This window comes from Heteronotia binoei, chromosome 16 (assembly GCF_032191835.1).
Source record: "Heteronotia binoei isolate CCM8104 ecotype False Entrance Well chromosome 16, APGP_CSIRO_Hbin_v1, whole genome shotgun sequence".
Classification (NCBI taxonomy): domain Eukaryota; kingdom Metazoa; phylum Chordata; class Lepidosauria; order Squamata; family Gekkonidae; genus Heteronotia; species Heteronotia binoei.
In genome coordinates, this window is record NC_083238.1 from 33,012,505 (window position 1) to 33,084,593 (window position 72,089).

At 43.5% G+C, this 72,089-nt stretch overlaps 1 protein-coding gene across 3 annotated transcripts; it reads right to left on the reverse strand.

Annotated features, from left to right (window-relative positions):
* Positions 1–22,011: 22,011 nt before the first annotated feature.
* SP3 (Sp3 transcription factor) lies at positions 22,012–52,922 on the reverse strand. 3 transcript variants are annotated; one of them, XM_060257423.1, is made up of 7 exons: positions 52,456–52,922; positions 51,967–52,106; positions 51,556–51,675; positions 38,314–39,664; positions 24,863–25,055; positions 24,344–24,540; positions 22,012–23,722 (listed from the first exon to the last, which is right to left on the reverse strand). In XM_060257423.1, exons 1-7 carry the CDS (start codon positions 52,460–52,462, stop codon positions 23,406–23,408), a joined length of 2,325 nt encoding a protein of 774 aa, XP_060113406.1. In that variant the 5' UTR covers positions 52,463–52,922; the 3' UTR covers positions 22,012–23,405. The 3 variants fall into 3 exon arrangements, with proteins under 3 accessions (XP_060113406.1, XP_060113404.1, XP_060113405.1); XM_060257421.1 differs by lacking the exon at positions 52,456–52,922 and having other exon boundaries at positions 51,967–52,141; XM_060257422.1 differs by lacking the exon at positions 52,456–52,922 and having other exon boundaries at positions 38,314–39,660; positions 51,552–51,675; positions 51,967–52,141.
* Between the last annotated feature and the right edge of the window lie 19,167 nt (positions 52,923–72,089).

Here is a 72,089-nt window from a genome sequence, read left to right on the forward strand (position 1 = left end):
CTTCCTTCCTTCCTTCCTTCCTTCCTTCCTTCCTTCCTTCCTGCTTTCAAACATCTGATGTTCATGTCTTGCGGCTCTCAAATATCTGACATGTATTCTATGTGGCTCTTATGTTAAGCAAGTTTGGTCACCCCCAGCCTATGTGGTGCTGCAGTTAGAGTGTTGGGCTAGGATTTGGCAGACCCAGGCTTGAGTCCCCACTCTGCCATGGAAGCTTGCTGGGTGACCATGGGCCAGTCACTCTCACCTACTCTCACTCACCTCACAAAGCTGCTGTTGTGTGGATGAAATGGAGGAGGGGACAATAATTCTGTGCTGAGCTGTTGGTCCTGATTGTGGAGGAGTGTGACGTAAGTCCATCACTAGGACAAATACCAATAAACATAGTTTTGGTTTGGCAAGGAAATGGAAAGCCAAGCAGAAAGTAAAACATGTTCAGTAGCACAAAGCCATTTCTGATGCTGATGCTGCGTGCAACCAACAGAAAGATAACCAGCAAAACATCTTCCCCCATCTCTTTTTTTTTTTCACAAGCTCTACATTTTCTGAACCGCTTAATCAAACAAATCTTATTTTAATGATTCAGCAAAATATTTGCTGGCTGATGGCATATATTTGCACATACAGCTAATTTTTGTGAGATAGCTGGAAAGATAAGGCCCTCTCAGCATTCTTTCTAATGAGCTCTTTTTTGTTCACCAAAGTTACCTCAAAAGTATTTGAGAAGTATCCGTGAGATAATAAAAACTTAGATAGGCCCAACTGCCTTCTTCCCATTTATAAAACATATGCTACACATATGGCTTGTGCATATATAACATGGAAAATGAGAAGCAGAAGATCAAATCAGCAACAAGCACATGAGTATTTGACATTTCCTGGCTGAGAATGAGAACTTGCTCAAGAACAAGGGTAGCCACACTTGCTTAATGTAAGAGCCACATAGAATAAACATCAGATGTTTGAGAGCCACAAGACAGACAGGCAGGGAGAGAGAGAGAGAGGTAGAAAGCAAGCAACTTTAATTTTAAATGCATTCTCCAAGCTGCCAGCTGGCATGGCTTGGAGAACTGATCGAAAGAGAAAAATGCCTTCTCCAAGCCAGCCGATATGTGTGAAAGGGCTACATGTGGCTTCCAAGCCACAGTTTGGCCACCCCTGCTCCATAAGATGACGTGTGATCTCTCCTGATTCAATCTCCAGCTTTTGTAAACCTCCGTATGATCCCTCCAATTTTTTTGCCCAGTCTCAATCCCTCCTTATTAAAGCCCCTCCTCCCATGGCTTTTGCTCACACAAATCCAATGATACTCAGCCTTTTTAGTGGTCAAAAAGACCCACTTTTCCACCAGCAGAAAAGCTGATTAGGTCCAACTTTCCATATGAACATAAGAAAAGCCCTGCTGGATGAGACCAGTGGTCCATCTAGTCCAGCATCTCACACAGTGGCCGACCAGTTCCTCTGAACTGCCAACCAACAGGACTTAGAGGCTGAGGCCTTCCCCTGACATTGCCTTCTAGCACTGGTATTCAGAAATGTATTGCCTCTGAATGTGAAGGTTCCATTTTCTGAGAGACTTAACAAAAGTTTTGTTTCCCAGGAAACAGGCAAACAATAAGTACATCATCAGTGCCAAAGGCTATAAGAACTTTTAAAAAAACAAACAATGAAAGATGCTAAATTTACCTTGTGAGACTGCAGATGACAGCCTGTGTGATCTAGTGCTGGGCTAGGACTGAAGAAGCCTGGGGTCAAATCCATGAAGCCCACCAGGTAACTTTGGGCAACTTCATTGAGTTGGATCCAGTGGAAGGGATTTCCATCAGCAGGATGGGATTTCTTCTTCCCCGTCTTGCTGCAGCCCAAAGGCCTCCCCTAAATGCTGTTCCCCAGGAATAGCTTGAGACATGAATCTGCAGTAGAAAGTTTCAGCAACACCCCCTGCTTCTATTAGTGGGAATCTACCACTTGATTCGCCCTACGCTCTGCTTTGCCTACTTCACAGGATTGTTGTAAAGAAGGAGGGGAGAACAATGTACTCTGTCCTGAGCTCCTTAACAAAGATGGGTGGGATAAAAATGTAAGATTGGATTGAGAGTTCTGATTATCAATTATTGCAGAACTTCTAGAGATGTGCACAGAAGAATGTGGATAATAATGACCTGACAAAGCTATTATATTGTATAACGTACATCCACTGTAGCAGGAAAGACTAGATTTCTGTTAAAGATCTCTTTATTCTAAGCAAGAAATAGCATGCATGTTTGCTTTCTGTATAGACCTTTCATCAGCTTTTGTTCTTTAGTAAAATACTTTGCTTGCCAGATTTCACACACATGCAGAATCTTTCAAATAAATCCAACAGGTGCTTGTATGGTCTTTGCTGATTCACATATACAAGCTTTTAAAAGTCAACACATTCCCCTGTGAGCGTATCAGATACTTGTGAGAGCATCAAATAATTCTATTAAGGCAGCAATCCACTGGTTATCATGATTCATCTCCTGAATCCATCTATTACAAGAACACATCAGGATTTTTTAAAAGACAGCTTTTGAAATGAAGCTTCATTAAGGATGGAGAGAAATTCCATTCGAGGACCACTGCCAATTCAGAATGTCTTGGCCACACAAATGCCCCCATCTCAGTTTTGCATAGCACAACAACGGAACCCACCTTTAATAAAAGACCAAGTGTGCTGAATGATTATCCAGTGCTTCACAGAGCGATCTTAGGGAGCATTACGCCCTGCTAAGTCCACCGAAATCTGTGGCCTTAGAAGGGTCTCACTTTCTGCTTAGGTCAGTCTCCAAAGTTGAATATGAGAAAGGCTTACCTTCCAAAACATGCAGTTATTGCATTCCGCTCCTACTTATTCATCAGCTTCATACCAGGCCAGAATAAAGGACTTCTTGTGGACATTGTCCATTACCTAAGTGATCCAGTAAAAGCCTTTGGTTTTCCTCTGTGGAGACAAAGCAGTCCAAGTCTTCAGTCTAAAGGGAGTGACTGCAGTCTCCTGGAAAGTGCTCATCTTTTGGAAAGGTGCCCTGTGCAAGCACCAGTCGTTTCTGACTCTGGGGTGATGTTACTTTCATAACGTTTTCACGGCAGACTTTTTACGGGGTGGTTTGCCATTGCCTTCCCCAGTCATCTACATTTCCCCCCCAGCAAGCTGGGTACTCATTTTACTGACCTCGGAAGGATGGAAGGCTGAGTCAACCTCAAGCCGGCTACCTGAAAACCCAGCTTTCGCTGGGGATCGAACTCAGGTCATGAGCAGAGCTTAGGACTGCAGTACTGTAGCTTTACCACTCTGCACCACGGGACTTTTATGCAGGTAGAATTTGTGGTGATGGGAGCTGCAGCAGATGCACTCAAAAGAATTGTTGGGAGGAAATCTGAGCCGCTGTGCCCTGCTGATCCCAACCTACTGCTCGGTTGCAGCTGATGGCCGTGGCTGAGAGAAGGAATCGTCTGTTCCATGGAGGTGCAGTAAGAAATCATACCATCTCTGCACAGCCAAGGTGTATAGAGAGTGCTGCTCTGAAAGGCTGTCAAACAGGAAGGCTGCTGAACAGGAGACACGGCATCCAATCTGTTCCCTTGTGGGCCCTTGAAAAGAGAGAACTGTCTCCCCTCCCTCATCTATTTAGCATCTCCCATGCCAAGCAAGGCACAGGAAGAAGTCCATCTTCCTTACGCTGAGCAGCATACGACTTCTCAGTAACTGCAACCAGAGAACAGCTGCTTAGAGATGCACCATCTTTTTAATTATGTCATTGTAGGGTTGCCAAGTCCAATTCAAGAAATATCTGGGGACTTTGGGGGTGGGGCCAGGAGACATTGGGGGCGGAGCCAGGAGCACGGGTGTGACAAGCAGAATTGAACTCCAAGGGAGTTCTGGCCATCACATTTAAAGGGACCTTTTCAATGCCTTCCTTCCATAGAAAATAATGGATAGGGGCACCTTCTTTTGGGGCTCGTAGAATTGGATCCCCTGGTCCAATCCTTTTGAAACTTGGGGGGTATTTTGGGAAGAGGTACTAGATGCTATACTGAAAATTTGGCACCTCTACCTCAAAAAACAGCCCCCCCAGAGCCCCCGATACCCGTGGATCAATTCCCCATCATTCCTTATGGGAATTGTTCATGGAGGTGCATAATGGCTGTGGGGGTGGGGCTTCCCCCGCCGGCCAGCTGGCTGGGGGAAGGGGGAAGCCTGTAAAACCGGGGGATCCCCCGCTGGGACCCGGGGATTGGGAAGCCTATGTCATTGTTTATGGCAACAATTGAAAGACCTTCATGTGAGCATCACTAATTGTTGCAAGGAGCCTCTGACAAGACAGCGTGGCTTGGATTTGGCATCTGAACCCATCAGTCAAAGAGTTCAAGATTTTTTTTTTTTAAACCCTTCTCACCTATGATTAGGGGAAAGCAGCAGGTTTAAAAGAAGGGGAGGAGAGTTGGGGTAATTTTTTCCTCTTCAAGTCACAGCTGATTTTTTGACATCATGGGGTTTTCAAAGTAAGAGTCCTTCAGAGCTGGTTTGCCACTGCCTGCCTCCACAGCATGCCTGGTATTCCTTGGAGGTCTCCTTTGCAAATCCTGATCAGGGCTGACTCTGCTTAGCTTCCAAGACCTGATAAGATTGGGCTGGTCTGGGCTATCCAGATGAAGGGAAATAGGACTTCTCTAATGAGGAATGCATATTGCTCAGGTCAAAATATGAGCTCTAAATGGCAGAAAATCATCACACACACACATACAAGAAGAAATTGCTACCAGCCCCACCCCATATCTAAACCATTGCACATCTCACAGATAACTACAGTTTTGCCTTCTTTTTAGCAAACTCACCAATAATAGCTTTCAACCATCAGCCAAAAATTAAAAAGTTTAGTACTGAAGATTTACCTTAATGTAAAGAGCTGATTGAGAGATTAAAGAACAAAACTAAAGCTGTAGACTGGGGGACTCCTGTACTAGTGGGAGGATGATGACGACGAGGTCATTGTGTCAGGCCATTTCTATCAACTAAGGAGGAACAAGGTTTATTTTGGGGGGAACAAAGTTTATTTTAAACTATAAACTTTACATTTTAAACTGAGCCCGCCTTGGTGGGGAGGGTGGGGTATAAATCGAATTAAACATAAACATATAAACCTTCCCCTCAGTTTCCAGACAGACAAAGGTTCACACTCACTGAGGCAAAGATTCATATTTGCTGAGCAACTGGTGTATGATGATAACGGCCAACTAATATGGAAGTTGTCATTGTTTCAAATCTGAGGGCTGTGAAGGCTTCTGTAAGTTTGTGGAAGGTGATGCTAGACAAATAGGAAGCTCTGGTGTGATCTTGTTTGAGCATGGTGGAAATCCAGAACTGATAATAGTTCCCACGGCTTTTGGGGGGGTAGGAAAAACCCAGCAGGAACTCATTTGCATATTAGGCCACACCCACTGACACCAAGTCAGCCAGTATTATGTTCCTGTGCATTCCTGCTCAAAAAAAACCCCTGACAGTTTCTCTATCTAAGGCAGTATGTCATGGGTGCTGGGGACCCTTCAGAGGAAGTTGAGTCTGATGAGGAAACTGTGCCCCTGCCACCTGCACCAGTGCCCCTGCCTCCTGCTGGAGAAGATCCCAGCCCCCCTGCCTCGCCCTCTCGGGTGGCTCGTGTGCGTGACCGCCTCCGGCAGGACCTCAGGGATCGGAGGAGGGCGGCACGCTCACAAGCAAGACGCTCCCTGAGCCCTGAGTTCTGAGAGGATTCTGGCCCTTCTAAGAGCAAGGATGCTTGAGTGGTAACAGGATCCTGGCTGCCTCCCTGAGCCAGCAATTAGCCCAAACGGGCAACAGCCAGCAGAGGGCTATATAGCTGTGGGCTTTGGGAGGAAGCTTTGTGGAAGCAACTAGTCATCTCCCTGACATTCTAGCATCCACTCCGGCTTGACTTTGGTTCCTGACTCCCTGACTTTGGCTTTGGACTTCTGGACTCCCTGACCTCGGCTTCTGGACCTCAGACCTGCGATACTTCTACAGTGATTCGGATTTGGCGCCTCGGACCCTCCTGCTTACTGGCTACAGACCTCGGACTGCCTCTGGACTCTGCCTGACCCGGCCCCAGCCGTGACAGATTGCTTCCACCGACAAACACCCACTCCACAGGATGGATGCTGAAGCAAGTGAAACCACAGAACTACTGGCTGCGCCCCAAGCCCAGGTACAGCAGCTAACACAGGCAGTAGTGCACTTGCAGCAACAACCTGCGGCCAGTGCTCCAGCCAAGTGCCCAGTTCCCCCACCTGACAGATTTGGGGGTGCCGTGGAAGAATTTCCTGCCTTCCTAGCACAGTGTCGGCTGTACTTTGAACTGAGAGCACGGGACTTCCTCAATGACAAAACCAAGGTGTGTTTCGTCATCAGTCTGTTAAAGGGGCAGGCGGCCAAATGGGCCACACCCTTACTGGTTGCGTCCTCTCCCCTACTGACTGATTACCAGGGGTTTGAGGCCCACCTGTCTGCTGCTTTCTCAAACCCAGTCCAAGCAGCCACAGCCAACCGGAAGATCAGGGCACTGAAACAAGGCAACTCCTCGGTGGCTCAATATGCCACTGAATTCAAGCTCCTGACCCAGGACTTGGCGTGGAATGAGGCTGCCCAGATGGACCAGTTTACTGAGGGGTTGGCAGAGGAGGTCCTGGATGAACTGGCCAGGGTGGAGCAGCCACCCACGCTCCAAGAACTTATCACCCTCTGCCTCCGCATCGATGGCCGCCTGGAAAGTCGCCGCCAAGCCAAGACCAGAGGGCGCCGGCTCCCTGCGCCGTGCTACCTGGCTCCTCGCCCGTCCCCAGCTAGTACCAGCACCAAGGATGAGCCTATGCAGCTTGGAGCTGCTCGACCCCGCCTGACCCCAGAGGAAAAGACCAGACGCCGCACGCAGAATCTGTGCCTCTACTGCGGCACGGCAGGCCACTATGCCTCTGGCTGCCCTGCTAAGCATCGGATACCTGGACCTTCGCTGCCACCGCCGCCAAAAGGGCAGCCCCAGGCGTAAGTGGACCCCCCAGCCTGGGGCGACTAGCTGGGTCCTCCGAACAGCGGGCTGATACCCCAGGACCATTCCTGCTACCAGTCAAATTCCGTCTGCCTGACGAACGCTGGCTGTTCGTGTATGCCATGCTGGACTCGGGAGCGGCCCACTGTTTTATAGATGCCGCCTTTGTGAAGCAGCACCAGATCCCTGTGCAGACAAAAGGGATTCCGTCGCTGGTGGAGGCTATTGACGGGCGCCTCCTCCGTTCTGGCCCCGTCACCCAGGAGACCTGTCCCATCACCTTCCACGTCCAGCAGCACCAAGAACAGCTGCGGTTTGATGTCGCCCGCATGCCTCGCTTCCCGCTGATTCTAGGCCTTTCCTGGCTGAAGCTGCACAACCCCATCGTGGACTGGGCCCAGCAGGAACTATGCTTCCGAGACCCATGCCCCCATCTGACTCCTCCCACCACTCTAGCAGCTGGCATCCCGAGTGGTGGTCCTCAGCTCCCTCAGAAGTATGTGGACTTTGCTGATGTCTTCGAAGAGACAGGAGCTGATCAGCTTCCCCCTCACCGGCCCTACGACTGTGCCATTGATTTGGTACCTGGGGCACCACTCCCGGTGGGGCGTCTGTACCCAATGTCGGAGCCGGAGTTGGCAGCTCTGCGAGACTTCCTGGACAAGAACCTGAAACGCGGATTCATCTGACCCTCAACCTCTCCCCTATCTGCTCCAGTGCTCTTCGTGAAGAAGAAAAGTGGGGAGCTCCGGCTGTGCAATGACTACCGGGCCCTGAACAAGATCACCATCCGCGACCGGTACCCTCTACCACTGATCCCTGAACTCTTGGATTGCCTAAAGGGGGCCCAAATCTACACCAAGCTGGACCTCCGTGGAGCGTACAATTTGGTGCGCATACGGCCCGGAGACGAATGGAAGACCGCGTTTGGGACCCGATACGGGCAGTACGAGCACCTGGTAATGCCCTTCGGACTGACCAATGCCCCCGCTGTCTTCCAGAGGTTCATGAATGACATATTCCGGGACCTGCTCGACCGCTTCGCGATCATATACCTGGATGACATCCTAATTTACTCCCGCAATCCTGCCCAGCACGCCGAGCACGTCCGCCAGGTCCTGCAGCGCCTACGAGCCCATGGTCTCTACGCCAAGCTGGAGAAGTGCGACTTCGACCTGCGCTCCGTCGAGTTCCTTGGGCACATCGTGTCACCGCAGGGGATCCTCATGGACCCGAAAAAAGTAGAAGCGGTCCTGACCTGGCAGGCTCCTCAGAATCGCAAAGACCTGCAGCGGTTCCTCGGTTTTGCCAACTACTATCGGCAATTCATCCCGGCCTACGCATCCCTGACCACACCCCTGACTCAACTACTCCGCCCCAAAGAACCCTTCCACTGGTCCCCAGAGGCCGATAACGCCTTCTCCACCCTGAAGACTCGCTTTGCCACCGGGCCACTCCTGAGATACCCCGACCCCCAGCTTCCCTTTACGGTGGAAGCTGATGCTTCCAACGTGGCCCTGGGAGCAGTGCTGTCCCAGCGCGAGGAGCCGTCCCAGCCACTACAGCCCTGCGCCTATTACTCGCGGCAGCTCACTGCTGCAGAGAGGAACTATACCATCTGGGAGAGGGAGTTGCTCGCGATCAAGGCGGCGTTTGAGGTTTGGCGACATTACCTCGAAGGGGCTCGCCACCCTGTTCAAGTGCTCACCGATCACCGGAACTTGGAACACCTCCAGACCACCCGCCGTCTCAACCAGCGCCAGATCCGGTGGTCCCTATTCTTCTCTCGCTTCGACTTCCGGATCTCCTACATCCCCCATACCCAGAACCGGAAAGCAGACGCGCTCTCCCGGAAACCGGAATACGCCCCTGCCTCAACTGAGACCGCGCCCGCTGCTCCAATCCTGCCGCCCTCAGTATTTGCAGCCACCTCCACTTCACCAGCACTCGTGGAGGACATTCGGGCTAGCCAGGCCAATGATCCCTGGGTCCAGCAACACCTCCAGGCTCTCCAAGATGACCCAACAGGGGAGTTCACGACTCGAGGCGGCCTCTTGCTACACCGCGAACGCCTCTATGTGCCGCCCGGGCCCTTGCGGGCAGAAGTGCTACGCCTGACCCACGACTCGTTACCCGCCGGGCACTTTGGACAGCATAAGACCACCCACTTGCTGACAAGGGAATTCTGGTGGCCACGAGTTCGCGCTGATGTTGCCCGCTATGTCAGCTCCTGTGACGTCTGCCGACGGGCCAAAGACATCCCAGCCAAACCCTCAGGGTTGCTGCAGCCCTTGCCCACATCTTCAGGACCCTGGGATACCATCTCGATGGACTTCATCACGGAACTTCCACGCTCCAAGGGTCAGACTTGTATCTGGGTGGTCGTCGACCTATTTACCAAGATGGCCCACTTTGTTCCGTGCCCGAAACTCCCCACAGCTCAGGAGACGGCCCAGCTTTACCTGCAACACATCTTTCGTCTGCATGGACTCCCAGCCCATCTGATCTCCGATCGGGGCCCTCAGTTCTCCTCTCGGTTCTGGCAAGCCCTCCATTCCAGCCTGGGTACTCGAGTGCACCTGTCCTCGGCCTACCACCCACAGACAGATGGCCAGACAGAGCGCACCAATGCCACGCTAGAGCAATATCTCCGCTGTTACACCTGTTACCAGCAGGATGACTGGACCACTCTATTGCCCCTAGCGGAGTTTGCATACAACAACGCGGTCCATTCATCCACCCAAATGACCCCGTTTGCTGCAACCTACGGGTACCACCCTCGGTTCTTCCCAGCGATCCTACCACCCACGAATGTCCCCGCCGTCGATGCCTACCTGCAAGAACTCCGTGCCAGCCAAGACTTGCTCCGAGAGCAGCTACAGCAAGCCAAGGAGGCATATAAACGGGCTGCGGACCGAAAGAGGCAAGAAGGCCCTCCAGTGCAGCCGGGGGATCAGGTGTGGCTCTCAACTCGCTACCTGCGCCGGCCTGGTCGGTCTCACAAGCTGGATGCACGGTTCATTGGACCCTACCCCGTCGTTGAACAAATAAACCCCGTCGCCTTCAGGCTCCAGTTGCCACCCCACCTCCGCATTCACCCCGTGTTTCATCGCTCCCTCCTTGTTCCGGCTGCACCCCCTGACCCAGCTCGGACTCCTTCCCCACCGCCGCCACCACCAGTGTTGGTGGATGACGAGGAAGAATATGAGGTGCGCCAGATCCTGGACTCCCGGTACCATCGTGGAGGCCTCCAGTACCTGGTGGACTGGGAGGGATACGGCCCAGAAGACCGGTCTTGGGAGCCCGAGGACAATCTTCATGCCCCGGACTTGGTGCACCAGTTCCACAACGACCACCCCGACCTTCCAGGTCCCTCGACGGAGGGGGGCCCTGGGGGGGGGGATAGTGTCATGGGTGCTGGGGACCCTTCAGAGGAAGTTGAGTCTGATGAGGAAACTGTGCCCCTGCACCAGTGCCCCTGCCTCCTGCTGGAGAAGATCCCAGCCCCCCTGCCTCGCCCTCTCGGGTGGCTCGTGTGCGTGACCGCCTCCGGCAGGACCTCAGGGATCGGAGGAGGGCGGCACGCTCACAAGCAAGACGCTCCCTGAGCCCTGAGTTCTGAGAGGATTCTGGCCCTTCTAAGAGCAAGGATGCTTGAGTGGTAACAGGATCCTGGCTGCCTCCCTGAGCCAGCAATTAGCCCAAACGGGCAACAGCCAGCAGAGGGCTATATAGCTGTGGGCTTTGGGAGGAAGCTTTGTGGAAGCAACTAGTCATCTCCCTGACATTCTAGCATCCACTCCGGCTTGACTTTGGTTCCTGACTCCCTGACTTTGGCTTTGGACTTCTGGACTCCCTGACCTCGGCTTCTGGACCTCAGACCTGCGATACTTCTACAGTGATTCGGATTTGGCGCCTCGGACCCTCCTGCTTACTGGCTACAGACCTCGGACTGCCTCTGGACTCTGCCTGACCCGGCCCCAGCCGTGACACAGTATCTATATTGAATAGCAGATCCTGAGTTTTGAGCTCATCCAGAGAGAAATCTTGGAGGTTAACAGGTATTGGATAATGGCTCAAGAGCCCATGACAACTGGCAGTCCAAGAGGTATCTTTCTAGGACAGAACAAAACACTGCTTAGAAAGGTGACTAGGAGAATTCTTTAACTTTCTCCAGTAATTAATTAATTAACAAGCCCTAATGGAAGGTAAGCCAAATTCAGCTTGCAGCAGGGCAGCTGGAGTGCCCTGAGGCAGGATCCAAATCCTCTTTAGGAAAAAGTTTACTGTTATCTCCAGGCTGGATATCATATTGTCATCCCAGCCCTAGATCTCGACCCCATACAAGAGTTGGGTAATGACTTTACTCTGGAACAATTTCAAAGCAGGGTTCTATCATGAAGCCATCTTTTGAGTGTTAGAACTCAAGAATAGGCCCAGTCAATCTAGTTTTGGAAAGAAAGTTGTGGGCACCAGGAAAATTCTGGTGGGTACCATGTTAGGGATCACTGGGAAAGGGGCCATAGGATATCCAAACGCACATTGTTCTGCAGGTGTTTTAGTCACCTGGCTGATAGCACCTGCAGAAACAACTGATTTAGAGTCAGATCAGTGAACCATGAATACTGGAACATCTAAGGCAGGGGTGTCAAACATGCAACCTGAGGGCCAAATTCTATAAGGCCCTCAAGCAACTGGCTACCATCTGCTTCCTTCTCACTCTCTCTTTCTTCTTTCTGCATCACAGCTTGCTTTGCAAGGCTTGCTCAACTGCCCAGGAGCTACAGAGCAAAGCCTCTATTTTCTCCATTGGCTGAGACTCCTCCCTTGGGGAGGAAGGGGGGGAGAGAGTTTACTTTGCCAGGGTCTCTCAATCGCACAACAGAGCTACAGAGCCAAGCCTCTCTTCCCTCTATTGGCTGAGGCTCCTCCCCTTCCTGGTCCCCTGGAGAAAGAAGGAAAGAGCCAGAGCTTCCTTTGCCCAGTTCCCTGGATCCCATGGGAGAGATGCAAAGAAAGCACCTTTAAGACCGAGTGCTAATATTTTAAGCATGTTTTATTTAAAGTTGTTTTTTAAAAAAATCTTTGTGTTTGTCTGGCTACCATCTGCTTCCTTCTCTCTCTCTCTCTCTCTCTCTCTTCTTTCTGCATCACAGCTTGCTTTGCAAGGCTTGCTCAACTGCCCAAGAGCTACAGAGCAAAGCCTCTATTTTCTCCATTGGCTGAGACTCCTCCCTTGGGGAGGAAGGGGGGGAGGGTTTACTTTGCCAGGGTCTCTCAATCGCACAACAGAGCTACTGAGCCAAGCCTCTCTTCCCTCTGTTGGCTGAGGCTCCTCCCCTTCCTGGTCCCCTGGAGAAAGAAGGAAAGAGCCAGAGCTTCCTTTGCCCACTTCCCTGGATCCCATGGGAGAGATGCAAAGAAAGCACCTTTAAGACCGAGTGCTAATATTTTAAGCATGTTTTATTTAAAGTTGTTTTTTAAAAAAATCTTTGTGTTTGTCTGTTTCCTCTATACAGTTTATATCTCTGCTACCAGGCATTACATTTTATGACACACATGGCCCAGCCCAACAAGGTCTCATTTATGTCAGATCCAGCCCTCATAATAAACGAGATCAACACCCCTGATCTAAGAGGCAGAGATTCTCCATGGTCTCAGGCAATGGCCTCTCCTCACTAAACATTAGAATTAATTTAAGAACAGGGGGTTAAACCTGCAGTTTCAAAACAACCATACAAATATTTTCCTACTGAGCTACAAAAACCGCTGCTCTGTGGAGTGGCTCTCAAATAACACGTTGACCAAAGGCCCAAGGTTGTTGGTATGCATAGCTTACCTTTACATTCAAATTCAGTTAGGTATGGCTAAAATCCTTGCCTCGCTGTTTCTAGGCGTGTCTCTGTTGTTTAAAATGTAATAGAAAATTAAAAACGGGAAAAGTCAAACTCCCATCGTGCGAGTTATTTATTGAATAGTTTTGAGATCTTAACACTTTGAATAAACCTATATCATATTGTCATGGGCTCAGTCTAAGTACATAATAATATGGCTAATTAAAACATTAGAATTAATTAACCTTTCTTTGGAAAAGGGTCCATTTTAGTCCCCCCAGGTAAATATTCAACTAATTAAAGACAAAAACGCAGAAAGAAACAAAGCTATTCTTTGCAAATGTATATTTTGTGCAATGGGGTCTCCATTGGTGGTGTTCCAAGCTGTTAAATAATTATATATTTAGGACACATTACCTACATAAAAATTCGTATGAAAACATATGGAAAATTTTACAATGCACCACAGTAGGGTTAATTATTAATCACAGCACCTCAGCAATTTCAGACTTATTTTTTAAAAATTAAAAACAATTGTATTATGGACTAATCATCTGCCCTATTCTTTCCTTATGTAGCACCTGGGATCACATTAACACATTTTAAAATAGTTAGAACTATTCAGCAGAGTAAATTCCATAGCTCCCCGGGGCTGTTACAAGCCTCCAATTTTCTCTCACTTCTTTCCCAAATTCTCTATCACTCTTTTGCTCAAAGAAATCCATAGGTGTTATGGAAAACTGGCAAAATATTCATCATGACAGATGGAGCAAGACTCAAATGAGCTGTGTATCATGTCGAAACAGAGACAAAGCACACTCTCCTCCCCACCGAGTTCCTGTTCCCACCACAATATACTTCTCATGCTCATACACTGTACCAGCTGGCAACCAGTCACTTCTAAAGCAGTTGCAGGTGATCCATTTTCGTGCAGGAGGTGGGATATTCTTTTGTCTTGATCCTTATGGGACAAAGTGAACAGCCTTGGTAGGAATCACAGACAACTGAACATGTCTTTATATATCCATTTTTTTGTTTGGGATTTTTGGTAACAAGAACCTGTCAAAGTCAGGAACCATCTGAAATGATCAGCAAAATGCCCATCATTACAGATGATCTATACCAGGGGGTGGCCAAACTGTGGCTCGGGAGCCAAATGTGGCTCTTTCACACATATTGTGTGGTTCTTGAAGCTCCCAGTGCCCTACTGGCTGGCTTGGAGAAGGCATTTGTCTCTTTAAATCACTTCTCCAAGCCAAGTCAGCCGGCAGATTGGAGAATGCATTTAGAGTTAAAGTTGCTTTCTTTCCACCTCTCTCTCCCTCCTCCCATCTCATCTATTTGCCTTCCTTCCTTGTCTCAAAGCTCTCAAACATCTGATGTTCATGTTTTGCGGCTCTCAGACATCTGACATTTATTCTATGAGGCTCTTATGTTAAGCAAGTTTGGCCACCCCTGATCTATACAATATCACACACTTGAGATTTACCAATCTTTTCAACGAGAGCCAGGGCTTTTTTTGTAGCAGGAACTCCTTTGCATATTAGGCCACACACCCTGATGTGGCCAATCTTCCTGGAGTTTACAGTAGGCTCTGTACTAGGATTGGCTAAATAAGGGGGTGTGGCCAAAGGAGTTCCTGCTACAAAAAAAGCCCTCACAAGAGCTTCTTCTTAGCAATGAAAACTATGAGATACTCCCCCCACCCTCCAATATTACTAAGTTTTGCTGTTCTAGAAAGACATCATGGACTAGGGTAGCAGAAATTAAACTATCCATTTAGCAGGGGAATAAACCCTATATGAAGTGAAACCTTTTTTCAAAAGAAAAAGCCTAGGACAGATGTTATCAGGATCTATTCCTGGGTCTTCTCTAGCAGATGCATTAAGCTACTTTGTTAAAGCTGGTGAGCTACCAGTAGCTCCTGAGTTACTACTACTAGATCCACACATCATTGGCTCTAACTGCAGTCCACACAGGGAAATCAAGTGAATGATTGTTAGCTTAACAACCAAACACAAAACCAGTCAAACACACACGACTGAAAATGGCCCTGTACATTTAAAGAAACCTTGGGAATCCAACATATGTCTCTTCACACACACTGCCTCCCACTCAATGGAAATTAGACCACTCAGTATCAGGAGTGGGTGATGTTAGTCCCTTCCTACATGCACACAAATTGTATCTAAACACAGCAGTATATTTTTCCCATACAGAGAAATTCTGGGAACTTTACCAGTATCTGCTTTGAGCAATTTGACTATTTTAAGGGTAAAAAACCCTAAATGTTGCTTATAAATATTTAGCTTCATATGCAATTTCAAATTCCTAGACAACTGGCACAAGATTAAAACAGGTGGAGATTTACCACCAAGTCACTATTTTAGATGGGAAGGTTGTAGGCTCTCCTTCAGTTCCATGGATGGCATGACATCCCCCATCCACTTTCCTCCTTCAGAGGCAAGATTTCCCCTCTGGTTTTTTTTCCATTTTGTGACTGAGCCACCCTAGTTGTCTGTTTGCTTCTTTCCTGAAGAATTCTGGATGTCCCACCCTGTCACAATATAATATTTTGCTGTTTGCTCAGCCCAGGAGCCTGAGGGAAGGAATGGGAGCCTCCTTTAATTTTTATGGCTTAAATGGCACTCAAGGCATTTTGAAATTCAAAAATAACATATTTTATTTAACATAAGAGGGGAAAGGCCAGGTGAAATAAGGAGTAAAATTTCTGAGGTAAACCCAGTACATGCACAGACTTATGTCTCAAGTTAACAAGAGTTTCTTAAGCTATTCAGAGTTACTTAAAATATGTTGAGAGGCTCTTGTTTGTGCTTTCCCCAAACACTTCAGTACAATTTCTTTGAGTAATCTTTAACTCTTTTGGTATCTAGAAGGCTGGTACACTCTTTCCATTACCCAAACTATAAACACCAGTACTCATCTTGAGTTTTTAACTGACTCTTAAGGTTTGTATAGGCAGTTTCTCTGCACTTTTCAGAGCTAACTCCCTGTTTAACTGGGTCAGGAATTTTCTTCTCTCTCTAGATGGATCACCTTGGTCCAAATGGGAGTCTCCACCTACTTTCCAAACTTCCTTGCCAACTTTCCCCCAGTTCTCGTGTTCTGGGTTAAACTCTCAGCTAAAGCTGAAATCTGACTATATCAACTCAGTCAAGGCAAAAATCTGACTGAATCTCTCCTCAGATCTCTCCTAAAATCCTCCTCTCTTAAGACTTTTTCTGCTCCGCTGATGGCAACCATTCAGGTTGCTTCGAGCCGCCCATCACTCAAGACTCTCTGTTTCTGTAAAGAAATAACTCTTCACAGTCCTCTACCTGTTTATACAGCATGTCTATAGTTTTTAAAAGTGCAGACCGTCAGATGGTTTCAGCAATGCCTCATAGATGGACAGCTCCAAGTGGAATGAAATCATATACTTAAAACATCAGGTAAAGCCAAACCAACCAATCCCACACTTTCTAGAATGCGTATTCTCAGCCCAAGAGTCCCCAGGAAAGCTTCACATCCTGAAACATTTTCTTTACAGCCAAACAAGATTTGTGACTGAATCTTAACTTTTTAAAATAAAATGCTAGAATACAATCACCAGGAACTGCCATTATTTGAGCTGCTGAGAAATATTTTACCCTTTCTTTCCAGCATTTTCCCAACCCAAATCACCACAGCTGTTCTATAGGACAGGTACACAAGGGACATGAAAGCAGACAAGTAACAACCAATGTTCCATCTAAACTGTAGTGTGTTGTGAGCAAAAATTCTACTTCATGAGCCAAAAGTGCTACTAGCATTAAAAATATGAGCAGGCCTACATTTGACTATTACATATTTTTTTTTAGATTATTACCATACCTGGTAAAAATCTCAGAATGAATTCTTTAAAACTATATTTTAAGGATTGTTCATCTTTCTGGAACAAAATGCTGTAACACTTCGCTAATCTTGAACACTCTCGTGGCCTCTCGGTGAATAGTTCGATCTCCTAGACTACTTGGCATATGGCCAGCATCTTGTGCAAAATAGGACACCAGGTATGCCAAATATAACACCTACCCAGGCAAGCTAAGTCCACGGGTTCAGCAAGCTAATGCTCTACTTTAGAGAAATTTATTGCAAGCAATCTCTTCCCACTCACAAGCACCTTGTTTCCTGATCTAGACATGTAGCAAAATAACAGAAACGATAAAACAGACTGTAGTAGTTCACTTACAAAAAAGTAACATCTTTTAATGGCTTGTTTTAATATTGGCACTTTTAATGTTGTTGTTTTAAATGACACATATCCACACAATTTCTCCAACAGACCAGAATCTCCATTTGCAGATAAGTGGGTAGTGATTTTCCCCAAGTCAATTATTTGTCTTCCCCCAAGTCAATTAACGTACTATGATTTTGATGTAAGCCACCCTGAGCCCGCCTCAGTGGGGAGGGCAGGGTATAAATCGAATTAAACATAAACATCTGGGGGTTGTTGTTTAAAATAAAGAGGTTCAGGGCCTGTTGTGTACCCGAGCTTAAAACGTAGACAGGATTGGTTTTAAGGTCCTTCAATTTAAGATCGTTTAAATTCATTTTTCACTTCTTTTCTGTGCCTATATACACAATATATTTTCTCTACACAGAGAGCCACAGCATCAAAATGCATATAACAAAACAGACTCCTGCATGCTTTCCGCATGTGACCATTGTTTCCACACGCAACAATAATTTCAATACAGGGCCCATGTGAAACAACTCACAGAATAATGAGTATCACATTTATTAGACTGCTAGCTTAGTTTCAACTCATTGGAAACTTCTGAAAAATGCAAAATATATCTTAGAAAGTCAGTGTGGTATAGCAGTCAGTGTATCTCACTAGTCTAGCAATGGAGGAGGGTAGATCTGGGTTCAGATTGCCACTCAGTCCTGGGGCATGGTCCTTCAATGTCTCTCAGCCTCAGAAATGTTGTAAGGATAAAAATGGAGGAAAGAAGAATCATATTTACTGTTCTGACTTCCATAATAGGACTAAATAAAATACAGTAATGAGGGCACTCTGCATGGCAGGAATTAGAATCATAGAGTTGGAAGGGACTTCCAGGGTCTAGTCCAACCCCCTGCACAATGCAGGAAACCCACAAATACCTACCCCAAATTCACAGGATCTTTATCACTGTCAGATGACCATCTAGCCTGTTTAAAAACCTCCAAGGAAGGAGAGCTCACCACCTCCTGAGGAAGCCTGTTCCACTGAGGAATCGCTCTAACAGTCAGGAAGTTCTTCCTAATGTTGAGCCAGAAACTCTTTTGATTTAATTTCAACCCATTGGTTCTGGTCCTACCTTCCGGGACCACAGAAAACAATTCAACACCATCCTCGATAGCAGGGGTGGCCAATGGTAGCTCTCCAGATGTTTTTTGCCTACAATTCCCATCAGCCCCAGCCATTGGCCATGCTGGCTGGGGCCGATGGGAGTTATAGGCAAAAAACATCTGAAGAGCTACTGTTGGCCACCCCTGCTCTGTAGGACAGTCCTTCAAGTACTTGAAGATGGTGATCATATCACCTCCCAGCCGTCTCCTCTCCAGGCTAGACATCCCCAGCTCCTTCAACGTTTCCTCATAAAACTTGGTCTCCAGACCCCTCACCATCTTTGTCACCCTCCTCTGGACCCGTTTCAGCTTGTCTGTATCCTTCTTAAAATGTGGTACCCAAAACTGAACACAATACTCCAGATGAGGTCTTACCAGAGCAAAGTGATACCATCACATCATGTGATCTGGACACTATACTTCTGTTGATACAGCCCAAAATTGCATTTGCCTTTTTAGTCACCGCATCACACTGTTGACTCATGTTCAGCGTATGATCCACCAAGACCCCTAGATCCTTTTCCCACATACTACTGCTAAGACAAGTCTCTCCCATCCTATAACTATGCATGGGATTTTTCCTACCGAATTGCAGAACTTACATTTATCCCTGTTAAAATTCATTTTATTGGTTTTAGCCCAGTTTTCCAACCTGTCAAGGTCATCCTGTATCCCGTTTCTGTCTTCTACTGTATTTGCAACCCTTCCTAATTTAGTATCATTGGCAAATTTAATAAGCATTCCCTCTATTCCTTCATGCAAATTGTTTATAAAGATGTTGAACAGAACAGGTCCCAGGACAGATCCTTGAGGCACTCCACTTGTCACTCCTCTCCAAGAGGATGAGGAACCATTCACAAGCACTCTTTGGGTGCAATCTGTCAACCAGTTATAGATCCACCTAACGGTAACAGGATCCAAATGCACTTTGAACTTTGCCCTAAAGAGATATTTTTTCAGTGCCTGCTTATACATATACCCCACTTTCCTTCTGAAGAGCTGAAATGCACTCCAATATTTGCCAGGCAAGTTTCCCATCTGAGTAGAATTCAGAGTCAGATTTAGCAATACAACTGTACCCTGAGCCTTGAGACTGTTACCAGAAACTCTTGTGATTGACCACGGTTAACAGAACTGACTCAAAAATGTGGCACTAACCATGTGACATACCTCCACCATCCTCCTCCTCTCTCCCCCCTTTGCTACCTGCGAGCCACAGCCTGCCAATTTACTGTGCCTATCATCCCCCCTTCCTTCCCTTGCCCCTTTCGCACTGACGCTTTCCTCTCCTCCCCCGGGAGGCAGGAGCCAACTCATCTTGGTGTAGTGATGCACGGTTCAGACACCCAGCTCAAGGTGGCACTGCGAACCACGCACAATCACTCAGCATCAATCAAGCATGGTGCAGCTGCCCTGCAACTCCACGTCATACAATCTGGTGCAGCCAGGCAGCCAAGCTCAGACACACACACACACACACGGTGGAGTTTTTGAGGCAAGCGCCTCTCTCATTGATGCTCTCTTCCCTGGTTCACCTTGACCTCTGCCTCACAGGAGCTGAGCAAGAGAGGAGGAGCACCCAACTTCCCGGTGTGAGCATTCAATAAAACTTTGGTAAACGCACGCTGCTGGATGGAAGTAAACAGAAGTTTCACTACAACTTTTTGGGCGCTGTGAATCATAAGAAGCCTGATTAGAAGATATTCATTTTTAAATTCATAGTTTCTTCTCTCCTCTTTCTCTGTCTACATACGCACACATACTCCACCATTTTTTCTTCTTTGGTGTTCAAAATAAAAAGGAAGGAGGGGCAGCTACAGGATGAGGGGGGAGCTCACCCTGTACACCAGATTTCCACATTTGCAACACAAGATACCGAATAGTCACACAGGCCTCCCCAAAGCAGATCTTCCTACAAGACTGCCATCTCCTTTTGCCCCTTCACTCCTCCATCGCCTTCTTGCAGAAAGTGGCCAGTTTATGGATCTGAGGGGGCCTTTTCTGCCCACATTTTTTCTTATTCCTTCCAAAGCAAACACAGAATCAAAACAGCCATCAGTAGAAGGAACTCAAGTCTTCGCACTCTCGCTAACAGTTTGCCCCACCCTCCGGCCCCTGTCCAATCATCACTTACCTCCTCCTTAAAGGCACTACCTTCTCTTTGTTCCTCTTGGCTGTCTAAACAGACAGAAATTTGATTTTGTTCTCTGGGCCAATTTAGAAACCGTGTTCCCTGCCTTCATTCAGGAAGCCTCTCCCTTTGTGCGCTGGGCCAAAAAGCTCTGTGCTAAGTATTAAAAATTGATGCACCAGTGCACCCTAGCAGGAACACTGGTACCAACATCTAAATGTCAAAGCCCACCTTATGACAATGACTTTCAGGAAACACACAACAATTACAGAGACGTCCCATAGCACACCTCCTAAAGCTCAACCAATGAAAATCCTATCAAAGCACCTTCATTTCTAAGACTCCAGAAGAAGCTGACTGTACACATTTTTCAACCTTTGATCTGTGATCACAAAACTAGCACTCTATCAAACATATCCTGCATTAATTTCTGTGCCCTGCAGGATGTCAGAAATATGAGCAATCAGAGATGCACAATAAGAATTAAGCAGAAATAAGCCAGTACTTTTAACCAATGGGTAGCTGAATGGGATAATTATTGCCTGTAGATCATGTGAAGAGTTGGAAAAGCTGATTTGGCTTTGTTAATCCATGTTACTGTACCTCAAGGCTAGACTACTGTAACATGCTTTATATAGGGCTGCCAAAGACATTACAGAAATTTCAATTATTACAGAATGCAGCTGCTCCTATAGGACTAGGATTTCCAGAGAACAGCAGGGGGACAAAAAGATCCTGTCTCAATTGTTAAACGTGGGGAAAGAGGCAGCACTAGCAAGCAAGGATGATAACAGTAGTGAGGAGAAATGAGAGTGAAGAAACCTGGAGTAAAAAATAACCCTCTGCATTTTTCTCTCCATCCAGCAACAGAAGCTGATACTGACACATGCTCAAACTTCAAGTCTAAAGGTGGATGGAAATGGGATGGTTTTCCTATATTTGGCCATATATTTAGCCATTAACCATCCTTGGAAAGGAAACGGAATGAAGCCTCTTTCCCACCATAATGCTGTGAAATAGGCAAATCGCGAGACAGTAAAGACATCCATCCATCCCTGCATCACTACTTATGGAAGTGTATATGGCTGCTAATGGGCTTGCAACCTGATAAGGGTTGTGTGCAAGCTCCACCTGTATTAGCAGGTGCCTCCACATAGTATCTCCTCCCTTGTCTCCAGATTGCAAGTCTGCTGATGATCTCATATTCTCCTGTGTGACTATTCGGTATCAGAAAGAACATTTGAAGAAAAGTCCATTGTACCCTAAAATTCAGGCAAAGCATACTACCCATGGCAACTGTGACCATGGAAAGTACCCATCTCAGAGACTATTCTAAATAAGTCACTAAACTGTAGCTAGCAGAACATACACACAGAGGTACAACAGACTCTCAGAATACACTGGATTGTATTTAGTATCTAGCTGACAATGCTGGTTAGTTATTTGAATGAAGGATGAGGGAAGACCTATCCTGACCTATTGGTTTAAAATGAAGGGTAGCAGTTTTGCAGAATAGTTCACCCCTACTACTTCAGGTGCCAAAAAAGCATGTTAAGTCAACTGTCACTCTTAAAGCAAAAGCCAAGGAGACCAGAAACCGCAAGTCAAAAGGGGAAAAAAATAGTGTTTTATTAACTACCACACTGTTATAATACACTTTAAACGTACAATAAGGTAGCCTTTAAATTTGAGGTGGTTTTAAGAACAAATGAACAGATTTCCAAATGTTTGTAAATAGGTGAACTGTTGTAATTATTGTACTTTTTTGTAAAATGGTAGAGCACTTACAGACCGGCTATGCAAATTAAATTTGTACATTTTTCTATAATTGAAAATATAAACAGTAATTAAAAAATAAAAAAGAATTCAGCTTAATAAAAAACATATATGTTTATCAGTTAAATGTACTGGATACATACAATTTAAGGAAACAAGCATAAAGGAAAGATGTGGACATTTAAATGCAGATCAACTAAACCAAAAGATTAACAGAAGGAAGCCTTGCAAAATTATTATTTCTCTATGACTAATATTAATGTGGTTTGAAGTAATGTCCCTATGGAACTGGTTTTCCATCATTTGCATATGTTTTTACTGGTAATTTACATGATGGCTTTTAAGGCCCTGACAAGACAGATATTTTTGGAGACAAGATCAGATAAAACCACTGCTGAAATGAACACCTCTTGGTTTTTGGTCCTCCAATATTCAAGAAAAGGGATCTTAATAATAATTGTTTTACCACCCAGAATGCTGCAACCTATTTCTCTAAGCTTTTGAGTATTTTTAAACATTGGTTATATTGCCCAAATTGGTTACTGAAAGTATATTAACAAGACATTATTTTGGCAAAATTAAACCTTAAACATGGCTTTTCAACAGGATTTAAAAGGTGACTATCCCTAGAGTTCCATGTTAAAATGTAATTTTCAAAATCTTACAAGAGTAATGCTTAAAATATTGTACATAGTTAACCCAATTAAAATAATTAGCTTCAAAATGACAACTTGATGAGCTAAGTAAAGCCTACACTATGTAACATTTGCTTGGAAACTTGATTTGTCAGTTATGCATAATAAAAATTCCAGTCATCAAGAAAATTACAAAATTTCTTTATCATAACATGATTTCTTTTTCACCAATCAACTTTTTATCTTACAATAGATAAATACCAACATGTTCTCATTTTTACACTAAACCACAAAGGATTGATGCATTTGATTAGACTACCATTTCCATCGTTAAATTTTTTTATACAAGTTGGTAAAATTTAATCTCTTCTAGATTCCAAAAGTACCTACAAAACCCATGCAATTTTACCATTTTAATATACTATGGAATATCATACAAAGTAAGGCATTTCAGTGTCGTGTATAACCAAGTTACTGTCAATCCAAAAATTTTTGCACATCAATAAAAAGATATCTAAGAACTTAGGAACAATATTCTTCTCACTACTGTATAAAAATAACCACAATTAATAGGTATCTTGTGTAATATTTATTCCATTGTCTCATTTCCAGAAACAGTAACAAGCTGTAAAGGTATGTCAGCATTAGTAAGAATATCTTGATTGCTGGTGCCAGATGTATTGACAGTTCCTATCCCTGAAACAGAACCTTGTTGAATATTAGCAAGGATAAGTGTTGTTCCACCTGCAGTAATCAAAGTATCCTCTGGTGCGGCTTCTACCGATGCCAGCACTGTACTGCTAGCATGGATAGCCTTTTTATTTTGATGTGTTTTAATGTGTTTGGCAAGGTGGTCACTTCTCATGAAGCGTTTTGAACATTCTGGGCAGACAAACTTCTTCTCCCCTGTTGAAAACATAAAGCAAAGGAGTCTTTCACATCAGTGCATGTAAAAGCTGTTGAACATGACAACAAACAAAACAAACTTATCTTGGGATAAACAGCCTTTTGAGTGTAGAACTGCATGCCATTTCAGCATATTGCCACAAAAGAAGAAACTGAAGGCTAAATTTTCCTCCAAAACATTCCTAAATTAACATCAATCAGAAAACAGTGTGTATTTAAAATATTCACACTCCCCCTACCAAGCCACTGGTGGTTTACAACAATTTCTGAATATACAAGTTTAACGAGCAAAATAATGAAAACTCATTCTGGAGAGGAAAAAAATAACTCCCACAGAACCACCACTAGGAAAAGCCCAAATAAATAATTAGAGTTTTCATCCAGAGCTTGAAATTCAGCAATGTAACTGCACTACATGAATTAGCACCCAGAGGGAGTTCCACGTATAAAGCATAACAAAGAATGCTACATCTCTGGTAGATACATCTCAGTTCTGAAGGGCACATGGCCCTCTAGAGATGATTTTAACTATCAGGAAGGTTTTTAGCTGAACATTTTGTTCTCTTATCATCAAGTTCCATTGCGCGCGCGCGCACACACACACAAAAAAAAATGGATAACCTGTATGTGTTCTCCTGTGCCGCTGTAGTTCATCACTGCGGGTAAACCTTTTGCCACAGAACATCCAAGTGCAAACAAATGGACGCTCCCCAGAATGCCAGCGGAGGTGAGCTCTCAGGTGAGACGTCTTTCCATATACTTTCCCGCAACCCGGTATGTGACAGATGTGCTGTTTCTTTTTCCCCAAATTAGTGCCCCTGTTAAAATGCATATTAAAACAAAGTTGCTGACCATAGTATTGCCAGACAGTTTAAGTAAGTAGTGTACTTCGCTGAGATGGAAAGAAGTGCATTGCAGCATATTTTATAGGGATCAACTGGATCAGGAGCGGCCTCTGCTAAACAAAAGAACCCCAACACAGCACCTAATCCCCCAACTAACTACCTGCCTTTTTCCACTCTAAGTACCAGAAGCAGAGAACTGTCATGGCTACAGGTGTGGAAATAAATGAGCCCCCTCCCCTGCCTTTGTCTCATTGATTCCAAGCACATTTACTACACAGGAAGCCAAAATGCACACCTTCCACCACCTTCTTTACAATTAGGACAGGTACATGCGACTCTTCGCAATCTTTTCCCTTCTTGATGCGGTTGGTCCCCTTCTTCATCTACCACCTGCACTCGCAAATGTGTCAGGTCATTGGTATTCAGTGTCGAATCACCACCAAGCTGCCACTCTTCTGGATCAGGCTCCTCTTCTTTAATCCTAATATCTGGGGGAAATAAAAACCTATCAGGAACTGGCCTACTCAACAGAGGGAAGCAAGCCTTAAGGATCTTTCACCTTTGACATAAATAGCACTGTGCTCCAGCTGAAACGTCAGGTGCTCTTGCTAGCATCAATTCTGAATTTAAAAGGTGCACCTAGCTACTGAGATTACAAATACCTATGCGAGAAAGTTTAACATAAAAACTGTTACCAGTAAGATAAGCAATTGTTTTTGCTGTCTAGAAAATATAAATGGTCCACAGAAGAATTGGAACAAACAGCATATTTGATCAATTACCAAGGATTACTGGGATCTTTTAAATATAAAATTTTCATAAGAACTCTGATTTAAATAAGCAGATGCCTTTGTTTAAAAAGAAACTCAAGAAAGTTGACAATGATTATACATGTTTATTAAATTCCTTGTAAATTAATCCAACACAAAATTTCCACTCATACTTGAGCTCCTGCACAAGCAGAAATTCAAGATGACCACAGTAGCCACTTGCACAAAGTCACACTTACTGTATCTGCACTTGCAATTGCGCAATATCTTATGTAAACTATTTCTAGGCGCTATTATATGAAGGAAAGGGCCTGGTGTTGCAGAGAACATGTGAAAGTCAAATTGTGCTAAGTCAATTTATGGTTCCACTTAAGCATCACTGAATCCAACCCTATGAGTCTGCAAGAACTAAGGGACATGAACATAACTGAAAGTAAGATCATAGCTGCCTAAACAGGTCAAGAGGATAGCTTTTAACAAAAGCTCAAATAAAATTACTTAAAAATGGATACAGAAACGTTTTTGTGTGTTTCAGTTACTATATGCAAAAAAAAAAATACTAACTACAGAGCTCATGAAATACATACAGAGAATGAACTGGCTCATGTGTATCAACAACAGCAATAAATTCTCCAGGAGAGAAGTGCTGTGCAAAGACCCAGACATGAACCACCACCATTTACACTAAATTGACAAAGCCCATTGACCTCAGTGGGCTCAGACTGCAGTAACTGCATAGGATTGCACAGGCAGCTGCACTAGAGAAAGCTGGCAATTCTCATGCATAAAGAATGCCAAACAAGGTGCCATGACTCCCTACAATGTGCCTTAAAGGTACAGTATGTGTTTAATGCTGCAGCATCTTCAGAATGGTAAGTTGCAGTACTGCAGTCCAAGCTCTCTCACGACCCGAGTTCAATCCCAGTGGAAACTGGGTTCAGGTAGCCCGCTTAAGGTTGACTCAGCCTTCCACCCTTCTGAGGTTGGTAAAATGAGTACCCAGCTTGCTGGGAGTAAAGAGTAGATGACTGGGGAAGGCAATGGCAAACCACCCCATTAAAAAGTCTGCCACGAAAACGTCATGATGTGACATCACCCCATGGGTCGGTAACAACTTGGTGCTTGCACAGGGGACTACCTTTACCTTTTTAGGCAATATATAACATAAAATCAATAAAAACCATATCAATATATCAATACATTAATTTTAAGAAATCAAGTGGCAAAATTCAGTTTCCTCGTGGATGTGGGGAGGAATTAAATCAGTCTTAGGGTTCGGAGAGCAGGGGAGGGTGCCACTTAGAATACAGTCCCTTGCAGCCATCAACTGAAGGCCTGATGGAACATTTCTGCCTTGCAGGCAGTGCAGAATTGCATAAGGTCCCACAGGGCCCTTATATTGTTTGGCAGACACTCCCACCAGACTGGGGTCAGAACTGAAAAAAGCCAGATGTCCCTAGGGCCAGAGATCACCAGCAGATTGTTATCTAAAGAGCATATCGCTCTCCAGGGAACTGCTCAGGGCCTTGAAGGTCAACACCAAAACCCTAAACTTGACTCAGTGCTCCACTGGAAGCCAGTAAAGCTGCACAGCAGAGGTTATATATGTGCAGTCTGTGGCGTTCCTGTCAGGACTCACACCTCCGCATTCTGGATCAGTTGGAACTTTGGGGTCAGTCTCAAGGGCAGGCCAGTGTAAGGTGAGTTACAGTAGCCTAGGCCTGGAGGTTGCATGGATTACATGGCTAGGTCAGGAAGCAACAAGAAAGGGGCCAACTGCCGAGCTTAGCATAGGTGGAAGAATGCCAGCCTGGCCATATGTGTGACCTAGGCCTCCATACTCAAGGAGGCATCCAGGGTCACACCCAGACTCCTGACAGACTGTGCCATCATCAATGATGCCCCGTTGAGAGCAGGAAGTCTGGACCCCAGCCCTGAAGCCACCCCATCACAGAACCTCCATCTTTGTTGGAATCAGTTTTCACATTTTATGGCATGCACCATTCTCCTCTCCTTGTGAGGCAAGTTAGGCTAAGAACATATGACCAGCTCAAGGTTACCCAGTGAGCCTCAGGAGAAGTACAGATTTAAATCTGGGTCTCCTAGGTCCTAGTACAACACACTAACCAGTGCATCGCGCTAGTTCAAAAATCCAAGACAGACAGTAAAAGTGATGTTAGAGAAAACGGATTATACAACTGTCAGTCATTTATTTGGATACTATATGGCAAATCTCTTATGTGGACATGGAAGTAAAGTTTATCTCCTTGGTTGCAGATTCGAGCTATGGAGCAGAAAATTAATTTTTCCAAAATGGATATTTTTCCCAGTGCTTTATTTGCCTGTGGAAAAAAATTCCATTTCTAAAACAATCATTTCTTAAAATTAATAATGAATGGATGACATTCCAATACAGTTTTAGGAATGCTTGGAAGTTTCAAAGCTGCAATTAATATTTTTCAGATGACTATCCTTAGGAATTTTGTGAGAGTTTATGTATGTTTTATTGATTTGTAAATCAGGTGGGAGGACGCAGATGAACCCATAAATAGCCAGTGTGGTGTAGTGGTTAAGAGCGTCAGACTAGTATCTAAATGACTTGGGTTCAAATCCCTATTTGTGGCAAAGAAGCTCTCTGGGTGACCTTGGGCCAGACACATTCTCTCTGGGTCACCTACCTCACAGGGTCATTGTGAAGATAAAATGAAGGAGAGGAGAAGCTGTCTTGGGTCACCATTGGAAAGAAAGGCAGGGTACCAATGAAATAAATACATAAGACAAATTTTTAAAGATCAACTGTACAGATCAAATCAAAACTAAAGCAAACCATCTTATGCATATAAGTTACCAATCTGATATTTGGCTAATTAGTAACGCAGGTGATAGTGAGACTGAGGTCCTCCAGTATTTAGTGGATGAGGGTTAAATTCTGTTGCAATATGTAAACGGACATCGACTACACAGCATGCAGTTCTTTCAGGATGCTCAAATTATTATGTCAACAGTTCTCAAGACCCTTGGGATTCCTCCTCCCAAATGTAAACAATGTATGGGAAGTACATACTATATTGTCTCCCAAAAAAGTATTACTCCCAATAAAAAAAAATTCCACATAAAGATCTGAATTTATTTGAACTTTTAAAACCACACTTGATTCCCCACCCCTTCATTTTTATTATGGACATAAAATTAACACGGGGTGCTTTTTAAACACGTTTATTAAACAGAAGTCAAAACAAACATGTTCAATCAGATCATGCTGTGTTTAGACAGATGGGAGAAGTTTCCGGAATATGTGGAAAACTTTCCGATTCTATTTTTCCCCCAGAATACCCACATCATTGGCAGGTTCACAGTAAAATAAAATATGTAATAGGTTCTCCTCCACCATTTCCCCTCATTTTGATCTTTTTTCTGTATTTGAATCAAGCATGCTACACTGGTATATTTAAAAGATGAATGATGGGAGCATATGACTTCATATAACTGAGACAGGTATCACATGGTAATAGACATGGCAGCCGCTGCATGCTAGAGTAGCATCTTCCCTCTGTCCCGACTCTTATTTCATACTTCCAGGAATGAGTATAAGATGCTTCCTGAGCAATTAGTGAATAAAATGGTGAGCATATCAGTCTGCTTGACATCAGTGACTGCTTGCCATTAACTCCCACCAATTTCAGTAATACTTATTTTCACATAATTTGTTAGGAGTCAGATGTAACTGTAAATAAAATAAGAGAAGGGATCGCTCTCTGATCTATGTCCACATTTCAAACTGAGTAGGGTTTAATGAGCAGATGTCCAGATGGAATTTTGAAGGGCAAGAGAAGGGTCTCTCTATATGCCAACTTTAGACAGACTAAATTCCCTGAAGATTTCCCTTCCAGCTGCAGCACCACAGCACATTAACACAGTATTCAGGAGGCTCCCCAGAAAAGCACCAATACATTTGGCCCAAAGGAAGAAAAATGTGATTTTTGATGGATTAATCTCCTGTTTGCCTTGACCCCCTCCAAACCTCAGCTTCCCTAGGTGTTCAAACTGCCTTCCCTTAGAGCCCCAGCTGAGCTCATTGGAGGACATCTCCCCGCAGGATCATATGTTTTGCAGGCTCTGCTTCAACTGAGCAGCCCAGCATATCCCACAGGAAGACCTCTCCCTGATCTTTCTTCACTTCCCCAGCTGGCTGATTGAGAAAGGAAAGACAGAAGAGGAGTGATCTCTCCATTGTATCCTATGGAGTCATAAGATATAATGGAGAGATTTGTGCAGCAGCTATGGCATGGCTCCAGAGAAGGGATTTAAACTTTAAACCTCTCCTCTGTAGAATCATGCCGCAGTAGCAGCACAATGTCACCATTGTATCCTATGGCTCCATAGGGTACAATTGAGAGATTGTGGGCTGAAGGGGGGGGTGTCATTTAAATACCTCCCCTTCCCTTCCCCAGCCATGCGACTGCTGTCTAGTGTCTCCTGGGGACCAGATGAACTAGACGAACCAATGAATTATGAAATGGCTCGGGCAATCACACGAATCGTGAACCAACACGAACCACCTTTTCCCCAGTTCATACTCATCCCTAATAATAATATCTATAGAAACAACATCATCCCAAATAAAAGATAGTTGGGTGATATCTTCTTCATTTGAAAAGGTTCAGAGGAGCTTCTTCTCCAGTATATTAACACTATAAATCACAGTATTAAATTTGAAATGGTATACGGCAGGTCTAAGATTAGCCTTTCAGATGTTTTGATTTAAAAGGAAGGTACTGAATTATATACTGATGTTTCCAGAAAACCCATGGATGCTCTTTTTCAGCAGGTTATAGTTTCCATCCTTGTCACCTGAACAGAAACTTACCTTTTTTCTCAGCTGTTTAGAAAAAATGGCAGCTATTATCTAGATTTTTATACAGAAACCAACATCCTTATGGAACAATTAAAGAATAAAGAATATACTTCCAAAATTCTCAAACAAGCCTTTTATAAAGCTAAGAACACACCAAGTGAATCCATATTTACACTAGGGGTGTGCAAAAAGTGTTTTTTTTTGGGGGGGGGGGTCAGGTATACTGAACCCCTCCCCCATCAGCATTTTCCAATATTCCTGAATCCCAACACCAGTCTGGTAATTAGCTTTGGGAAATATTCAGGAAATAGCTTTGGGAAATTTCAGCTCCATTGTACCCTATGGGGACCATTATAGTCAACAGTCCCCACAGGGTATTAATGGAGAATCAAGCTGCAAGAGGAGCTAGCACAGAATTGTCTGGGGCAGTGGGAGCTAAGACCACTGTGCCACCTCCGTAGGGCCTCCTCTTGCTGCTCCAGCCACCCCAGAGCTGCAAGAGAGAATATCTGCTGTGGCAACAGGAGCTGAGAGCTCCATGCTGCCTCAGCTGGGGTTGACTCCTGCCACCCCAGCCAATCCTATGCTGGCTCCTCTTTAAGCTCCATTTAAACCTGTTAACTACATACATTTCTTCTAAAATTTAGGAGACTTTTAAATTTTCAGTTATTTAGTCATATGCTTTATGTCAGGGGTGGCCAATGGTAACTCTCTAGATGTCTTTTGCCTACAACTCCCATCAGCCCCAGCCATTGGCTATGCTGGCAGGGGTTGATGGGAGTTGTAGGCAAAAAAACATCTGGAGACCTACCATTGGCCACCCCTGCTTTATGTGTTATATTAGATCCATGGGAATATGAAATATTGTACATCTTGATTTGCCCATGTTGCATGTCAAGAATATTTATCACCACTTGCTCCATGGGTGAACTCCGTGTAAGACAGTTATCTCGGTTCTGTATTTTTTATTTTTAAAAATTATTGTTTAACAGACATAAATATTATTCTCTCTCTACTCCCCCTTTCATTTTAAGCCTATTCTGTATATGATGAGTTTTACGTATATTTTGGTTAAATTTACTGAGTGCTCAGTTTGAATTTTATCACTGAGGAAGGCTTTTAACTGAAATGTATTTGGTATTGGTTCTGGTATATGGATATAATTTGTATTTATATGATTGGACATTTGTCTTTATATTAGGAATAGGTACTTATATGCAGAACCATTGTATTGTGGTTTTTAAATGATATCTTATCACTTTTGAATGTATAATCAATAATTTTATGTGTATATATATATGTACCTAGTACTAACGTACAATATATATATCATACAATATATACTAATATATTTTGGGTTACTTGAATTGCAGGGGATACTCAAAAACATCCTGCATGAACCTTTTTCTCAAGTTACGTATGTGTCATTATCTATTTTACATGACATCACCATTGACTGCATTGTTTCCATTTATTGTACACTCCAACACACTTCACTGAATGCAGTTTATTTTTTATTTCAAACTTTCAACTATCAGTAAAGTCTGTGCCTCATAGAAGACTCACATGCCATGGAAGGTATCAGGGATGGTGTATCGATTGACTAAAATAGGTTTATTAATTTAATTAAATCACTTGACATGGAAATTTAAAAGAAAACTTTTTAAAATCTCTTGGTCATTAACATTTGCTCTAATTACAGGTTTCTAAGAAAGTCTAATTGATGGGTGGCCAGTCCAACTGTACCCAGGACAATCTAGACCTGGCTCTTCAAGCCACAGCATCTTGGCTCAGGCAAAGACGGAGGTTCTCTATCTGAGCCGAAGTGGCCCAGGAAGGGAGATCCCATTGCCAGCTCTTGATGGGGTGCCACTAATACCGGCCCCTAAGCTCAAGAGCTTGGGAGTGTTCCTAATGTCCTCTCTGGCGATGGAGGCCCAGGTGGCAGCCACTACCAAATCCACCTTTTTTCATCTTCGGTGGGTACGGCAGCTGGCCCCTTTTCTGGAGCATGAAGACTTAGCAATGGTGATCCACGCTACGGTCACCTCGAGAATAGATCACTGCAGTGCTCTCTACATGGGGCTACCCTTGTCTCTGACTTGGAAACTACAGCTAGTGCAGAACACTGCAGCAGTTAATGGGGCTCCCTCGATGGGAGCACATCCAACCAGTGCTGAAAGAGCTGCACTGGCTACCTATTGTGTTCCAAGTCCGTTTCCAAGTGTTGGTATTCACCTTTAAAGCCCTATATGGTCAAGGGCTGTCCTATCCACGGAACCGCCTTTCTCCATATGTTCCCCAGAGAGCACTGCATTCAGGGACACAAAACCTACTATCTATCCCCAGACCAAGAGAGGCCAGACTGTTTCACTTAGGCTAGGGCCTTCTCAGTGGCAGCACCAGAAATGTGGAATGCCCTCCCGGAGGCCATAAGGGCCCTGCAGGACCTCTCTCAATTCCGCAGGACCTATAAAACTGAAGTATTTCGACAGGCCTTCAACACCTAAACTGGGAGAGGACTGCCACCCTACAATCCTAAGGAACTACCATCACTATAGGACCACTGTCAGAAGAAAGACATACTGAAGCTGAACTGCACCGTGAAATGTATTTTGTTATTTTATCGTTTTACATTGTAATCGTAAATGTTCTAAACTTGTTAGCCGCCCTGAGTCCACTTGCGGAGAGGGCAAGATAGAAGACTAAAGTAATAAATAAATAAATAAATTCCAAAACCAGATTAATATGCCTTGGAACCAGCCAGTTGGTCATCCTCTATTATTCTCAAGCTATCCTGACACACAATTATGGCTGGCACCAGAAGACATGACACCCACTTGAGGCATGAAAATTTCACCTTTAAACAGGCTAATTCCTCTCAACACCTGAATAACAACCATTTAAAACAGTTCTCATTTTTCAAAACCCCATCACCACTAGTTCCATATTTGCTTCCCATTGTTTCATGTGAGACAAACTAAAAAAAAATAAAAATCCTGCAAGTCAATATGAAGTGTGTAAAATATTGTTTTCATCTGTAGAAAAATTTTAAATGCCGCAAGTTTCAGGTCTTATCTCCACACATGCAAAAAAACCCCAACCCTGAGGATATCCAGTTAAAGGCTGCAGGTAAGTGACCTTTAACCTTTATTTTGCAACTTATTTTTGACGCAGTTAATACAACACTATAAAGAATATCTATACTTTCATACTTTTAAATTTTAACTTTCAATAACTAGAACTATTTTTCTATGCACAAGCAAGACTATCTTGGCATAATTTAGTGTTTTAACACAAACATATCAGATGCATTGTAATAAAAGAGTGGGCTTGGTTATATGGTCAGAGATAGTCAGTGTTACCTAGGGCTGTGCACACACAGAAAAATCGGTATTTTTCGGGTTCGGGTATACCAATTCAGGAAAATATTGATGTATACTGATATTCCTAAATCCCAGTATTGGTTTGGGAGCTGGAAAAAAATCAGTATTGCCCAATTTATTCGGCTCCCCATACCTTCCCTTTCCTCCCTGAGTCCACTGCAGCAAGCATCAGGGAGTGACAGGAAGGGAGTAGCCCTTTTAAATACTTTCCCTTTACTTCAAATCTTGGAGTGTACACAACTCAGGGAGGAAAGGGCAGGTACTTAACGCTTAAATACCCCCTTCTCTCCTTGTGTCATTCCACAGCTGCAGGAGGGAAGAGGAGGGAAGGCTTCCCTCAGGGAAGCTGATCAAGCCTGCAACCTGCCAGGCTGATCAGCTTCCCTGAGAGGAAGCCCTTACCTCCCCCCATTTTGGTTCCCCCTGCTCTAAAGTGGGAGACAAGCAAAGCAGAGGGGGTTTAAGGGCTTCCTCTCAGGGGAAGATGATCAGGCCTGGCAGGTCTACCAGTCAGATCAACTTCCCTAGAAGGACTGCCTATATTTAAACCCCTCTGCTTTGCTTCCTTCCAGGGAAGCCAATCTCCTGATAGGTGGAGTAGCCCCCCCCCCAATCTAATCAACTTTGCCTAGGAAGAAGCCTTTACCCCCCCCCACACACACACACACATTTTGCTTCCTTTTGCTCTGAATCTCTTCCCCCTTCCCTTCTCTAGCTGGCTGACTGGGGAAGGGATTAATAATGATTGGAGAGGCATGTTTAAATGCCCCCCTTCCCTTCCACAGCCAGCCTGCCATAGTGGGGCGGTCTGGGGAAGAGAAGACAAATAGGGAGGCATGACTTGCCTTCCTTCCCCAAGCCAAGGCAGCTTAGGGAGGGAGTGGTCCATTTCAGTCCCCTCCCTGTGGAAACAGAGAGAACTGAAACTGACCCATTCTCCCTTGCCTTCCCCAGCTGGCCCACCCTGGCAGGCAGCTGGAAAAAGGAAGACCAACTGGGGAGGTTTGCCTTGCCTCCACCCGAATAAGATCAGCTTTTATTCGGGATCACCTTATCCCAATTTTTTCAGGTATTTATTCAGTTTGGCTTATGCCAAATCCACACTCTATAGCCTCAACCCAATGCTGACCTTTTCAATAACTTGTATATTTATAGAGAGTAATTTTGTTGTTTTTTGCACATATTCAATGTGCAGCTATTGTGCATCCAGAACTCCACCCATCTCTGCATATTTGATCTACTATTTGTGCTACTGGCTAGTATCTAAGACATACTTTGGGCACACTGAACAGCTTGAGTGCATTCAATAGGGTGAGTCCTTGAACAGTCTTACAAAAATGCAGCAAGAGGGGTGGTGAACAGTGGTTACTGTTCATGCAACACAAAGACACTGCTATACTGGGCATATGGAATTAGTTAGGTAGTTCTTTGGATCCTGTCTATAGTTTAACAGATACAGGGTTTAATTTTTTTTTTTTAAAGTCAAGAGACAAACATTTTCTAGAGATTCTTCTAATAATCAGGTTGCTCCATCATCAAGGGCTTTTCTGCATGGGTTTTTTAAATGGGTTCTGGCCCCATACTGCCCCATACCCCATGCATTTTTATGCCTTTAAGTTTTCACTTCAGTTTTTGTTTGTTTGTTTGTTTGTATTCTTTTCCGGATTTTTTGAGGCCACTTTTAAGCCAATTTTTTTTTCTGGAGACCAATTTTGAGCCGACTTTTCCTAACATGTAATATTTTTATCACTTCCCTTTGTCCTGCCCACTTCCACCCACATCAACCCTACTTTTCAATAGCTGGACTGTTATCGTTGTTAAACCAACCCTTCTTCCTATGGAGAGTGATTTCAAATTTTTTAAAAGGTTATAAATTATCACGACAATGCTGTAGTGTTGTGTTGACAGTTTAAGCAAATTCTCTGAATTTCCAGCTTTCATTTTTTAAAAAAGTAAGTCTCTATTTTTTTACTGCAACGCCACTGAGGATGTTCTCCACAGCTGAGAACGAAACGTCTGGAAGGAAAACTTTCTCCAGTAGAACACGGCACTTGATCCCGAAAGATTCTACAAACCCTAATAAGTCTCTATTCTCCCTCCCTCCTAAAGATATCTCTGCAACAGAGTACTAGAAACTTACTTTTTAAAAAATGAAAGCTGGAAATTCAAAGAAAATATAGGGGTGCTGTAACACCACTGATACACAGGGAGAGAGCAAATGTATAGAAGAACCCCACCCAAAACAATTCCAGTGCTTGTGGATAAACTCCTAACAAAATCAGGAGTAACTCCAGCATGCAGAAAAGGTCTTAGTGAATTTTTAAAATAGTAAAAAAAAACCCGAAGAAACACATTCTCAGCAATTGTCACTTGAATTTCCCTATAAAAAGTACTAAGCATTCTTACAATATTTGTTCACCACCAGTAATTCTGCTACTTCAGACGAGTAAAATGACATTCACTGCTTTTTAAGTGCAAAAACAAAAAAGATGAAACTGAATCAGTGATATGTTTAAAAAGCATAGATTGCTCTGTCCAGTGAATCTAGTGAACAAACTTAACCTCTGTTTTTCAGTATGTATTTTTAAAAATTAGTTGAATCTTGACATATTTTTGAAAATTAGGAGTAACTCTACTATGTTTCAGGATTTAAAAAATAAAAGATCTAAGACTGCACCTATTTTTTTTTAAAAAAAAAACCCAACTTGCACATCTTTTTCCTGCCAATATACTCATAACCAAAAGCCTGAACTATGGAGCAAATGGATTTAGCACAAAAAGGATTGCAGAAATAGGATGCTTTCTTTACTTGGGGGATTTGAGAGCATGAAAGGTATTACCGGCATTTTTGGAGCCAAGTTTTCAAAAGCTAGCTTATCACATAGACAAATGCAGAATAAGGATCCCTTGAGCTCTGCAGCAGGAGAAAGAATAAGCCTCAAATAGTGAGAATTGCTTTTGCTCACTAGTCAGAATCAGGCAGGATCTACCAAGCTGTAAAATAAAGTTGTAAATGGACCATACTATTTCATACTTCAGGTGGAAAATTTTGTTTCTTAAAATTACCCTATATATTATATTTCCTGCAAAGAGAAAGGTAGTACATTAGAAAGAAATAGCATTTTGCCTGCTGCACTATTAGAATTTTCTATTTTAGGGATTTTTCACAGAGGGAAGGCATTCTCTATCTGGAGTACGAAGTGGCACTATTCATTCGTCTGCATTTGTAAACCAGATCTGCACTGATCACCAATTTGGAATGGCACTGGCAGTAGTATATTCCCTATTTTATTAGTCTTTTTCTACTGCACTGAAAACTAAAATTCAATTATACTAGTGCAAATATGCTCCTCACAATCTGAAGTCATATGAAGCATATTTTGATGCATCTTTTAGAGGATCAACCAGTTAACCTTCACTTATACTTATTCTAGACCAGATTCTACCTATCTGACATGCTCAGAAAGTTTATGCTAGAACTTGCATTGCACATGCTGATGTACAGTGATTTTAAAAAAAATACAAACTTTACACGCATGTTTTGCTTCTGACACAAATTTGGGCATTAGTATCCTTTAAAACCTGCCCTAAGAGTACTCCAAATGAACTCTTCTTTGCCATCTAACTTGCATTAGGATCAGTCTCGAGCTCACAAAAGGTTCCCTGCACGAAGTACCATCACAGGGGGGGAAATGAGTACTGTGTCCATGCAGCGCCCTACATCACACAATTCCTCCAACATATGACTCAAGAAGGGCATCAGTGTAGCTATTTTACACACGTGAATCTTTCCTAATATATGCTTCAGCGCCTGGATAATGCAGAAATCTTGATTTGCATGAGAATTGCTGGCTCTCAACGAGGTCTCAATTTTTACTGTTGAACAAGTACCAACAATTTTTACTTCCCGTAGAACGGACTTTTTGGCACTCAAACTTTTCAGCTAGAATTGTATTAAATGAAAGACATGACAGGTAAGTAGATATTGAGTAGCTAAAACAGGTGCAGATACATGGTTTTTCAGTTTATGTTCCACATACATTACTGGTTTGTGTGAAGCTACCATGTTGTACACATTCTGCTTTGAAAAACTAAGAGACGAGACACAGGCTGAAGCAGCACCCGAGCCATTATGGAAGGTTTCCATGTTTCATTTTCTTTCTTTTGATATGGGAAAGGGGATCTGCTGCTCACAGACTTTTGACATACCCGCACACTAAGTTTCTGAACAGATTAATATTCAGCATCAAAACAAGTCTCTAAAGCCTCCTTAAGTCAAAGGGCTACCTTAAAGATTCTTTGATCCTGGCCTTTGCATCTCAGCTGCTGTAACACCAGAGCAGCTGCAAGCCAAATTAAGAAAATACATTGTACACCATCAAGTCTCTTGGTTTTGCTCTAAACCTGTTAAAAACCAACTTCATTAATATTAAATTAAGTGATGGAGAAGGGGTTTCAAAACCTAATATCTAGGCTGTAGGAACCTAAACTTGAAAGAAACACTTTGTAACTCAAAAAATATCAATTTCAGGCATCAGATAGAAATGACTAATATAAGCAGAAGTACATTAAAGAAAGCAAATATTTGATTGTATCGATTGCCACACTTGAATGTAAGTAACTCTATTTGAACATGAAGCAGCTTAAAATATAACTTTATCAGAGTAAACATAATTATCTTGAAAGCAGCCAAGAAGCCATTATTTTATGCAAACAATTACAATAATATAAATACCTGCAGGACTGTCCGCGTTTTCTCCTGGGTGCAGCTGAATGCCACCAGAGTCTATGGAATTTATTGTAACTGTCTGTAGATTTGGCAACTGAGCAGTACTTAGGCTAACAGGGGTCGAAGTCAAAGCCCCACCTGCTGCAACTTGACCCAGAGTGAGTGTCTGCACAGGTGTCAAAGTTATCTGTTGGCCAGGAGCATTCTGGAGCTGCAAGTTCTGTAAGTTCTGGACTCCTTGCACTTGAAACGTCTGCCAAGTTATCTGCCCTGATGGGGTCACTGTTTGTGCCTGGATTAAAAAAGTTCCAGGATTCAACTGAAGCTGGAGATTCTGCAATGCCTGCTGTGATATACCTTGGCTGGCTTGCACACCATGGATTGTCTGTTGCGCAATACCTTGTACGATTTGGGCTTGACTGGTTGTTTGCTGAGACTCTTGAAGCTGTATATGCTGTACAATAGGCTGTGCTGTGGAGACCTGAATATTCTGAGCCTGTGTCTCATCCGAGACAGATGTTTGGATGTAATTTCCCTGAAGATCAGAACAGTGTACCTGCCCAGTAGTGGTAGGCAAGCTGTTTGTATTTTGTTCCAGTATACTACTACTGTCTATGGTAACAGGCAGTTGTGAAGATGACGACGTTGGCACAAATAAGTCTGTATCAGTGGTTTCTGTCATTTCAGGAGAAACCTGTTCAGCAGTCCTATCTGAAGTGTCTGAACTATCCATCGCCTGTGCAGTACTTATCAGGTGTCCATCAGCATTAATGCCTGCAGTCATGGTCTGAGAACCACTCAGCCCCAGAGAATCTAGATCAACACTATTTATGGGAACAAAAGCAATATTTCCTGGCAGACCAAGAGGGACATTAGCAACTACCTGTGCTTGCCCTGGAAAAGAAGAGCCTCCAATTGTAACCCCCTGGACTTGGCCAGTCTGTGATAAAATATTCTGAATATTACTAGAAGATGTTCCAGAGGCAATTATGGTTTGATTGGAGCCAGGAATGATTTGAATTTGACCAGTTTCTTGATTTACGCTACCATTGTCAGAAGAGGCTGCAAAACCAAGCTGAACCTGCTGACCATCAGCTGTCTGGATCTGGGGTATTACTTGATATTGGACATCAGAGACAGTACCATTAGATGAATCCGACCCAGGTGCAACAGAAAAGATCTGCTGGTTCTGCAGACTCTGAAGGGGAAGAACGTATTGCCCACTTGAAGTCACTGTGGCAGCCCCTGGGATCTGTACTATATTGCCAGCTTCATCTTTGATGGTTGTAGGTGTAGCAGATAGCACCTCCCATCTATTTGGAGTTCCTGCTAACTGTACAGAGGCCAAATCTCCTGTCTGAATAGAAGCAAACAAAATTAGAAGTTATTTGGTGTTAGATTACAAATAAAAACTAGGTAATGTATTACTAGTATGCATGTAATTTGAATAAAGCTTGGGACAGTATTAAGCATACTTAAAAGTACAGAACCACAGAATTGTATAGTTAAACTTCTACAAATACATGTTTTTTAAAAGCCAAATTACTGGATATTACTCCAGTATCTTAAAAATCAACACAAAACTAATTACTGAATAGCTAACCATTGATACTTTCCAGTGGTTAAATGGCATATGCTAAGCATGCAATTTCCTCTATTTCTGCTCATTCTAATGGTAATTCAGTACATCAAAATTTCCAAAATCCATTTATTTCACCACTTCTGTGAATATTTTAAATGCGTACTTTGAATCTCTATACTATCAAACATTTATATTTTAACAATAAAGGACAAATGAAGATTAGAAGTACACGAGTCAGGATAAAACTTTTGCATGACCAAAGCTGAGAGCCAAAGACCCCAACTGGTACAGACTATTACTTCTGTGCACACACAACACATTTTTATCTCTATTCCTAAGGATATAGCTCTTTGTATTGTACTGGATGCCACCACTCCCAGACAACTCTTTAAATCCAGGCCCAGAAGTATAAAAACTAATGCACAATAATTGATTTAAAGTGCAAAATCTCAATCATGGCCTACTATTCATCATCCAACTGTACTGTGTTGAAAAGTTAGATATTTAAACACATAATCACACTTTTAATGTATTTTAATTCCCCTAATGCCTCAATTGGCTCAAGTAAAAAATGCTGATAATTGTCAGAAAGCACTAGTTATTTTGGACACGCTAAATCCTTTATTAGGTAAATGCCGGGATGTGGCTAAAGCACACACACTTTCCTCTTTGGCTAAGGAGGCCTAATTCTGGGCAGGGTCTGGATGGGAGACCTCTTGGAAACCCTACCCCTGCCTTGAGTTCTATGAAGGAAGAAAAATGGGATATAAATTTAACAGATAAAATCTAGAATGGAAGGAGGATACTACTTGATATCATTCATCTCAGAGTATCCTAAGCTTCATCCAGCACTAAGACAACAACAGTTGTGAAACCAAAACATAATCGCCACAGAAACTTGCTGGGTACCTTGGGGAAGTCACATACTCTGAGCCTAACCTACCTTACAAGGTTTCTATGAAAATAAAATGAAGAGTGTTACACACCGTTTTGTGTCCCCACTGGGAAGTAAATAGATAACTGAAACGTCCCACTATTTCTGTAACATTTCCTAATTCTGTCCATTGAAAGTCAGATGCCTCATTCTCAATACTTCCACTGCACTTCCCTCTTCCCCAACAACCTTGGCCTGAATTCTATGCTGTGCCAATTTAAGCGACTGGAGGAAACTGATTTCTCTTCCTGTCCAATCCACAACAACCACCTGTCAAAGTCTACTGGGCAGAAGACGAAAGAGGGATTTTTAAAAATTTGTCTGCCCTCCCTCATTTTGTGTGGCTTGGAGGCAGAGAGAATTCCACTTCTTACAGCCTCTTATGCTGAATTCTATTTTCAGGCACAGAATTCAGCCCAAGGTTACAAAAAAAAATAATGCAGTCAAAGTAACAAGATATCTGACCTTCCATTTCGGGCAATGTTCTCTAATGAAGGAAATAAGTGGAAATGTGTTAATAGTCTCACTACTACTGATGCTTTTAATGGAAATGAATAAAGTTTAGTATCCTGCAAGCTGAATGATAATACATGCTACATTTCTTCCATTCTAGGACTTATATTTATATTGCACCATCTTCTCCCATTGTGTATAAAGGTCCCAGGAGTCTCCTACTCAGACACTGACTAGACTGCCTTAGCTTTTGCAGTTCAACTAAAATGTTTTTTAAAGGATGGACACAGAAAGCAGATGCTGTACATTTCCCACATTTCCGATAGCTTTTTACAATCAACTACTAAAGTCTACACTGTAATACATTTAATGAAATTGAAATATCCTGGTTTCAGAGAATTTTCCTGGCATACAATAGTGAGGATTTTAGTAAACAATTGTAATTTCCGAACTTCACATCATATGCCTCTATGATTAAGTACAGCGTGCATGTGTTCTCAGCCACCCAGTCAGACAGTAGGGTCACCTTTTATATGAAATGACACACACGCCCCATCTCTGCAGTCTGCAGCCTTCTAATTTTTGTTCTGGTTGATTTTCAGACAACACTGACAAAGAGGAAGACGTTAACATTTGAAGCTGCTCCTGGTAAGACGATAAAGGCGGCATCCCAGGGAGAGCCTTTCATCTCCTTGTTCTTGCCAGGAATTGTCAAAGATTCCATGTTAGATTTAGCATCAAGAATAAAGCTGTGGAGCTAGTGTGATATAATAGTTACAAGTTCCAGACTAGAATCTGGGAGACTCAGGTTCAAACCCCTGCTCTGCCACAGGAGACCGTTGGGTAACCTTGGGCTTGGTTACTCTTGCACAACTTAACCTACATCACATGTTGTGAGGATAAGATGGAGAGAAGAATGAATACTGAAGACCATTTTAAGCAACAAAATGAAACTCAGTGCTTTGGGATTTGATGGCTTCGGGGAGGGGGAGTCGCTCTCTCTTTTACTTTTAAGATGCATTTCTGCCAGCAAAATGTGGCCTTCATATTGCCATAGCCACTTAAGTCTGAGAAGGTATAGGTAGTCTGCTAATATTGTTTATGTACATAAGAAACATGAGCAATAAAAAATAACACTTGAATTTCACCTGTCTTAGCCCTACCTTTTTCAAATGACTCACATGTCCCCTCACCCTTCCTCCAAAGAACCCAGAGAGCCAAACAAGATTCTCTTTCCTCCCTCACAAAACCCTGATAGGTTATGCCAAGGGACAGACTGGCCCAAGGTCACCCAGTCAGATTTGTGGGATGGATGTCTGCCCAATTGTCATTTCATATTATTCCAGCCACTACACTGCACCATATCTCAAATATAACTCTAAATATTCTTAAATATTCCATTCCAGCTATCTTGAAAATTTTAAAAAATGTCTTGCTCTGCTTTGCACTGAAAAACTGAAACTGAAGGATGGAAGGGCACATACAAAGCCATTCTGAGTTTCAACAACTCATGCTGCCAAAGTATTTTCAGGTATTCTGAACAGGAGAATCTTCTTACCAAACCACTTCTTCGTAGTCTTTGATATAGTTCTTCAACTCTTCGTATTTATTTTGACCGACCGTAAAGCAGAGCATCAAAAATCATTTTAAAAGCGTTGGTTATATTATGACATAAAATCATAGCAGATTAAAAAAATAAGATTTTTGCCCATGGATTGTAACAGTACAATCCTGAACTGAATTACCCTCTTCTACATACATTTGCTTTAATGGACCTAGAAGGGTGTAACTCCACTTTGGATGTCACTGTAATTCACCTACTCAACCAGCAGAAAAAACTGAAGAACTCACCAATTTATGCAATCTCTATTTGGGGTATGTTTATACCACTTGCATTCCTGATTTTCAAAGATGGACACAAGCAGTCAAACTTCAGAAAAAATGGAAGAACCAAAGCCTTGGAGAATACTTAATTGAGCTGTTAGATGGTGCCACTGTGTAACTGAATTATGTGCATATTTTTTATACTGTAAAAAACACTATTAGATTTGCACTAAACATTAAATGATCTAATTAGGATTTTTGCTTCTACTGAAGCCAACAGAACTTAACTTCCCAGTTAAGCATTCTATAAATTCATAATGCTGGGGGGAGGGATTGAGCTCTAGCATACAACTACACTTGTTTGCACTTCCAATTTGTAAAAAACATGGGTTTATTTTGTGCTTGGAAGTACACGGTTTATTAATTTTTCAATTTTGAGCACTTAAGTCAATTTGGTTTTTGCTACCACATTTTATATAACACTGTACTTTTTTTCCCCTAATGCTGATTTTTTTTTCATGTTTTCTCTTAAATGCCCAATATGGTCTACTTCAGTTATCATGCTTCTCGGTGCTTTTGAAGTGTCTAAATATTAGGAATGCCTTTTGGAGAACAAAGTAGAGAAGCAAACAAACAGACAGGCATTTAGAGTACTCTGTGGCTAAACCCAGGTGGTTATCCAACATTTTAACCACTACACCACACTGGGTCTCAAATCTATTTTTGATTTTATTTATTTAAAAATAAATAAGACTAGAAGAGAATTTCAAAGAGATAAAAATAAAATGAGAAAATACTTCAGAGTCAAAAACAAAGACATCCGGAATGGTGCCATTTGCCATCAAGCTATAAGATCACCACCACAAGCGGCTTGAAGCTTCAAAATACAGAAAACATGAAACACTCAGTTTTTCCCCCACAGAGAGAGGGAGCTCAGAAATGCCTTTATGAGCACAGATTCTATGTCAGTTGAGCTGTTGGAACAGTTGAAGAGTGCCCCCAGTTGTGGGGGGGGGGAGGTGCTCAGAAGAAAACAAGCTCTGTACAGACAGCAAACCATGAGAGAGCTGTTGTCAGGAAGAAGATGAGAGTTATCTGAGACAAATGACAGGAAGGAAGATGAAGAACCATCATTTTAAAAAGGAAAAAAAGAACAGCAGAAAAGGTAAGAATGGCTCAACGAAGAAAAGCAGTATATGAGCAGAGAACTTTACTAAATGTTAGGTGAAGGAACAGAAGCACAATCTGAAATACGCTTATCAGTGAATTCAAGAAAGGTCTGTCCGTTTTTAAACTAATGTGTCTCCACAATGTCAGCAGACAAGCCGCAAAGAGACAGCTCTGGGTCTTAAGGAGGGCTTGGAGAGCAACACACTCGACACTGATTATACTAGCTCAGCATTAAGATTTCCCTTCCTTGGGGAAAACCAGAGATTTGGGAAACATTCTACTATTTGGGGATTAGACAGACCTCTAAGCAAACAATTTTATTTAATTATGCTTTACCCTGGATAGGTGCCTCTGGCTTGGGCCAGGTGGCTGACTCCAGGGTCACTGTCATCATTGTATCATCAGAATGTTAAGGGTTAATTTCTTTCAATTAAAATACATGGCAAGAATACTAATTTCCTCATTAAGGATCATGTATTATAAGTGTCCAGTTCAGATTTCCAAATCCTATATAAACTACATCCTTAACATTTGACTTGTCCAGGAGTTAAACCTGGCCTTCTCTCAGAAGAAAATCATGTTTCTTTTATCTATTAGTATAGCATTAGAAATAGCCCAGAACATTAAAGCTCTGCTGTGAGTAAATTAACCCTCACTTACTAACTACCCACCTAAGTCAAGTTCTTTTTAAGGTAGAAAAATGTCAGGAATAGCACACTGCATATGACATGAGCTATACAGAACACAATATATTTTGCCAATAACAGCAAAAAGTATAACAAAAAATATTTAAAATAGAAATTTTCACTCTTCTTACAAAGTTGTAACATTTACCAGAGGCTAAAGGACCACAAGAGGTACTACAGGAATTTCACAGGTATAACCTGTAGTGTAGTCCGAATTCTTTTTCTCCAGGGAGCATTTAAATAAGTTGGGGGATTCCCCATTACACAGACCCCAAATGTCTCACACACACACAGTCAGCCAAACCCCCCACACACATACACACCAGGCCCATGGTCATGGGAGGGCTGACAAAGGCTGGAAGCCCTCTCATGAATGAGCCCAGCCTCTCTCAAGAGCCAGCAGGAGGGAAGGGAGAGGGGCACATGACATGTGGCCTCACTGGATATTCACAGCTGAACAGGAGGGAAGGGAGAGGGGGCAGCCACTGCACAGCCTCACCAGATTGTCCTGCTTTTGCAGCCAGCTTCTCAAACTTGGCGGAGCAGGAGGGGAGGCCAGTGCATTCTTCCTCGCTCCTAGTAAGTCTACTCCCTATCCCTGGCTGGCAGGTTTAGCCACCATGCTAAACTGCTCCCAGTTTGCACCAAGCTCCTGGACGTAAAGGGCTGCAGTGACAGCTTGGCATGGTACAAAAAAATAAAATAATTAAAAGAGGTTTTCCTGTGAACCAGCTGGATGGAAAGTTGGGGGGGGGGGGGCTGTGCTGAATGGGACGTCAGGAGCCTTGGCAGTAAGTCAAAGGGCTGGGTCCCAGGAGGCCCATTGTAGCTACAGGCCTGGGTATAACTTTAATTTTTAGGGACCAGGACCAACTTTAGGGCTCCAAACATCTTCACACTTTCACTATTCCCTATAGGTGCGCAGACATGTTCTCCAGAACTGTACACATAATCTTATTCTGGCTTGACCATCTCACTATGTTCCATACTCAGATACAGCAAATTCAGAGACTCCTGATCTGAATCCCTACTTTAAGGCAGTTCTAGATCATTTTATGAACATTATCATTTTTCCCCCCGCACCTAAGTGGTGTCATTTTTGGTTCAGAGGGTTTTTCCCATTACCTAGGAACACAAAGTAATTGCTAGAGCTAAATACAGAATATCAGACTGGAATGACTTGAATATTGTATAACAGCACACAGACACAAAGACAGAAACACACATACACATTCTATTTTCATCTTTATTCCAAATAAACAGGAGTCTATCCCTTTTACCACAATGACAGTATAGCGACAGTATTCTGCCCAGTTGTCTGTCAGAGAATGGTCAGGTAGCAGTAAGCTCATCCTCACATGCCCATCCCACTAGTGCTCTTTCTTGTTTGCTTTCTTTCCATGTTACTATCAGCAGCAGTAAACAAGAGTAGAGAACAGGGTTTTCTGCATATACTAGACAGATTTGTTTTAAAATTACAAAAAATTTGAAAAACAGCATGCTCACCCCTCCAGGAACCATGGAATGCTGAGGGCAGTCAAATAGTAGTAAAAAAAAAAAAAGAAAGAAGAAAACAAACAGGCAAGAAGAACATGGACATGCTGAACACTTATAGCAGTGGTCTTCAGTTTTTTCAGTCAGGGCTACCTTTAACCCTTAAGCAGCAGCATGAGACCACTGAATTTTTTCAAGCATATGACAAGAAATTGTATGATAAGCATACGACAGGAAGGAGAAGGAGCTGGTTATGGCCTTACCAGGAACCTCCAAGTGTACATGGAACACTAAAGGACCAACTGGTGGGTGTAGCTGAGCCCAGTGCCCAGAGTGAGGGAGAAAAGGCAAAGGAGAACTTTCGGTGGTGGAAATCACTAAACCTGCCTGAGCTAAAAAGGAATCCAATTATGAGTGACCATTTTTTGCCATGACTCTCAGAACCCATGCTAAGAGACATAGATTAATAGCTAGCTATCGCCTCCCCTCAACAAAGTCCTATGTATTTTCCCCAACAGTCCTACCCCATATGTTACCCAAGAACTATGGCCTTCATCATCTCAGGGGGGAGAGGGGACAGGCATACAAGTTTATAAAAAGCCTGAAGGCAGCTGGATCAGATAATAGCATGCATCCTATCACCCCAAAGAGCATTTTATGAACGCTATCATTGAACCCTTCCTCAAGCCTACAGAGCATTCCTCCAACTTAAGTGGTTTTTCTTCCAACAGAGGAACTTCCTCCAGCCTAAGGTAGAATATGTGGCAGCATGTTTACCAAACTGTTTGCTCAGGGAGAAGGATGAAAATGTGCTTTCCCTCTCTGCTCACTCAGGATGTATGTTCTGCCCCTGAAGCCCCCTGTTCATTTAAATAGAGCTCATACATACATGCACTCTTTAACTGTGCAATGAACTTTCCAGACAAAATCCAGGAATTAACTCCTTGGTCTGAGCCTACCTGTATTAGCTATATTCAAGAATTATACTCATGCACAGATATCTTCAACAAAAAGAGGACAAGCATGCTGGGCAAACACCAAGAGGAAGGTGTGTCCCCATTCCCCATCATGCAATGGGGGTAAGCACATTGCCTGATCTAGACCAACTTCCTCTTCATGGTCAGGGATCGGTAGTACAGCATACTTCAAAAACATATTAGCTTCACAAATGTTTACATTTCAGGTATATTTGTGGCTTGTAGCGCTTATGTTCCATCCTCTTCCTTCATTGCAAGCACTAAGCACAACTGCAAACTCCCTGTTTTTGGAAGGTTGACATCTAATTGCACGTACCGTAATGCCTGAATACAGATGCCTAAGCGGACATTACAAAAAATAGATGTTTAATGGAAAATTTTCCATCTAATCTTCAACGATGCTGGGGTGGGGGAGCATACAAGCACAGCAACAAGTCAACCTTGCATCTATCACAAACAAAGGTTTGTTCATAACTTCTGAATGCAGCAGAATTCTCTGTTAAAAATGGAAGTCAAACACTGACCTTCCAGAACATAGGTGATAATTTAAGCAACTGGAAGAAAACTTAATTTAAATTAATGAATTTAAATTAAGTAACTTTAAAGATATCATACTTCTGTTTAGCTTTTTCATTTTGCAGTGATTTACAATGCACCCTTCATTGGAGCTTTAGACTCCTGTGATAACATTTCTGGCTACAGGCCTATAGCACATCTATTTAATGTCAGTACAAAATTTGAAGATATTTAAAGTAAATTCTTTATTAGAATTTCTACTGAAGGGTTTAACACAAGATTATGAATTCTCTGTTAATCCTAAACAAAAAAATCCTGAAACCAATCATTAAACTTCAATGAGAGTATTAGGCTACAAAATCAGTTCTAATTAAATAAGTTATTAGGAATGGGCAGAGAATATTATTTTTGAAGCAAGACAGTGAAAGAACTTCCCTATGTCAAGGCAACATTCTGACAAATGACAACATTCTAATCCAGAAACAAAGGTTGCAAGATCCATACCGAAACATCACTTTGAAATATTTTAATGTAATTTAGAAATATATTTGTATTTGATACTATTCATGGCTTTTTTGAAGGAAAAGCCCAGCATGAACTCATTTGCATATTAGGACACACCCCTGACATCACCATTGTTTCATATAGGGTTATTTTGTAGGGAAAGCCCAGGAGAAACTCATTTGCATATTAGGCCACACCCCTTACACCAAGCCAGTCGGAACTGCATTCCTGTGTATTCCTGTTCAAAAAAAAGCCCTGATTATTAAAGCTATAATGTGACTAAAAACAGATCAGGCATGCCTCAAGGGAAAAGGGGAAAAACCTATTATTTTGTCAAATTAACATCTATCATTATTGTTTGTATAGTATGATCCTAAGTAAGTCTACTCAAAAATCCTTTTAAATTCAGTGGGATTCATTTCTAAGTGAGCATGGAATTGCAGCCTTAAGAGATAAACACTATACAAGTAATTTATTTTCTATTTATTTCATTTGCACACACACTCCTTAAATCAACCTAAGGCAGCTTTTATGCTGTTCTCTTTAACTCCGCTTTATATCCTCACAACAACCTTGTGAAGTAGGTTGGCCCTGAGCATATGTGACTGGCCCAAGGTCACCCACCAAGCTTCTGTGACAAAGTGGACACTCAAACTTGGATCTCCATACTAGTCTGACTAGCCTAACTACTAAAAAAAATGGTAAGGAGATTTTAATCTACTTCATCATTATCCCTGCCCTTTAGCATACATGTGTAATTCCTTCCCCATTTATAAAATAACTCAAGGAGGTCAGAAACTGTGTAAAGAGGATGCCACTTTGTAGCTATTTTGTCAGTATTCCATTGCATCAATGCACTTTTTTGAGAGCAAATAGTGTTGTGTTCCTTAAATATTTCTCATGAAGTTTTACACCAATGCTTTTCCTCTACAACTCTATGTTAACTGTTCACGTATAAAGGCTGTTTTGTGGCACGTTCGTGTATTTTGCTGTACCATTGTGCACAACACCCAGGCCCAGAATTTCTTATCATTAAAAGCAGAAGGAACTTCAGAATGTCAAATGGATAAAACAACCTGTTGTATTCCCCTATCAACTACATGATGGAACACTGAGGGGAAGGGTTATACCACATGGACAGTCTTTCCACCATTCAAGTCAACTACCCTTGCCATGGGAGATCTGGGAATATATGCCAACACCCTTAGGGACATTTTCTGTGGAAAAATCTGTTGGTTTTCTCTCTTTGACTCCCCACCCCCTTCTGTACACCTCACCCTCCCATTCTCTAAACAAATTCCCAATTACCTTTTAAAAATCTTGTTCATCCTCTAAGCCTAAACCACCGTATCAATGAACACTCTAATTTTATGTCATTTTAGTTCCTATTTTAATACATACAGCACAGGATAGAGTATTTCACCCATGTCAAATCTTGCTTCAGGCTGTCTGAGAATCTGAGACTCCACTGCTGCATTATTTTTCCTTTGCGTCACATTTGGAAGGACACAGATGAGCCAGTTAAAATTTGGCTGTAATCCAGACTCATACACTAACTCAGGGAGGCTGTGGGTAAGCGATTAACTTGAACTGCAAACTAGCTTCCTTGCGTGTTCTGGAAGATAATGAATGTTCTCTTCATAGCATGAGAAGCTACAAATCTTAATCTATTGCCTTGTACATTGAACTAAAGTTAAAAGGACTTAACAAGCACTCAAATGGGTATAGAATGTAATATGTCTAAATTATGAAGAGAATAACCAAAACATTAAACGGTAACTTTTGTTTAGGTTTTAGCAAATGCACATGAAACATGTGACCAAATTTATGGTATGTTTACACAAAAGTTTCACTAACTTCAACAGGGCAAGTTCCAAGTACACACAGGATTGAAACCAGAGCTGTGCTAAAGCTTTTGTACAGTGCCATGAGTTCTAAACAAGTACAGATGTATCTTCTGTTTTCCTTCATCACAATCTTCTTTTATGCAAGCCATCACACGATTTGGAGAACCACCAGGGAAACAGGCATGTGCACAAAGATGTACCATCAGCCATTATACTGATTTCAAAATAAAAGCTCACATCCATTCCCAATACTTATGTTGCCAGACAAAACACTTCAAAAGAAATTTCAACATCAACTCCAAAAATATGTAGTCAATAGTCACCAGAAATATTATTTAATGGCAGCCATAAAAATATTATTTAACTTTAATTACCCATCTTTCCCTTGCTACCCAATAAAAAAAAAATTCAGGTTTTAGGCTACCATATATATATATTAAATCCAGTAGGTCTGCACACGAATGTTGTACGTTATGTTCTATTTCCCTCACCAGACAACCAGCCTGCCTCACATACCGTGCCTCCGGAGGCATCTCAAGGATAACCCACAAGAGAGGCGCGGAAAGGGAGTCAAAACTTTCTACCACCAGCAGTGCACAGTTAACCATGTCTTTAGAAACAGCCTTCAAAACAGCTGGCTTCCGTTTGGTGCTGTTGACTGCTGCTTCTCTCCTCTCCACCTCCCCACCCCCAACAACAGCCATTTTACTCTTAAAGTGCATCCTCTGTTACCAGCCCAGCCTTCATTTTGTGTTATGGCTGAGGGGATTCTGGGGTGACAGCTGATACTTAGGGAGGTGGGAGAATTGGGGGGGGGGGGGGAAGATATCTGTTCACGTTCAACTGCAGAGAGGAAAAACGGCCACCTCCTTATCCTTGAGGAGGGGGGGGGAAGAGAGCCTAAAAAGAAGGCAGGAGAAGGAAGGCTTCCCGCCTCTCCCCCCCCCCTCTATGCACAAACACACCTTCCCCGTTTTGAAAAGGAGGGCAGGCGCCGCTGCGAGGGGGGAAGTCCCTCCGCCGCCTCCTCCCCCAGGGAGCCCGGCTCCTCCCGGAGAGGCAGGGGATCCGAGGGACCCCTCTTTGGGCAGGTCGGCCTCGCGATCGTCCCTCCCCCGGGCGGGCGGGCAGTGCTATGCGGTGTCTCCCGTCCCTCCCCCCGGGCGGGCGGGCGATCTTGCGTTGTGGTGTGTGTCTCTCTCTCTCTCGCCTCTCCTCTCCCCCCGGCAGGCCGTGCGAGCGCGGCGGGGCGGGCACTCACCGCTCCGGCAGACTGCGAGGCTTCGTCGTCGTCCTCGTCGTCGTCGTCCTCCTCCGGCGAGGGCGGCCCGATCTTGCTGCAGGTAGCCGCCAGCAACGCCAGCGGCGACGGCTGGGTGTCCTACTCGACGTGCGCGCGGCGGGGCCCGAGTGGGGAGAAAGGAGGGTCGCGGTTAGTGCGGCGGCGGCGGCGGGCGGGGGGCGCCTCCTCCTCCTCGGCGGTTGGGGGGGAGGGGGGCGGGCGGGGGGCGCTTCCTCCTCCTCCCCCTCCTCCCTCTCGCTTTCCCTCACGGCCGCCCCCCTCCCTCCCCTCCCCTCCCCTCAGCGCAGGAAGCGGCGGCGCCACCGAGTCCTCCGCCCGCGACGTGTCACCCGGGGAGGGAGGGAGGGAGGGAAGGCGGCCCGCGCTTACCTGGGGGGTGCCGGCCTCGTCAGAGGCGTCGGCCGAAGCGGAGGCGCCGTTGCCGTGCTGCAGATAGTCGCCGTGGGTGCTGCCGCTGCTGTCCACGTCCAAGGCAGCCATTTCCTCTTGTTTCACGGGCTTCTCGGGAGCTGCGGGCATAACGGGGTGGGGGGGGGGGTGGGGGGAGGGGAAGGTTCACTGACGGGAGCGCTCGCCCCCTCCCTTCCCCATCGCCCGCCCTGCCCGCCTTTGCCTCGCCTTTCCTCCCTCCCGCGCGGAGTCCTCCTCCTCCTCCTCCTCCCTTTCCCCCCTCCTCCCTCCGCGCGCTGCTGCCGCCGCTGCCCCTGCCCCTCTCTCTTCTCCCTCCTCCCCCTGGCTCTGCTCCTCCTGCTGCTGCTTCAGCCAGTGCCGCTCGCGCCACACAGGCAGGCAGACACACGCCCGCCCGCCCGCGCCGCCGGACCCCGGGAGGGAGCACCGGCCGCGGCCCGTACGTACCGGTCATGGTGGGTGAGAGAGGCAGAGAAGGCGGGGAGAGGGGAGCGGGCCAGCGAGCGAGCAGCCGCGCGGGAGCTTCTGCCTACTTGGCAGGGAGGGAGGGAGGGAGAGAGAGAGACAGACAGAAGGAAGGAAGGAAGGAGGCTCTTGCTTGCTTGCTCGCCCGCTCGCTCTCGCTGGCTGGCTCCTTCTCTCACTCTCTCTCGCGCGCAGGCCCCGCTCGCCGCTGCCACTGGGGCTAGGCGGCCGCCGCCGCTGGGGACATGCTTATGGTGCGCGCGGGCTGCAGCGGAGGTTGGCGGTGATGTTGGTGGCAGCGGCCTGAGCCCCACTCCGGGGTTTCCCCCCGCTATTTTGATTGACGGTGCGAGGAAGCCGAAAGGTGGGGCTTGCCGCGGGAGAGGGGGCCCGGCCGACACCACCGCCACCTCCTCCTCCTCCTCCTCCTTGCCAGCCCTCCCGCCCGCCACCTAGCCCGCCCGGAACTCCCGCCTCCTCCCCAGCGCTCCCGCGAGCTCATTGGCTGCGGCGCTCGGCGCCCTGGCTTCTCACTGGCCGCCGCGGCTTGTCGCTCACCCGCTGCCTGGTTTCTCCCCCCCCCCTTCCCTGGCTCCCTTGCCGAGGTGGCTTCCTGTTTGCCAGGGTTTGTGTGAGAAACAATGAGCTAGGCCTGAGCTCGGGCCCCGGGGAAAGAGAACGATGTTGGAGCGCGGTCTTGGCCCGGCCATCCACTCACCGGGCGGGGAGGGAGGACGCCGCCAACGCCCGAGGCGGCCGCCTTCTCTTCCTCTCCCTCCGTTTCCGCTGAGGGCCTCGTCAACGCTGACGGCGCTGCTGGCTCTAACTCCGCCGCATCCCCCTGCCGAGCTGCGCCTCTTTCCCCTTGGGCCGGGCTCGCTCGCTCGCTCTCAAGCGCTGAGGGTTTGAAATCTCCCTCGTTCCGGCTGTCACTCACGGTTATTGTGACAGCGGCTGCCGGTGGGGAAGAGTAGAAGCCGCAACGCTACGCTTGTATTAAAAAAAGAAATAGTCGCCGTCGTTTTAAAATGTCGGCAGACACACGGTTGGCCCACGTCAGGCTTCCGCTGAGGCATCGTTCATGGCCCCGAGCTGTCAGACCAAAACTGCCTGCGTTCTTTCCGAAGAGCGCCGTTCGTTGTCTCCCAACTGCTCCTTAATGTCCCCCCGAAAGGCGGTTAGAAATGTTACGCAAGCTGCTTCTCCGCAGAGGTAAAAAATATGCACCCATGCTGAGTCTCAGACTTAGGCTGTCGGTTTATGTATAATTAAAACTGCGTATTGATTCAGAACGCAGCTTGGTGTCTGGGGAAGGCAGTAAACCTCCCATAGGATGCAATCCTGAGAACGCTTTCCTGGGAGTAAGCCCCGATGCATAAAAAGAAACTTATTTTCAGGAAGGCCTGCTTAAGAATTACAATAAAACCTTGGCAGACTTTCTCTAAAATTTGCACTTTTATAAGCACCTATCATGGGATGGAGTGTGATTAGTGACAGTAGAATCCACAACCTTTAATAGTCAATGGAATTAACTGCCATATTTAATGGAGCCAGTATGGTGTAGTGGGTAAGAGACTCCTGGCTGACGTCATTGAAGCTTCCTGAGCGACCTTGAGTTAGTCACCCCCCTCTCAGCCTTAACCTACTTTGCAGAGTTGTGAGGATAAAATGGAGGAGAATGATGTCAGCTGTTGTGGGTCCCCACTGGGAGGAAGGTGGAACACAAACATATAATAAATAAATAGTTCTGGATTGTTCCCTGATAAAGCAATCTCATGTCCCACTGAGATTAGTGAAAGAATTTCCATTGATTTTGGTAGATCAGGCTCTAATCCCTAGGCACTGGTAATTTAAAGAGAAAGAAGCATCAAAACTGCATATGCAAAGAGCTGTGCAAGGAGTTTATTTTGTGTGTGCCTTAAATAATGAGGACTTTTAAGGAAGGGTATTAGCAGCATTTCAGCAAAAACCCTAACCCTTGAAATTTTTTGCACATAGTTGCATTGATATGTCAATATGGCTGCATTTTTTAAAAAGTGGCACTAAAATATTGATATAACGATAGTTTAAGCAGGTTCTGTAAGTTCCCAGCTTTCATTTATCTCCATGACAGAAGGAGCTAAATACTTATTTTTTAAAAAAATTGAAAGCTGGGAAATCAGAGAATCTGCTTAAGCTTTGTTGTCTCTGAGTCTCTGATTCAGGGAGAAGGGAGGGTATAAATCCGCAATTCTTTTTACAACACTCTATCGATATATCAATATTTTAGTCCATTTAAAAACATACAAATTAAAACACACTTATCTTCAGGGGCAGGGGAAGAGAGGGAGTAAGTAGTTTGATAATGATGACAGTCCAGTCATCAAAAAAGTGGGCTGGAAGTGAGTGGGACAAAAAAAACACAGACAAACATTACAAGGAAAGCCAACTCAAAATCTGCTTCAGGAAAAGATTGGGGTAAAAGTGGTCTCAAAAGAAGTGGGAAAACCTCGGGGGGGGGGGGGTGAAAACTAAAGGCACAAAAATGCATGCAGAAATTGGGATTAAGTGAAGCAGTATGGGTTCTGCTGACAGACTGCAGCACAGCTGTTAAACTCTGTTTTTATTCTGGCTGATTTGTAGTGGCCAGGGTTAAACTATCACAGGAAAGCAATAATAGTTATTTCTCCTTTGTTTAAAAATGAAACAATATAAAATATTTATTTAAAACATTTCTGTGACACCATTCCACTAAAGTGGGGTCCCCAAGGCAGCAAACACTTAAAGCAGCATTTAAAATAATGTATATATAAAATATGTAAACTATTAAATAAAACATATATCAGAAGCATACACAAACACTTAAGGGTAGTTTAAGAGCCAGTTTAGTGTAGTGGTTAAGTACACGGACTCTTATCTGGGAGAGCCAGGTTTAATTCCCCACTTCTCTACATGCAACTGCTAGAGTGACCTTGGGTCAGTCATAACTCTCTCAGAGCTGTTCTGCTGAAGAGTAGTCCTTGGAGAGCTCTCTCAGTCCCGCCTATCTCACAGGGTGTCTGTTGTGGGGAGGGAAAAGAGATTGTAAGCCACTCTGAGACACCAAATTAAGGGTGGGGTATAAATCCAATCTCCTCCTAAACCAGGGAAGAGTTACTTGGGGGAACACTGAGCTGTCAACAGAAACTATTTTTTCTGAAAAGCAGCAGAAGACAACAAGAGAGAGAGGGGAAAAAATCTCCTTGGGGGGAGTTCCAAAGTTTCAGCCCCTTTGCTGGGTTGCTGCCCAGTTTCCCTGAGAGCTTCTAGAAACACAAGATAAATCTGAGCATCCATGTATTGGTGAAAACTCAGCCCAAATCTCCAGATGACTTTTCCCAGCAGCTTTACATAGGTGTTGAAAGACATGGAGCACCATGTAGAACCTTGAGGGACTTTGTTGGGTTGGCAAGCAGTGGGAGGGTTGTTGAGGGGGAGGAGAATCCTGGGAGAAAAATCAGAAAAATAGGTTCTCCACTGCTTACTGGAAATTCTGACCATAGCAATTCCTAGATCTACTTGGACGTGACAAGGCTAATCTTGCCATAGAGTTACTGGCAGTTGCTAGAGCTACCCTTGTTATTTCTAGGTAGTTCTAGAAATCAGTAGGAACTCTTATGGTCAGAACTGGCCTTAATTTTTCTTTCTAATTTTTCTCCCCAGAAACATTGTTAAACCCCCCCCCCTTCAGTTTCCAGCCACTGATCAGCTGAGTATCAGCTGGCAAAGGCTACAATTTGCTGAAAGTCGCCTGCCATAAGCAGGCAAATGGGAATCCTGGCCAATCCCAGTGCTCCAGCACCACACTCTTGAAGCCTGCTTTTGAAGTAAGATGAAATCATCACAGAACAGTGCTTCCCAGTCCCACCCTGAAAGGTGGTCCAAAAGAATACTGTGATTGATGGTATGAAAAGCTGCTGATATGAGGTCAAGGAGAATGAATAGGGTCATTCCCCTGTCCCCCTCTCAGCACTGGTCATCCACTTATTTGTCTGACACCATTAGGAAGCAGTATAAATTGATAATTAGGAATGTATGTTACTCAGAACACATTATCATGTTACAGGGTCGCCAGGTCCCTCTTAGCAAATGACGGGGACCTACCAGCGGAGAGGGGAGACCTAAGCTCGTAACACGGTGACATCACTTCTGGTGTGAGCGGAAGTGGTAATGCTGGTCTAGGTCTTCTCTCACCATGTTAAGTCCTCCCACCATCCAGTTGATCAGTGGCAGTTCCCAGGGCGAGAACCTGGCAGCCATCTCACATTAGAGTGGCTTGATATACTATGCCATTAGGAAAATGAATTTTTGGTTCATCTGTCATTTGGAGGGCAGTGAATATGGTTGATGCTGTTCACACAGTCTCAGTTCAGTAATTGTAAAGGTGAAACAAGCATGCATGTTCCAAGAGTCAGATGTTGGAATCCAGCATTACTATCTATTCATAGAGCACCATTTTGCAACTCTGGTTCCCAGGGCTTTTTTTGTAGAAAAATCCCAGCATGAGCTCATTTGCATATTAGGCCACACCCCTGACATCACCATTGTTCTGCGGAGGGCTTTTTTGTAGGGAAAACCCAGCCAGAACTTATTTGCATATTAGGCCACACCCCCTGCCACCAAGCCAGCAAGAACTGCGTTCCTGCCCCCAAAAAGCCCTGATGGTTCCTGAACTAGAAAAGGATTTGTGCACAAAGCTTGCTTCACACATAGGTACTTTGAGGTCAGAAATGCATGTATATTGGAGTTTGTGTCTATAATTTTATCCCAACTGTGTGGCATTCTTCAACTGTTTCTATGGCACCCCTTTCTATATTGTACTTTAGCATTCATTATCTTTTTACATTAAAAAAATTCATTCTGGGAGAGTGTGAGGATTGAAAACTGGCTGTGGTTTATTATGGTGGCTGGAAGAATACACATTCTTATTGAAAAATATTTCATCATGTTTAGGACTCTCAGGGTTTTTGGTGTAAGCATAAAAGAGAACCCCTCACAGCCAGAATGTATTGATTTAAATCAACTTTTTAACTTTCTCATTCGTATGCGCAAATGAATAATGTGTCCTAAAAGTCAGATTTCTTTTTTTGTCCCAGTGTGTTCTTTTTTGTAAAAAAGCAGGTTTTCCAATAAGGATTGTGAATTTATTTTTAAAAGAGCCATGTATTTTAAGCCAACTGAAAATTTTAATACAGCTAGTTTTTAATGTGTGTGTGTGTATTTTAAAGGTACATATATATATATAAAACTGTTCCATGACAAATTTAGATATATATGTGCAGATATTTGCTTGCTTTATAAAATTCTATTGTTGAATAGCCATAGCTCTACTCTCTCATATATGGCTTATTGTCATCCTTTACCAAAACAACAACAATTACACAGAAAACAAAGACCAATTACCTTGGTATCTATTGGGCCAATTAGGCTGCCTAAGCTTTTGTTGAAAATCTGTTTACTTGAACTACAAAATATGTGAGTTGTGGTTTAAAAAAGAAATCTCCCTTTTTGTTGGCAAAAAACCTGAAACATTTAGATTGCCAATGTTTTTGCATTCATAACAAGACTGGCCTAACCAGAAGATGCACAGAAGAATGGAAGGTGTGTCACAAGATGATTTGCCACCAGCTTTATAAAAGAGATGCTTTAGTGAAACTGACTATGGAACTGTGTTTATTATGTCTGCAGAGGCAAAAGGAGGGTTTGGATAAAACATCAGCTTCTGCCCGGAACTAGATCAAAGCCTTATGCAGATATCAGGCAAGTAGAGATGAAGATTACAGATTCTTAACCAAGTTCTAGAGGATACCATGGTAGAATAATAATAATATAATAATTTTTAATCTATATCCCGCCCTCCCCGCCGAAGCAGGCTCAGGGCGGCTTACATGACATAGTACATTGTACCATGATACAACAATAAAATTCAAAGCAATTTGCAATTAAAATACAATTACATAAAAACAACATTTAAATTAGTAATTTAAATTACAATATAACATAAAATGGTCTTAATATGCATATAAACACGGTTTTTGTGGTGATGGTGCAATGGTTCCACCTTAAAAGGCCAGCTGAAAGAGGATGGTTTTACAAGCCCGACGGAACTGATTAAGGCTCCGTAGGGCCTGTACCTCCTCTGCTAGCTGGTTCCACCATTGGGGTGCTGTTACCTAGAAGGCCCGCTCCCTTGTCGCTTTTAGTTTGGCCTCCTTTGGCCCAAAGATTTTCAGCAAATTTTGTGAGCTAGATCTCAGTACTCTCTGGGGAACATATGGGGAATTGGAACACAGTGCTGATTGGCTAATTTATGTTACAAGGAGTGTACCCACAAAGTTAATTTAAGATAATGGAAACCAAGTATACCAGCAAACAGAAGGAAAGGTGCTGGATCAAGTACTGGTAATAGTGAGATGGTGAGGATGTTACCTACATAAGGTTGCAATGTGATGCTTAACAACTACCTGCTTTTTCAGTGATAAAGCTGAAGTCCATAGGGCAGCACAAGATACAGGCAAGAAGCTTGAAGCTACAGACTTCAGTGAGAATGCACATGGAAAGTGAGGTTAAATAAGCGCATTGATCCAAAAGGTGTTGATACATATGACATTTCATATTGAGAATTTCACAAGAATTTATCTAATGTAACATTAAAAAATAAGGTCACAACCCAAGTCAAATACAGCACGTTGTGCAACTCAGTTGGATTTTATTCATAGTCTCAAAACTTCTGTTGGAAGGAAAGATGCATCAGTAGTTATAAGCAAAATGTGTGGAAATCTATAATTCCAATAGTGATGGGAATAGATGGGAAGAAAAATCCTAAAGCCTTTAATGAAAGTAACTATTTGGAGTAGATGTAAGTTTTGTAGTTGTTTTGCCATACACAACCACAGCATATTTCCCTGATGTCTGTCAAAGATGCTGCCAAATATGGAAGAAGATGCTAACCTGAACAGTAACTTAAAAACATTTGTTGAAGCAACTAAACTTCTATAGTAGAGCTTTTAGCTTACCAATAAACTTAATTTAATTTTCGATCTATACCCCGCCCTATCCTGCAAGCAGGCTCTGGGCAGCTTACAACATTAAACAGTTTACAAAAACATTAAACCACATCCAGACTAGATAGTATCATAATTTCAAAATCTGCAAAATTACAGAATCCAACATAACTTAAGCACCTAGATGGTAAGGTGCTGATGAGGTGCCGATAAGGTGCTGGAGGAAGTGATGATGGGAATATGGGGCACAAATTAAAACTGCAGTGTCTTGTGAACACCAGATTTCCTTTATGTGATGTATCAGTATTTACACTGACATCAGGATTGCTCAGGTAGTACTAACAACCCTGCAGGAAACTAACAGCATTGCCACAAAGGCAGGAATGCCTGACTTGAAAGTCACCAACAAGGTCCTATGTGAAGAATTTTGTGATGTGGTTCCTGATAAGCAATATTTGAAGGTGCCTTGGGAAGTGACAAATGTGTCCTTCTGTCTTAATCTCTGTGTTTGCTTTAACCATATGCTTCAACTGAAAGAAGCTTTAATGCTACAGCAAGGGCAAGACAGTTCTGTCTATCCTCAACCAAACACCTGGCAGAACATCTCTGCCTTGCAAGCCCTGTGAAACTGCATTAAGTCCTGCAGGGCATGGATGTTACTTAGCAAAGACTTCGACCAGGTTGGGGCCAAGGCTGAAAAAGCCCTGGCCCTGGTTGATAACTGGGTGTCTCTCAGGCCAGTGAACTTCAGCAGGTTCTTATCAGCAGAAGCATTATCTAGGCTTAAAAAAATGTATTGGTGACAGTACTCAGTTTGGTGCTGTACTCTAAATAGCTGGGAAATTAGATACTTGTTAAATTTAAAGGCATTTTTATTGGAAAGGGCAGGTGTTCTTATGCTTAATCCAGTTCTGCTCTTTGCCAGGCAGTACATCAGTCACTTTCTCAAAAAAAAAAAAAATCCAACAATTGTACATGTTTTCATCAAAAGATCAAAGCAGGCTATAAGGAATGAGAGACTGGAAATGAATTAAAAATGTATAAATCTGATCTATACCATCCCAGTATGATATATATTACAGCCAGGGCATTTTTTTGTAGTAGGAACTCCTTTGCATATTAGGCCGCACACCCCTGATGCAGCCAATCCTCCTGGAGCTTACAGTAAGCCCTGTACTAAGAGCCCTGCAAGCTCTTGGAGGATTGGCTACATCAGGGGGTGTGTGGCCTAATATGCAAAGGAGTTCCTGCTCTCAAAAAAAACCCTGATTACAGCGGTTAAAACTCCACCTGTTTTCTTCAATATGGATTCAAAGGGGCTTCCATCATTCTCCTCTTGTTTTTTCTTCACAGCAACTCTTTTCTTTGGGTCACCCAGCAAGCTTTCATGACAGGTGCCACTGGACTCAAACTTTGTTCAAATGCAAAATGATTTTTTAAAAAAATCTGAACTAGTCTCCGTATTTCAATAACATATTTAATGGTTAGAAGTATGTGCATTGCTGCTGTTGTCACCATATTGGATTTTAAAAGGCAGCCAACCTTTGAAGACTAAAGTTTGGATTTGAACAGAACTTGTAGCAGTGTAAAGTTGAAGTGTTACAAGCTTTATCTGTGTCCATACTATGTCATCACGTATGTTTTGGAAACTCAATGTAGTCAAAAATAGTGCAGACCTGTATATCGGCTTACTTAGTAATGAATCATAGAACTGCAACTTATACAGAAGAGATTTAGTACTACTAGCAGTATTTCCACTAAGCTGAGTTAGTGTGAGCTAGTTCACAGTTTTTTAGGCTCCAGCTCACACATTTTTGTCTTAGCTCAGGAAGGATGGCCCCAGAGCAAGCTAATTTATTCAGTACCCATATCGCTCACTCACAACTTTAATGCTAGCAGCTCACAAAGTAGAATTTTTGCTCACATGACTCCACAGCTCACTCACAACTTTAATGCTAGCAGCTCACAAAGTAGAATTTTTGCTCACAAGACTCCACAGCTTAGAGGAAGCATTGGCTCCATTAGATATGCATCATTAATGATGGGTGAGAAGATGGGGAAGTTGTTACTTTCCTTAGGGTTTGTAGAGTCTTTCGGGATCAAGTGCCGTGTTCTACTGGAGAAAGTTTTCCTTCCAGACGTTTCGTTCTCAGCTGCGGAGAACATCCTCAGTGGCGTTGCAGCCGGAGCAGGCGCTCAGACCTTCTTGGCTGCTGTGCATTGAGTGGGGCCAGAGGTGCTGGAGAGCTGCTATTTCTAGGCTGGAGGGTGTGTGATGAAAGGGCAATTGGTTTGTGGATGTGCCCATTGTTTGGTGGGGCTTCCTGGAAGGGTAGTGATAAGGAAACTGGCTGTTGAATGTGTCCAATGTTGAATGTTACTTTCCGTTGAGCAGCAACTCTTCAGCATCAAAATGTGATACTTGGCACATATTGTGAGGAATACTGGAAACCAAAGTACTACAATGGATCTTGACTTTAAGCAAGAAACAGTTTATGTAGCTACACCATAGGTAGACAAAGCACAGTCCTGTGTGGAGTTGCTCCAGTCTAAGCCAATTGAGAACAGTGAAGTTAGACTTTGTCACATCCCTGAGCACCCAAGCCCTGGGGGAGAAGGCCAGATGTTCTGTAATGGGACAGAGTGAATGAGGCACCTGGAGGCTGGTGAGAGCATGGCAGGAGTACATAGGAGGAAGGACGGCCAGGGCCATTTCCCAAGGGAGAAACTACCTACTGTTGGGCAAAGGTCTTCTTGGGAGAAAAGACCTGTTGATGGGCAGGCACAAGGCAGCAGGAACCGGGTAAGTCCAGGAGATGGAAGATAAAAAGGCTCCAGCTGAAGGAGATGAGAGTACATTGCTAGAAGCTGCTAGGAACTGGGAAGGAGAACAGCCAGTAGGGCCTGAGCTGTCTACAGTGGAGACAGACACAGGACTCCCCTGGACAGGGAAAGCGGCATTCTTGGTCAGGAGGCCAAAATTACCACTGGGCCAGGCCTGGATGGCCTAGGTACCACCCGCACTAACTCTACCAGAAGAGGAGATGGCCAGAGCTAGGAGCTACCAAGACAGTATGAAGGACCTCAGCAGAGGAAGTAGGCCTCAAAACCTGGGTGAAAGTAAGTGGAAATAATCAGGGACAAACCAGCCAGGCTGTAGGGTGAATGGTAACCTTGGGAACTACTGATTAGTACTGAGCTAATCAATCAAAGAAATACCTGACTGGAGACTCATCTTTGACTATGTAGATACATGGTAGCCCCTGCGTGGATGGGGCCCTTGGCCATGGGTATTGCAGACTGCAAGATATATCCTTCTAAGCCTGTTGTCTTCAGTGAATTTACAAAGGTATAACTTTGCTTAGGAATGTACTGTGTGAGAGTCCTAACAGTACTGAAAATAGTGTTCTTGGAGTATCTCAATCACTCCTTGCACCTCAGCACAACCAGTGGACTGACAGTATCGCTTTAGTCAATATTTGACAGGAAATAAACATGAGGAAATTGTTTTTTGTATCAGCACTCAAGATGAGGCAAGCAGATTCTCAACCACTGGGTTAGATTTGTCAAAACTTTGCTCATTTATCCATTGTAAATGATTTCACCACATCAGAAGAATAGTACTATATGTCATGATGATTAAAAAAAAAATACCAATCTGAACAGGAAAGTGATCTCTTTTGATTAGTTGGTCTAGGAATTAATTGTTTCTTCAGCGGGGGAAAAAATACTAGAGCTCTAAGAAATAAGGACCAGAGACTTAAATCTAGCTCAAGATGTAATTATGAAAATTCTGACATCCTTTTAGAGTAAAGTAGAAAATGTTTCTTCAAGCATAGTAACGTATTTTCCATCTCTGACCCCATTGCCTTTTGAAGGAAGCAGCTAAATAAAAGGTTTGTTTGTAATCCAATTAGTAAATGAAAGTTTTGGCCTGCTGTCATGCTTATCTGCAATATGTAAAGAATCAAGTATTTGGCAACATTTCTGGAATTAAAACAACAATAAAAAAAAGAAAAGCCCCTGTTTGTGTAAAGTGCCATCTAGTCACATCCAACTTATGGTGACCCAAGCAAGGACTTTCAAGGAAGGTAAGACGCAGAGGTGGAACTCCATTGTCTTCCCCTGCAGAGTCTTTCTTGGAGGTTTTCCTTCCAAGTATTGACCCTGCCTAACTTCCGAGATTTAACAAGGATCAGGCTGTACCACACCTCTTTCCCTCCAAAGCCCTATTTGCATTGAACATTAGAGCTACCCTGAAAGGTGTGTGTTCATTGACACAGTGTTAACTGTAGCAAAAGCTGTATCTGTCTCCCTTCACTAGTGGGTATGTGATTGAATGGACCAGATACAAAAGCAGCCACTTTTAGAACACCCTCAAACTTAACACAACTGTAACCAAGGCTTTTTTTTGTAGTAGGGACTCCTTTGCATATTAGGCCACACACCCCTGATGTAGCCAATCCTCCAAGAGCTTACAGGGTCTACTGTAAGATCCAAGAGGATTGGCTACATCAGGGGTGTGTGACCTAGTATGCAAACAAGTTCCTGCTACAAAAAAAGCCCTGACTGTAACCATTCCTGTATTAATAGTATAGAATTTGCAACTGGTAAAAAATTTCCAGCAAATCCCTACCATTACTAACCTATCTTGCCTTTCAAGTTCTTGGCAAAACAAGACACTGGGTTGGTTGATATTCTGTACACCGTGGTACTGTGCATCTCCTATTATCATTTGTTTGCCATTTCCAAAGATGTAGCTGACAAAGTGAGCCATGTATGAAGAAGGGGTGGTGTACCCTTCCAAAGCATTCCAGACATCTCTTTATAAACAGCTGTTGATAAAAGTAAACCCTTGCCCTGTCTCTGCAAAAGCAAGAGGCTCATTTCATGGTGCAAGTGTTTTCTTGATACAGCACCCAGCAAGAGTAGACTTTTATAGCAGTGTCTTCATGGGGTATATACATTGTATTATTTCACAGCCCTCCCAGTATTACAATTTCAGTGTGGTAAATATTGTTTTAAAACAGGCAAGCCACTGTGGGGAAGTGCTGTAAGAAAGAATGATTATATCAAATATACAGTGGCATAAATTTGTCTGAATTCCAGTCCCTTCCAGAAATCCTTCCATCAGCTCTTCCATGCCCTTCATCCAAGGAAATAACGTTTTCCACACCTCTGAGCTCATATTTCCCTGTTTTTTACTGTTGAATAAATTTTTGTATTAACAAAATTGCTGGTTCATGTGTTCTTTTCATTTAACTTACAGTGATACAATTATATCCTTAAACATTATTTTACAGCAGTAGTAATTGTACCATTTTCATCCACTGCCTTTTTACTCCTCTGCTTATTCTAATCCTTTCAGTACCATCAGTAGGTCATGGTCTAAATTCTTGGTTGGTAGCTGTTCCTTGGAGGGCCAAGTTACCTCACTTGGAAGTTCGTTTTCTCAAGCCAAGTGTCACTTCAAACACATACCACCTGTAAGGACTATACCAGTAAATGAAGAATTATTCTTCCTGGTTCAACTCTCCTGCAAGCAGAATGACAGGAAGTAAATGGTCCCTCCCTCTGAGTTATCTTTGAAACATGATTTGAGAACCAATCAGCACTGTTCTGGGTTTGGAGCCAATCTATGGCCTCTTAGTTGTTGACCTCTTCACTAAATTCAGAACTCAGTGATATGTTAAGAAATAAATGGCCAAGAAATTGCCATTGAACAGGATGGATTGGATCCAGGTAGCTGTTCCTCTCAATTTCTCCTAATTCTCTTCCTTAGATACTGCCTGTGACCCACATGGCTTTTGTCTTTGAGGGTCCCATGATCCCTAGCATAGCCCTTTTGGGTAGACAAAGGAGACTTCCCTTTTGGCATGTGAAAAAAGCTGGTTGGATCCAACCTAATGTGTACAGGAGGTATGAATGTAATTTGGGGGAATGTTACTTGAGTTCCTAGTTTCAGAAACCCATATCCAGCTTCCATTAACTAATAAAAGCAGCCCCCCTCCTTTCCATGGTTCAAGAGAGCTTTCTATAAGCGTTGGATGTTGAGGCAGCTAGACAGTTACCTGGTAAAAAAAAAAAATACCTTGCATTGGTAGGATTAAATTCCTGCAATGTGCTATATGTTGAACAATGTCCAAAAACTACTATTGGTACAGAATTATGTGGCAAGAATGTTGACTGGAGTGGGTTCTGGGGACCATATAACTCCAGTCTTATTCCATCAACACTGGCTTCCAATTTGTTTCTGGGGCCAACTCAGTCCTACCATAGTCCTTATATGGCTTGGGACCAGCCAGCTGTCCTTAAGGCATATACCCAACCTTTACACACCTCTTTGGAAGCCTTATTTTGGGTGACCCCATCACCTGAGGCTAGATGAAAGCTCCAGAAATGATTTATCAATTGTGGCACCCAAGTTTCCTCAGAGGTTCATCTGTTTCCCTCAGCCCAATCATCTGCCAGTGGGTGAAGACCTTTTTGTTTCATTTCCCATTCCTTTATTGACTACTGTTTATTTTAATGTTGTAAACATGTATAAGCTGGTTTTATTATTTATTTATTTATTTATTTTATAGAATTTATATCTTGCCTTTCTCCCCTCAAAAGGGCCATTTTTTTAAAAAAAAAAAAAACCCTGCTTGTCCCCTTGAGAGACCAGATTGGGTGAAAAGGTTCCATTTAAGTGGCTTAAACAAAGATTGGCTGTCCGGTTTCATCGGGAAGTGATAGAAGACGCTGTTGCTGTTCCCTTTTGGAAATCTAGGAAACACCAAAAGGGTGCTCCCCAACGAATATGGAAAAACCAGTGTCAAATATATTTTTGGAAGTGGCATGGAGCCCATCATCTGTTAAAGATTAATGGGTTCCTTCTCCAAGATCCTATTCCTAAGAGTTTTCTTCTCCCTAGTGGGTGAAGGGACAGGTGCTTTTTAGCAGTGTGGGTTTTAATATGAGTTGTAAACTGTAGAAAACAAAACTGGTATGAAAAGAATTCTAATTTTCCTGATAGATCAAACTAGTTATTGCTTTTCTTAAAATCCCCTAAGGAGTTTGGAATGTATTTCAGTAGCATAAGAAATGAAAGGTATTTGTAACATTAGTTTAGAATGACACCATGAAAAAACATTGCAAGGTTTAAATGTCATATTCATATATATATTTGGTAGACTTCCTAAACTGCAAAGAGTCAATAAGGGACAAGTTAATTATACATTATCCAAAATTATGCATGACCCTGGAGGTCCCTTCCAACTCTATGATTCTATGTTAAAAGAGCAGTGAGGTACCTGAAAAAAAGATGGGTTTTATCTAATATTGTATAAGGCAGGGGTGGCCAAACTGCACCTCAGGAGCCACATGTGGCTCTTTCACACATATTATGTGGCTCTCAAAGCCCCCCACCATCCTGTCGGCAGACTTGAAAAAAACATTTCTCTCTTTAAATCACTTCGCCAAGCCAGTTGGAGGTTTAGAGAATGCATTTAAAATTATGAATTTTTTTTTTGGGGGGGGGGGGGAATACCAATAAAACATAATTAATTTTCTACAAGGAAAAAATTCCTGATGCACTATTCTCTTTTGAATACCTTATGTCACGTTAAGATTTATTAGTATCAAGGAAGAAAAAATGGGTATTATTTGAGCAGATGTTAACACAGTGGTCAGAACCCAGTAGCTGATTAAGCTTCCCTTTTAATTTCTACTATATTAAATTAACAGCGGTCAAAATATTTCTAATTTTTCCAGAGTCATTAATCTCCAATATATTAAGTTTGAAGGCTTAAGTTAATTCTTAACTTTTCCCTCCAGAAGGAATAACTTAGGCATGTCTGCCTGGAATATTACTCGAGTACTGATCGGAAATACTGCAACACAGTGATGATTACTCATATATTTTTTCTGCTGAAACAGCACATGGGAGATTGCCACATGGGATACTCAGCATTTGGAAACCAAGGGCATTTTCAAGGGGTGTCTAAGTCCTTATTGAGTAATGATCAGAATTTACAAAAGGGATTGTACTTACATCCTCAACAATACTGCCATCATTTCTACAGTAAAGGTAAAGGTAATCCCCTGTGCAAGCACCAGTTGTTTCTGAGGTGACATTGATTTCACAACGTTTTCTGGAAGACTTTTTACAGGGTGGCATGCATAACATTTCATCACAGCTTCATGGTTTCATAGAGAGCATCCTTAACTGTAACAGATAAATTATCTTCAGCCGGCTAACATCATTAGTGAAGAAGACTTAAAGCGTTAGGCTTGAGACCGACACAATGTTCAAAGAACCCTGGCACTGGTTACTTGGGCACAAGGTGCTTTGCATGGGTTTTTTTCTTAAGCAGCTGGCTCCCACACTATATCAGCTATCCAAAGGAACAGCATTAAAAATGAGACTCTAACCAGGGTTTTTTGGATCGGTTTTATTTATTTATTGCTTTAAATTTTTCAGCAGGAATAATTAATAGTCCAGCAGAACCACCTGTCTGCACTACCTACATGGGTTCTAAACTGGAATTTATTTGCCCTGCATATACTTAAATAGACAATAGCCTGGTAACTGCTAGGAAAAGTTGAAGGCAGTAGGAAAAGAGGAAGATGCAACATGAAATGGATTGGCTCAGTAAAGGCCACCACAGCCTTCAGTGTGCAAGACTTGAGCAACACTGCTCATGACAGGATATTTTGGAGGTCATTCATTCATATAGTCATGGTAACTTGGAAGTGGCTCAATAAAGGAAGCCATAGCCTTCAATGTGCAAGACCTGAGCAAGGCTATTCATTATAGGATATTTTGGAGGTTACTAATTCATATGGTCAGCAAACTTTGGAAGTGACTTGATGGCACATAACAAATACACAACTGCCATTCCATCTCATTTCGTGGATGAGACAGCATGGCGTAGTAGTTAAAGTGCTGGAGATAAACAACTTCAGTTCCATGAAGTTCATAGAGTAATTTTGGGTTAATTGTTCTCTCTCAGCCTAACCTACCTCAAAAGGTATCCATGTACACCAGTCTGAGAGGAAGGTTGGTACATAGATGTGAGAAATGAATACTGGCACAGAGATCTTCATGATGCACAGAAAGTCAGCAGGACTATCTAGGACTGTACTGCAAACAGTTGCTGTTGGTGGTATTCATATCTTCAGAGCAAGGTAGACAGAATCTCAATTCAAGAGTACTAGGAAGAATAGGATACCATTTTGTTCCAGGTGCTTGGCCCTAAATCTCTGACATGACTACCTTTCCAAGATTACATCACCCCATTTCTATTCTAATCCCTATAGGCACCATTGTAGTATCATTCCAAAACTATTCAACCATGTAGCACAACAATAAGATATTTGTTTCAATAATTCTGTTTCATTATTAACATCAAAATCACAGTGGGGAACATACAACATCAACATCAAAAAGCAAGGAAAGTATCATAAGAGCTCATAAATCCAAAGGGCTAATATTGTCATGGATCCATTGCCCAAATCTGTGGGGAAAATTCCAATTGGACTGAAGGCTACAATAAAGTCTCTCCCAAAGATAAATGTTGATGAATAAAGATGAGTGACGTTGCTCTCAGATCTGGTCAACATTTCCAATCTCCTTCAGACCCAGAAAGTCATAACGAAGTGGAACTAAATTAATAGCATGAAGCACTAGTCACAGTCAACAGACATTCAAACATTTAAATCACCGGTGTTGATTTTCCAAAGTTTTCCTTTGGGTTTTGACCCTCATTACATTGCCCAAGAACATGATCTCTTGCTCCCCAGTTCTGTATGCTCTCATAACAAAGACCTCTTTACCTGAAAAATCACTACTTTGGGGGCTTTTCTCTCAGTATCAGTCTAAAATTACCCTCCTTCAAACCTCCGTGGGCAAAAAATAGCAATGCCATCACTACCCTGCTGCTTCTCCTTCATCTCTCTCAAAGGCCAAATGGGACTATTGAGGACAGCAGGGGTAGGGCTAGCTAGCATAAAAGGTCCTGTTCACTTTCACTAGTTCCAAAGGTCAAGATACACACACACACACTATTGAGTCAATGCAGGAATGAAGCTTGCCTGCTTGCCCTCTACTGCAGCCCACTGACTGTCGGAAATGCTACCCCTCGGGGCAAAGGCAACCTCAGGAATGGTGTTTGGCATGATCTGAAAGCCTGCAGAAGAAGGTGTAATCAGTAGAAGCTGCCCCACTTGCTCTAGTGGGGGAAAATTCCAAGAGTGGAATTCTAGCAAGAGCTCCTTTGCATATTAGGCCACACACCCTTGATATAGCCAATCCTCCAAGAGCTTACAAGGCTCTTTATTGTAAGCTCAATGAGGATTGGCTACATCAAGGGTGTGTGGCCTAATATGCAAAGGAGCTCCTGCTAGAATTCCACCCCTTCCATCATCAGAAAACAAGCTTGGGATTCAACCAATTAATGCAACAAAAACCAGCTATAGCATAAATCAGTGATTTTCAGTGAAAATCTTTGGCATTGGAGCACTGGCCTTCTGCCACAAGACAATTGCACATTGCAAATTGCGCATAGCTCAGAGATTCAGTCAGGGCACCTGCAAAATCTGCTGGTTCATAACTATTGCCTCACATGGAATGACGAATTACTCTGTTTGCAGGGAAGGTTGGTAGCTGTGGGCAAGATATCTGTTGGCGGTGAGCGCTGTAAGAGGCTGGGGGTGGACATTTGAACAGGTTCTCACCTTTGTTCTTGGTTGCAATAAACAGGCAGGCCACAAGGTGCAGTAGTAATTCAAAGACCAACTCAGGTTACAGAGAAGCTCTTTCAGCTAAACGTAACACACAAGGTGGAGCAAGGAACAGGGAAGAATTTTTTACTCCTTTTCTTCTGGTCACTGTCCAGCTCAGAATTAGCATCCCTGAGCTGAGTGTCCTAAGTAGAATTGCCAGCCTCCAAGTGGGGCCTGGAAATCTCTCACTTTTACAACTGATCTCCAGCTGGCAGAGATCAGCTCCCCTGGAAACAATGGCTGCCATGAAGAGTGGGCTCTATGGCATTGTACCATGCTGATGCCCCTCGCCTCTCCAAACCTCACCCTCTCCTGGATCCACCCCCAAAGTCTCCAGGTATTCATTTTCCAACCCAGACCTGGCAACCCTAGTCCTAAGGAGTGGTCTTCTCCCTTTCCCCATTGGTGAACAAGCAGTGTGTGGGGAGGTGATTATGAGCTGGAAAGAAATCTAGAAATCATTGTCATGCATTGTATGGGCCACAATTTGAAAACCACTGATACAAGTCAACGTAATTGTGTCCATTAGGGGTTGTGGGTTGCATCATCCTGACTAGGCAGTGGTATAGCAGAACTGGAAGCAAGAAATGATCTAGGCGGGGGGGGGGGGGCGCGGACAACCACATGCAAGCCTAGGCTGAAGAACCAGCTCAGTAGAGAACACCCGTGGGTCAGGTGTGGCCAGGGACTAATGCTATTGGGAGAACCTGGTTGGCCTTGGCTGCTGCTATCGGCAGACACTGTCATAACTCCACCCTGGGTTATGAACGGTCTGTGAACACCGGGGAATGGGCAAGGCCTAGCCAAGTGGGTAGAGCTGGATGTTGGGGAGGCATGGCCAGCCCTGCCACTAGGCAAACTAGGCAATTGCCTATGGCGCTGGACAGGTGGGGGCACCAATTAGGCGCTCCCCCACCCTCCCCATGCCCTAGGCAAACGCCCAGCTTGCTATCTGACATGATGGCTTTGCTCTGCCTCCCATCTGAATCAGAAGGGAGGCGAAGCAAAGCCAGCCAGCCAGGGCTAAGCCAGCTGCCAGGGTGCCCTCCCTGTCCTACCACGCTGCCGCAGAAGGAGTAGAGGTACCTGCCTGCTGCGTTCTTGCTTATGGGCTCATAGGATAGAATGGGGGGATGGAAGTAGCTATTTCTGCAGGTCAGCCCTTTGGGGAGACCCCAAGACATTGGTTCTGAGGAATCTGGGGTAGGTAGAATTGGAGAGTAGACATGGAGCTTCAGGCATTGAAGGTGGAGTAATAGGGGGGGGGGGGTTGTAGCAGGAACTCCTTTGCATATTCGGCAACAACACACCCCTCATGTAGCCAATCCTCTTGGAGTTTACAGTAGGCCCTGTACTAAGAGCCTTGTAAGCTCTTAGAGGATTGGCTACATCAGGGAGGTGTGGCCTAATATGCAAATGAGTTCCTGCTACCAAAAAAGCCCTGAAACTCCCCAGGATCTCTGACCAGTGAATGCAAAGCCATAGCAAGATGTGGAATAGAAGATGTTTACCTTCCACTTGTTTTCCGTGAGGACTGTGGGAGCAGTAATAGGCCAGCAGCCCCATCTACATCAATTAATGGTTACTTTAATTGTTATGAAAAGAAAAGGATAATTTATATTTGCATTTGGAAGAATCAACGCTACCCATGAATTCAGATTGCAAGTTCCACTTACTCCTTTCTGGTAATGCATCTTAATGCAGCCAAATCATATAAGTAAACCAGACTTACTTGTGAAGGAGTAAAATGTGAAAGATGTTGCTTCACAAGAGATTGCAACGGAGGAGACTGAAATGGCCAGCAACTAAACTTGACATCTCAGAATG

Bases quoted from the DNA above. Each gene is read 5' to 3' on its own strand.
- SP3 (XM_060257421.1), bottom strand. From the start codon at position 52,116: ATGCCCGCAGCTCCCGAGAAGCCCGTGAAACAAGAGGAAATGGCTGCC. The intron at 25,056-38,313 runs GTATTTATATTA...TATTTCCCCCAG, and splicing joins AAACGCGGACAGTCCTGCAG to ATATTAGGATTAAAGAAGAG. The intron at 24,541-24,862 runs GTGTGCATTTTG...GCATTTTAACAG, and splicing joins TGTAAAGAAGGTGGTGGAAG to GGGCACTAATTTGGGGAAAA.